The 67,224-nt window shown below is 41.9% G+C and overlaps 1 protein-coding gene across 1 annotated transcript; it reads left to right on the forward strand.

Moving 5' to 3' along the window:
• The first annotated feature begins 16,910 nt into the window (after positions 1-16,910).
• GEMIN8 (gem nuclear organelle associated protein 8) lies at positions 16,911-57,125 on the forward strand. The gene is made up of 4 exons (XM_032795930.2): positions 16,911-17,087; positions 25,138-25,174; positions 28,014-28,461; positions 54,858-57,125. The coding sequence occupies exons 2-4, from the start codon at positions 25,172-25,174 to the stop codon at positions 55,112-55,114; spliced, it is 708 nt and encodes a 235-aa protein (XP_032651821.1). The 5' UTR covers positions 16,911-17,087; positions 25,138-25,171; the 3' UTR covers positions 55,115-57,125.
• Positions 57,126-67,224: the final 10,099 nt, after the last annotated feature.

Consider the following 67,224-nt stretch of genomic DNA (forward strand, 5'->3'; position numbering starts at 1 on the left):
CTGTGAATGATTTTAAGAGTTTCCCGACCATTAACAAAGAAGTGAAACACATTGTTCAGGTGGCCAGGCAAGTGGGTGGTGATGGCTTCGTTGACATCCTTGAGGAAGAAATTGAAGAATTAATTGAGAGCCATAGAGAAACATTGACTAACAGAGTTAGAGGAACTGATAAAATCGTCTACAGAAGACAGTGATGATAAACAGGAAGAGCCAGCAAGTTGGAATCTTCATAGATTTGCTGAAATGTTCCAAACAGCAAAATACTTGAATGATTTAATTTCTGAATACAATCACTCTATGGAACGAAGCCTCAATCACACATAGTCCGTAATACTATCTGAGACCATATCAGATGTTTGAGCAGCCCAAGAGACAACAGCGACAGTTGCCAATCACCATGTTTTTCAAGGAAAAACAACTAGCAGCAGATGACCCTACGCAATCAACTTCGAGCTGAACCAGAGCCAACCACTTCATCTACAACACCCTCTCCATCACCTCCATCTCCTGGATTGACATCAAGCCCTGACAACCCCCCTATAATTAATACACTACTGTAAAATTATATACTGTATACAATAATGTACACAACCCTGTACAGTATACTGTACTTTATGGGTGATTTAAGGGATTTTCAAGAGTAATTTTGACTATACATGATTTTTGCCTTACAAACCTAATCCCCTGTGTAAGATGCTGTTTCTATGCCAAGGATATTTAGAGACAAAGTGGATATATTGGAGCATATATAAAAAAGCTTCTTCATAGAGAAGAGCTCTGTGTAGCTCAAAAGCTTGTCTCTTTCACCAACAGAAGTTGGTCCAATAAAAAATATTGCCTCACTCTCCTCTTCTCTCTAATATCCTGGGACCAACATGGCTACAACAACACTGCAAACAAGAGATTTAGATTAATTCAAATTCACTTCCACATTTATTTCCAAACCCTTTGAGGTTTGCTCAACACTAATATAGATCCATTCTACTTACATTAACACTGGCTATTGTTACTTTATCTAAATTTAGCCTGTGCCTCAACATTCAGCCCTAGCTATCTTTAAATTCAGTCTTGTGCCAGATCCTGAAGTCCATGCTGTTTATATCCAGTCCTTACTCAGGAGAGAAAAATGAAGTGAAGGCCTCAGGCTTTCAGTGCAAGATGTGGCATCATGTCTCCCAGATCCATGAAGGGAGAGGGCAGTTTGCATGTGGACTTTGCCCCTCCTGCATGGAAGCAGGAGTCTGCCACCTCTAGAATACCAACTTCCTGGGCCCTGCAAAGGGCGTTCTGTGGCTCTGAAGTTGGCATAGGAATAAAGAGCAGAACAAGGGCAAAGCTGGTGTGACACATTGTCCCTTCTCCAGCCTTCATAGGAGCTTTCCTGAGAAGAAATACCACTCTGTATTTTTTTTTTCTGCAACCCCACCTCTTCACTGACCCCAATTGTGGCTTGCTACTGTGCTGCTGTTCACAAACCAGCCACACAATGACCTAAAGCAAGTATTCTGATGAAAACTGTGGACATAAACACAATAGATGCGTTGTAAAGTTACAAATGAGTTCAATCAGTAACCCGCAAACAAAACAAAACAGTCCATTGACACTCAAAATAGGCAAAGTAATTGAAATTCATAAACACAAATATTTCACTCCCCCTGAAATAAACACATTTATGTCTATACATTTCAATTGCTTTGCCTATTGGTTTTCTGGCATATCTACAGATTGCTTTATATTTGGCCTCTATGTATATGGCCATGGTTCATTACGACAGCTCTGACAAATCCAACAGAATGACTTGCCAAATGATGTTGGTGGACACATACAATGCTTGGGGTGAAGAATAAAATGTTGATACTGGCCTATAAATTGGAGTCTTGCTTTCAGGGTTATACATTTTTATCAGGAAGATAATTCCAGCATTTACTTATCTCAAAAGGGATTAGTTTAAACTGAAAAATGAAAACAATCTGTAGCTGGATTGAACTCTGATTTAGCTGGCTATTTTATCCTGCTTCAAGATTTGTAGTGGAAGCCTGAGAACTTTTTATTTTTTCTTTCTCACAGATGCTACTGTATATCTGGATTAAGAACACGGCATAATAGCACAAGAAACATCTTCTGAGAATCAGGTGTATAATTATTTCAACCTTTCCTCTTGTAAGCTTTATACAGGGGGAAAATGCCATAATCTTCCCTTTCTAAAAGGAACCCTGAATGTGTTTAAAAGGGGATAGAATTGCATATAAATCCTGCAGTCCTATTGCTTTCCCAGTGTCTAGGAAAGATAAAACCCTGGATGAAATTTAGACTAAAGTCAAGCCAAACGAGACAAAGATCTTGCTAATGGGTGAATGAAATAATTTTTGTAGATAGACAGAGCCTCTGACTGATCCCTTTATGGAGCGGTCATGTCATCTTGTCCCTGTGATTTTCCATCTATGTCTTTTACTTTTTTTAAATCCATTGATGCTGCTGGATTCTCAACTGACATCAATGGTCCATATAATGCCTTTTACCATATTGGCTGGCCTGGAGGTTTTGTCTCTTGAAGTCTGCTCTTGACTTTACAGTTGTGTGTGCCTTTGAGTTCAAAATCTCACCAATGGAGTGTGCCCTACATATGGCTCTCCTTGAAGACCACAGATGTGTCAGCTAGTGTATATCTGCCTACTTTTTAATTGGGACAGAGCAACATGAACACATGAATCACGTGCTCTGTTCTGTCTCTGAGTTTGCTTCTGGTTGCAAGGTGTCAGTGATTATCTCAAAAAGAAACACCTTATTGTCTGGGACATGATTGTCTCTGAATGCTTTTCTCTGTAAAACCAGTTGTAGCAGTTGGATTAATCAGCATGGTCTTGTCTGTCTCGGGATATGTAAATTTATTATTTGGCATCTACAGCACTGGGTAGGAACCTTTATGAATTTTAATGAAGAAAGAAAAGCTACACAATAGTGTAGGACAATAGTATAAATGCAAGAAAGCATGGAGACATCACTGAGGCAACCAATGAAGGAAGGCTTCCCAGTGCATGGTCTACTGCTCAGGTATGTGCATCCAGTATTAGAGTCCATTATTATTTATTTCATATCGCCTTGAGAATCGTGTGGTCCTGCTATGGTAAGTACCGTACAAGCACATTGTGGGGGACAGCCCCTGTTCTGAAGAGTTTCTAATCTAATTAAAGGCAAGACACAACTAGTGGCTGTAAGAAACAATAGGAAGGGCAGGGGGGGAGGAATATGGGGGGGGGGAACTAATAAAATCACAAAGTTACAGAGGCTAACAATTTGCATAACTTGATGCTTCCCATTCAAACAGTATCTTTACACTTGCAGTTGGCATGCTAAAAATAGAGATGTAGCCTCAGGAAGAGGGACTAGCCAACCCGAATACAGCCCCACGCCAGACCTTAAGTGGTATAAGTTGTCACACAGTTTAAGTCTTTGCCTATTTCCAGGTTTGCTTTTTAAAGAGATGCAGCAATACACACCTGCATGACTAAGGGCATGATTAAGCCTTAAGAGTGGCATTTGCAAAACAGCCTACTGGATCTGGATGCCCAATTCCTGTTAATTTCAGAGTACTCTTGTGTCCAAAACCCTTAGGCAGCTTAGCCCAGCCCAAATGTAAAAGTTAAATGGCTAAAGACAGAAAATTCTCTTAGGGAAGTCAGTCCCATCCCTAATATGCCCTGCTATGCCAAAGTGCTAATGCTTATGTTATGTTACTGCATATTCTTTATTATTCCAGGTCAAACTGTCTGACAAGCCCTACAACACTAGGATGCAATTTAAATGCTATATTTTAGCATTAACTCTGATTTATTTTTGTAGATTTTAGCTCATTAATGCAGATATTTAACATCTGTGTATGATTTACATGCCTTTGAATTTCTGTTTTTAGTAATATTTCAAGAACTGAACGGAAAGTTAAAAGAAATCTCCCATTGAGGCTGGGCCCAAAGAATCATGGGACCTTAAAAAAAGGCCAAATTCAGGGCTGGAGTAACTCACATGGAATTTGGTCCAACATGCTCAAATAGGGCCAGATCTTGAAATGATTTACTCATTTTAAATAGTAGTCTACTTCACTTGTAGTCCCACTGAAATTATTAGCACTACTCATGGAGTAAGACGGTATCAGAATCTGGTCCATATTCTTTGCCTTTACAGTCTACAGTTTTCCTGCAATTGCCTCACCTATCCACTACCGCCTTCATGTATTTAGAACTCTTGACATTTTTAATGAGGGTTCTAAATAAAAAATAACTGAAGCTTTTTTGTCATTGAAATAACTCAGTTGTTTTGTATTCAAGGAAAAAAATAAGAAATGTGACTGGATCACATTATCAGCCATAATTCCTAATTATAAAAACTAGATACAATTCCTAGGAATGCCAAAAATGACAACATTCAAAGAGCTAGATTAAGACAAACTAAAAAGCTGACAAACCCAAGCGGGTAAAGAAATTCAAAGACAAGCATTAAACTGCATCATTATCGTATTTGATTATGCATACATACTGCATAAAGTACAGAAAACTCTGATCTATATCATAGACTGTTGTGCCAGATGTCCCAGTGCTGAACCTTCAGGAATGGGAATTTGAGAATTGAGTTTCTAGCTCTGAAAATTCAGACGACACAGGGGTTCTGTTTTCCAAGAAATCATACAGAACACAACATTTTATTGAGTATTAGCTGCACATGTCATTTTTAGTTGGCAGATGATTTATCTATTCAAAACTATTTTAGATTCACAACTATTACTGTTCCAAAGAACTGATGCATTTGTACTTACAATACTGCCACCTATAGATGTAGATGGTGTATTACAACCAGAGCATTGAGACTTCTTCTAAAAAACACTTTACACTTTTTAATCACCTTTAAGCTCTGTGTAATTCACTCCCATGCCCCAATCAGTAAATGAGGAAGAGACCTTCAGCACAGGGATGCTGTGAAGCTTACTAAATTAATGTTTTGTAAATCACATCCATGTACTTGAGTGGCAGACACTGTAGAAATGTAAGGTAATATGTTATTACTGCTAAAATTTGCCAAAATGAGGCAGCAGTCTTTTCATTAGGTTACATTATAACTGGAACTAAATAGGATTCACAATGTCACTTTGACTTTTCAGTGGGAGCTAGATGCCTAATTCACTTAAGCACTTGAAGATCTGACCCTTGGAGCCCAAGTCCTATTTTCAGAAGTGACTTAGGACCTTAGGATCCTCAAGAGGTATTTAGACAACTAACTTCCTTTGATTTAGATCTGGGCCCTAAGCATCATTGAAAGTCATTGGTAACTAAGTTTGTTAAAAGGAGCAGGGCAGTTTTAGTGAGGGATCTGAGTACTTGTAATGATCAGGCTGAGTTTATATCTCACTTCTTTTAAAGCATAATGCAAAACACATTTTCCTTCAACAAAGATGAAATGGGCAGTGTCACTTTTCCTTCTTCTACATATTTTCTTCCAAGAATGCTCTGTAGAAAAATCTAAGGAGGAGCTGTGATGGTGGTTCATACTCAGTCAGCAATTATATTCTTTTAGTTCTTCTGTACTACAGTGATAGGCACACTAAGAATAGACAATTGTTTTGCTATTTTTTCAGACTACTTTGCTGCTGTCTGAGAGGAAGGATATTAAAATGAAATCCAAATGCTATGTTCCAGTGCTGCGGTTTGATATGGAACTTGGACAAAATCTTGGAAAGGCTGATGAAGGATGCAAACAGTAAAGAATTCAATGATGGCAGCTTCATTAATGCCAATCAATATGGTTTTATGGAAAGTAGGTCTTGTCAAATAAACTTGATATTTTGAGTTTAGAAATTTGGTTAATGTTATACTTAGACTTCTATAAGGCTTAGTACCAAATGACATTTTGATTAAAAAATTAGCACTGTACAAAATCAATATAGCACATATTAAATGGCTAACTTATGGAATTCAAAGTAAATATAAATGGAGACTCATTATCTCCGTGTTTCCAGTTGGGTCTCATGGGGATCTGTTTTTGGCCTAACGCTACTCAATATCTTTATCAATGACCTGGAAGAAAACATAAAATCGATCTAGTAAAGTTTGCAGATAACACAAAAATTGGTGGAGTGGTAAATAATGATAAGGACATGTCAATTCCACACATTGATCAGGGTTACACGGTAAGCCTGGGACTCTCTTGAACAACATGTATTTCAATCAAGCAAAATGCAGTGGCATACACCTAGGAACCAAGAATCCAGGATTGGGTATTGTATTTTGTAAGGCAGTGATTCAGAAAACAGAATGATTCAAGATCTGAGAAACATTCTTTATAATGAAAGACTAAATAGGATCAGTCTGTTTAGTTTATTCAAAAGAAGATTAAGAGGCGACATGATCACAATCTATATGGGAAGATTTCTGATAGTAGAGGGGCTCTTTAATTAGCTGACAAAGGCATAACAAGATCCAATGGCTGGAAGCTAAAGCAAGGGGAGTTAAAAATAAATAGACTAGAAATAAAGTGTAATTTTTTTTAACAGTGAGGGTAAGTAACCAACTTTCTTAGGGATGTTGTAGATTCTCTATCACAGAAAGGCCTTAAATTTGATGTCTTTCTAAAGGATATGCTTTAGCTCTATCAGAAGTTATGAGATTGATGCAGAAATTTCTTGGTGAAAGTCTATGACCTCGGGTAGTCCATTGTGGGAGAGTGGCTCCTTTCCCTCTGGGTCTGTGAGCAGCCAATCTGCCCCACTACGTTTCCGAGGGTCTCCTCACTTGGGGAATCAGCGAGGCGATGGAAATGTGAGCTCGGGCCTGCGATCAGGACTAAACAATAAACACAGTTACAGAGCCCCAGCCCCTGGTCGGGGCAGGGCAGCAAAAAGTCTCAGGCTCAGGCCTGTACTCAGGCTGGGCTGTAAACAGTCGATTAGCCCAGACCCTTGATCAGGGTGGGACAGCAGGGAGTCAGAGGGCTCAGGCCTGTACTCAGGCTGGGCTGCAGTCAATCAGCCGGCTCTGATTCAGAGTAGACCAGTAAACAAAGTCTCAGTTCCAACTCAGGTGGGGCTGCAAATAAAGTTGATTAACTCAGGCTTTCCTTCAGCTAGTCTGAGGGAAGGGGAGACTGCCACTCACTGCTTGGGTGGCAGGGGAGACACAGGCCTTCCCACTCCACTGCATCCCAGCCCAGGGTCCTAAGGGTGGCAGGAGTCTGGCACCGCATCAGCAGGGATCCAAGCCACAACACACTGACACACCCTCTGCCAGCGTTGCAGCCAGATAGGGGTCTGCTATCCCTGGGCCACTTCCACACTCCTCATTCCAAGGTTACCTGCTGGTCCAGTGAGGTAAGGTGATCGGCAGGGGCTTCAGTTGCCAGCAGAAGTTCTGCTGGGGTTGGGCCAGCTGGCATGGCGGGCCAGACATCTGTCTCCTGCAGGGTCGGATTGTCTTGGGGTCCAGGCCAGTCATCTGCTTTCTGTGGAGCCGTGTTGTCCAGGGATCCAGGTGGTCCAGGCCAGTCATCTGCTTCCCCCGGGCTCAGGTCAGTCAAGGGTCCAGGCCAGTCATCTGTACTCTGTGGGCCTGCTGCCACCTCCCAGCACGAATGCTCAGGGGACACATCTGTCCCCTCCAGAGGCTGGGCCCTACTGAGCTGCCAGGTCCTGCCTTTATACTTCTGGCCCCACCCCTTGGCTTCCAGGGGTAGAGTTAGGGGGTGGGCTCCACTCACAAGGGGGTGGAGCCACTCTCCCCCTCTGTGTCTGGGGAGGGCCAGTCCACCTTACTACACCTGGGTTATTCGAGGCCGGACTAGTTGGTCATAATGGTCCTTTTTGGCTTTAAAATCTGTGAACTTTGATACTTGAAATACTCATTTTTAGGAGTGATATAAACAGACACACCCCTATTCACTGCCCATTGCCCTGTGTGCCCCTTATATAGACTAACATAAAAATTTCACAGTTCCATTTCTGGAAAAGTCAGGAAAAAATTGGTATTGGAGGGTTCCAAGACACCATCTCCTAACATCAACCTAATACACCAAGCTAGAGAGGGTGATTTTCACAGAACTGCATTGGCAGGGTCAACTGAAGCCCGTTAAAGAGAAATGCCAGAATGTTTGCATTTGCACTGCCTCCTAGTTCTTGGGCTCAGAGAGACGAAGGAAGGAAAGGGGGAAGAATGAAAACCCAGAATGTCATTTTCTGTAAAAAATCCATTAAAAACTCTACACATCATATTTGGTGATCACTTCTACTTTGTCTGTGACTGATGGTGATGTCTTCAACAAAACCACATGTGCCATACTTTTGTGAAGTTTGTCCTAAGATTTGCTTTTTCACAGTACAAAGACACAGTAGTGGCATTTCAGCTGTAGTCTATAATTCCGACTGCCTTTGTTTTAATATAGAGGTTTGTCTGCACCTCTCAGGCATAGGCTCATCCCATGGGGGTGCTAGCATTGACCTATGCAGTGGAGCATGTTGTCCAGATGCAACCCAGAATACATATGGGATTCAGGCAATTCCCAGTGAAGAGGGAGCTGGACAAAGACTTGCAGGGAGCAGGAAGTGCTGGGAGGCTCTCCAAACGTGGGATCTGGTCTTGGGAAGATCCAGGTTGGTGCAGGAAGGAGGTAAGGAACCTACAACCTATCTCCTCCGGGTGGAAGTTGTCTGTCTATGAACTTCTTAGCCAAAGCCAGGGGGAGAGGGGAGAAAGAACAAGAACATTAGAATTAACATGTGACCCAAGGAGTTGAAAAGGCCTAAACCCAAAAGGGTAGAAGGGATTATTTATGAAGCTTTGCTAGATTATGTGAGACCCAGACAACCTGCTTATGTAATGGAACCAGGATGACTTAATAGAGCTCCTCTGGGGACGAAGATGTTAATTGGCATGCCAGGAAGGGAAACTGACGCATGAAGCACCAGGCTCTAGCATGCAGTAATCTTCTTCCCACCACACCTTCCCTCAGTAACCCCACCAAAATCACACTGTCATAACTATAAAGGGAAGGGTAACAACCCTCCCGTATAGAATGCTATACAATCCCTCCTGGCCAGAGGCACCAAAATCCTTTTATGTGTAAAGGGTTAAGAAGCTCAGGTAACCTGGCTGACACCTGACCCAAAGGACCAATAAGGGGACAAGATACTTTCAAATCTTGGGGGCAAGGGGAAAGGCTATGTTTATGTTCTTTGTTTTAGGGGTTGTTCCCTCTTGGGACTAAGCAGGACCAGATATCAGTCCATGTTCTCCAAATCTTTCTGAACCAGTCTCTCTTATTTCAAACTTGTAAGTAATAGCCAGGCAAGGCGTACTGGTTTATCTTTGTTTTTCTCAACTTGTGAATGTTCCTTTGCTAGAGGGAGGTTTAACCCTGTTTTGCTGTAACTTTGAAACTAAGGCTAGAGGGGGTTCCTCTGGGCTTTTTGAATCTGATTACCTGTAAAGTTATTTTCCATCCTGAGTTTACAGAGATGATTTTTACCTTTTCTTTTTAATAAAACCCTTCTTTTAAGAACTGACTGATTTTTCCATTGTCCAAAGATCCAGGGGTTTGGATCTTTGATCACATTGTAACCAATTGGTTAGGATATTATTCTCAAACCTCCCCAGGAAAGGGGGTGTAATGTCTTGGGGGGGTGTAATAAAGCATAAGTCCCAATTCTGAACCTTAGCGTCCAAAATGGGTGCCTGCATGAAACCTCCAAGCTTAGTTACCAGCTTAGATCTGATAGCGCTGCCACCAGCCAGGAATTCCAGTGCCTGGCTCACTCTGGTCTCCCCAAAACCTTCCCTGGGGAACCCCAAGACTCAGAAGCCCTGAGTCTTACCACAAAGGGAAATAACCCACTTCCCTTCCCCCTCTCACTCCCACCCAGACTTTCCTCTCTGGGCTAACCTGAGAGTTACTGATGCAATCTCTTTACATCACAATACCAAGAAGCATGTCTCCTCTATTCCACAAAGAGACAAACCCCAAATACAAGGAAACAGAAATGATTCTATCTCTCTTCCCCCTCCCACAAATTCCCTGGTGCTGCAGAGATTCACCCTCGGTAGATCTAACACAAAGAGAATTTCCCTTCCCTTCGTTCCTTAGCCTACCCAGAGAAAACTCAAACAGGTCTTAAAAAGAAAGCTTTATATAAAAAGAAAGAAAAACACATAAACATGATCTCTGCATCAAGGTGACAATACACAGGTCAATTGCTTAAAAGAAAAAATATGAATAAACAGCCTTATTCAAAAAGAAATACAATTTAAACATTCCAGCAAACTACACACATGTAAATACAAAAAAAAAACAATATAAGCCTATTGCTTTTCTACCTTTGTACTTACAACTTGGAAACAGAAGATTAGAAAGCCTGGAGATAGAGAGATCACTCTCAGAGCCGAGAGAGCACTGACACAGAACAAAAGGACCCACACCCAAAAACTTCCCTCCCTTGAGATTTGAAAACTCTTGTTTTCTGATTGGTCCTCTGGTCAGGTGTTTGGTTCCCTTTGCTAACCCTTTACAGGTAAAAGAAACATTAACCCTTAGCTATCTGTTTATGACGGGGATATTTTGGTGAAAGAGGAACTCTAAGTGGTTCTTTCCCTGTTTCTTGTTAAATCACTTGGTGGTAGCAGAGTACCAGGTTTTAACCTAAGCTGGTAGGAATAAGCTTAGGGGGCTTTCATGCAGATTCCCACATATATACCCTAGAGTTCAGAGTGAGGAAGGAACCCTCCTGACACACACCACAACCATACTCCCTACAGAATGGGGAAAAAGAGATACACGGCTCTATTTCTGTTCACTTTTAATGACAACAGGCCCTGCTTTAGAGGCTTGCTGGATAGAAAGCCATTACAACTACTGTACATTTAGATTTTTAAGAAAGATGTAATTTTGGAGGGGGTGAGTTACAATTTTCCAATGCACAGATCCTATCTAATAAATTTATCTCTGATAATGAAAGAGTTCTGGATACTTTTACTGCACCACCATTATTGCCAATGCCCTCCCATAACAATCTTTTATGTCGAAGCAGTGAGGTTGTGCTGTAAAAACTTGCTGCAATGTGAGTCATCCCTTCATTATATAGTTGAGGAAATATTTATGTTGACTATAGTCTGGTGTGGCAGCTTTTGTAGTTTAAGCAAAGGAAGTAGAGTCACTATTTTATAATATAACTGGAAATTAAAAAAAAAAGACAAAACATAGATGGACATTTCACAATAGAATATAGTTCCAGCAGATAAAAGTTGTTGGGGCTCACATCTTACCTAAAAGCTCCAAACTTCCTGTGCTGCACTTTAGCATACAGTATATATTTATATATGTAACTTAAATTCATATTTAACAAGTATAATCATTAGGATGTTCAGGCCAAAATTTTCCAACTTAGATATTTAAAGTTAGGCTCCTAAATCCTTGCCTAAGGAAGGCTGACCTAATTGCTCCTGAGTACTTAGTGCTCTAATGACTTTGTTAGAATGTCCTCTGTCTCCAGTTACATTCAATGCATATTTTTAATATTTGGTTGGCTTTTACTACATAATAAGCATCTCTCTGTATTTAAACAGATACAGCTTGTTGCGACAATTCTTGAATTAGAAATACCAACTATTTACTGAGGTGTAATTCATAATCCATTGTACATAATGATATGCATTATAGTTGCTAGACTTAATATTTTAACAAAACAAAGGTGTTTATTTAACATGCAATTACTCTATTAGGAAGTGACTATAGCCACAGTAGTTCCATACTGCCAGCAGGGAGAACAGTTTGCACTAGCTACCATGAGAGTGGCACTACAGCTTTTCATTTGGATGGGCTCCACAGTACCAGAGAGCTGCTTGAATAGAAAAGCTTTCCAAAAAGTTCCCTGGTACATACTGATGGAGTGCAGAGACTACTAGGAACGTCAGTTCTGTTCTTTCTTCAGATAGTAATTTCCTTTAAAGCTTCCTCTCCCTTTGTTACAGCTTTATGTTTTCACATTTTGTTATTAAAAGGAGGGGGAGAGAGAGAGAGACAGAGGAGTCATTATTAGGAAAGGAAAAGAGGAATCCTCATTGAGCAGCAACAGAGAATGCACCATCCCCATGAATAACAGCCAGGGTGTGGGGCAGGGGAAAGAGGCTTAAGAACTGATATCACAGTCCTAGCATCATAGTCATTCTGCTGAGTCTAAATCAAGAGATTTATTTTTTGTTTTGTTTGTTAATTCCACCAGAGTGTATGTTTATAGAAAAAGAAACATATGAGTGTTAAGTATCAGAGGGGTAGCTGTGTTAGTCTGGATCTGTAAAAAGCAACAAAGAGTCCTGGGGCACCTTTGAAGGCTAAGAGATGTATTGGAGCGTAAGCTTTCGGGGGTGAATACCCACTCGGTCAGATGCATGTAATGGAAATTTCCAGAGGCAGGTATAAATATGCAGGCAAGAATCAGTCTGGAGATAATGAGGTTAGTTCAATCAGGGAGGATGAGGCCCTCTTCTAGCAGTTGAGGTGTGAACACCAAGGGAGGAGAAACTGCTTTTGTAGTTGGCTAGCCATTCACAGTCTTTGTTTAATCCTGAGCTGATGGTGTCAAATTTGCAAATGAACTGAAGCTCAGCAGTTTCTTTTTGAAGTCTGGTCCTGAAGTTTTTTTGCTGTAAGATGGCTACCTTTACATCTGCTATTGTGTGGCCCGGGGGGTTAAAGTGTTCTCCTACAGATTTTTGTACATTGCCATTCCTATGAGTGTTGTGAGGCTCACCATCTCAGTCCGCCCCCTCACAGCAAGACCTGGCATTGCAGCACTTTTACCTCAGTTTCGCTATAAGAATCTTTGAACCACTCCCACCCTAGAGATGACTTGGCCCTCCATCCAAGCCAGAATTCCCTGGAGAAAGAGAGGCAGGCTGGCTTACCTGTAGAGGATTCTAGCAGTCTTGCCCAGGAAACTCCTCTTCCTCCTTTTAAGTTCCACACCCTGCACCAGTGGAATTGAGTAGACTAGGGGTTCTCAAACTGGGAGTTAGGACTCTTCAGGGGATCACAAGGTTATTACATGAGGGGTCATGAGCTGTCAGCCCCCACCCCAAACCCCACTTTGCCTCCAGCATTTATAATGGTGTTAAATATATAAACAAGTGTTTTTAATTTATAAGGGGGAGGGTTGCACTCACAGGCTTGCTGTGTGAAAGGGGTCACCAGTACAGTAGTTTGAGAACCACTGGAGTAGACTAACTCAACAGGTGCTGACTGGCCCAAGGCCTTCTAGCCCTTAAAGGAGCAAGCCACTCTGTTACACAGAGCCTTTTTACTTAAAATTAGAGCAGCCCAAACAAAGTGAAGGTTGGCAGAGAGCATAGAGGAGTGTGGACATTCAGCACTGAGTAGAAAAGGCTGCTCTATTATTTGTTAATAGAGTAAATTAGAGTTTCTGAAATAAAAAAACACACACAAAACTTTAGCTTCTAACTAAGAAAGAAAACACAGATCAACCTAGCATCTAGTCAGAGTAAAAACCTAGTATAACTATGAAGGCAGAAGAGTACCAAGAGATTAGCCAAGATGGGAACGCTTACCTTGTGGCCAAATGGCAATGCTGCATTTGTGCAAAAATATGTGTAAACAAAACACTTTTAAGTTTTAATATTCTCCAACAGACAACTTCTCACTTTCAGAAGATGACCTCTGTTACTGCATTTGTCTACTGACAGACACTTGAATTCAGTGGAACTATTCACAAGTTTTAAAGCATTTGTGTGTTTGCAGAATCAGGGCCCAGAACTCCAGAATTTTATCCAAAATTCTCTGTGAAGGCAGACCCAAACAGTCCCAACTTTGGGAGATCAAAAAACAGAACAAAGCTAGAATGATGTTGAGCACTCTGAAAATCCCACCCAGAATATTTTTTAAAGTAATTTCTTGTTTATAGTTGCAAAATTCAAGAATAATAATATTCTGAAAATAAAATAAAATAATAAATAATAAAACAATAATAATGATAGCACCTAGGAGCCCTAGTCATGGAACAAGACTAGGCTGTATTAGCCACTGTACAAGTATTGGACAAATAATTTTTTTTCCCCTTCATCATTGCATTTCTAGTGTATGACCTGTTGCATTTTTAGTAAGTGGCTGTTATTCCTGTAATGTTTGCAGTTAAAGTACAAATATCACTACAAAAATCAAAATTCTCTTCTTTAAAGTATCCATTGCTTCACTTTGTGGGTACTGAAATCAGCTCCTTAAGTCAACATTTCAGATCCAAAGCTTCCTGGTGGTAATAAAACAACGATTATGGAAGCATGTGTCCCTCCCACACATCTGTTCCACTAGTACCTGAATAGATATTCATTTTATTTTGGAGATCAACCATACTTCTTACCACTTTCTGTTATCACAATTTATATTGAAAAGAACCCCTAGCATCTGCTCTACATTTCATGTAAAAATCTTCTTACCCAAGGAAATTGCTGATGCTGATAAAGCAGGAGAAATTAAACATATACCATTCCCTATGATGTCCAGTAAGCATTAATGTGATCACCTAGACAATAATTCAGCCAGGCACTTAGTGCGGGCTTAACTTTAAGCACATCTCTATTTCAGAAAGTATTTAAGCAGGCGCTTAAATTTAATCAAATTAAGAGCTTTATTCTGGTGACAAACAATTAGGAGATGTTTGTAAAGCGTCTGCTATAGCTGGGAGTGAAATTTCCAAATCTGGATGCTATAATCTATATGGAGATAACTTCAAAAGTAATTTACACTGTGAAGAAGACTATAAATTATATACTGCCTACAGTTTGTGCTAGATGTGAGTAGCTGACAATTACAACTCCTATATTAAAACTGAAACAATTTTTAATAATATGAGATATACCTATCTCCTAGAACTGGAAGGGACCTTGATAAGTCATTGAGTCCAACCTCCTGCCTTCACTAGCAGGACTAAGTACTGATTTTTGCCCCACATCCCTAAGTAGCCCCCTTAAGGACTGAACTCACAACCCTGGGTTTTGCCAGCCAATGCTCAAACCACTGAACTATCCCTCCCCTACCAGTCAGGGACATTAACAGGGTTCTGATATAATACAGTATTAAATTCACCTCTACCTCACTATAACAGTCTTTGGGAGCCAAAAACACTTACCACGTTATAGGCGAAACCATGTTATATCAAACTTGCTTTGATCCTCCAGAGTGCGCAGCTCCATGCTGCTGGAATGCTGCTTTACGCATTATATCCAAATTTGTGTTCTATCAGGTTATGTTATATTGGGGTAGAGGTGTATACTACTACTTCTAATAAATCTATTAAAACATTAACAGTGAAGTAAAGCAACTATCTTGGTTATTTTTGTTTTTTAATCGTAAATATGTCTTGACATCACATTCCTAAATACACAATGTTAAATTAAATGAGCTTATTCAATGTTCCTTTCTTGAGCTAACCACAAACATATATATAGATGCAAGCAGGGAACAGAGATAAGTCCTACAGAGGATGCATTACCTAGCAACAAGCTAAACTGAGTTAGGTCTGGATCCAAAACAGGCAGACTCCTAACTTCCTTTGAAATCAGTGAAAGTTAGGAGCTTTACTTTTGAGGATTTGGGCCTTAATGTCTAATTCAGGCTAAGGGAATGTTTTCTGATCAAAGCATGAAATGTTTATATGTAAGCAAAAGACATCCATGAAAATACTCTGCCTCTCTTAAAGAATAATAATCAAATAGCTTGTTAATAAACCATATAAAGCCACTCAGGATTGGTCAATAAGCAAGTATTTCCCGTGCACATTGGTTGTAGTACGGAGGCATTATCAGCAGCTCTGTAGTTAAACTTGTGTGTAGATTTTCACTTGATGCAGTTTCTTATGTTATGGAAAGAAAACAAATGTTTGTTACAAACATACTGACACCACAAACTCTGAGAACAGATATCAGAGGGGTAGCCACGTTAGTCTGGATCTGTAAAAGCAGCAAAGAGTCCTGTGGCACCTTATAGACTAACAGAAGTTTTGGAGCATCCAACAAAGGGGTATTCACCCACAAAAGCTCATGCTCCAAAACTTCTGTTAGTCTAGAAGGTGCCACAGGACTCTTTGCTGCTGAGTACAGATGTACGTTACAGCTTTCAAAGGAGCCTACGGGGGCTTAGTGCCCAAATCCTTCTGAATGCCAATGAGATTTGATTGTCTAATACTTTTAGGCTCCTTCAAAAATCTCAGCCTTCATCTTTTGCAAACTTGCTAGGAAGAGCATTAAGGAGCACCAGCCAGGCAAAACCGAGAGGCCTCAATCTGAGTACATTTCAAGCATTCAGAACAAACTGGGTACGGCTGAGTTACAAACCTGGGTGATGGGGTAGGGCCTTCCAGCTCCTCTCCCTGACTGGGAGAACCAGGCGGGGGGCCGGGGGGAGGGTCCCAGCTGTTGTGAGGAGCCCAGTGCCTCTCTGGGGCTTGTTCCGTTTAGGGTGACCACACGTGCCGATTTTATAGGGACAGCCCTGACTCTGGGGTCTCTTTTTCACATACGTTCCTATTACCTCCCACCCCCTGTCCTGATTTTTCACACTTGCTGTCTGGTTACCCTAGTTCCATCCCGCACCAGAAGCGGAGCGGGGGTGGGGGAGGCAGCGGCAAGCCACCAGCACCGATCACTCGCAATCAGCCTCGTGCAAGGGGGGGGGGCTGGCTGGGTGGCTCCGCTCCCGCGGGGGGTGGGGTGCCCCCGATCTCCTGGCTGCTACAGACAGAGGCTGGGGCAGTCACTTGGGGAGGCCGCCTGGTGTCTTTCACACCCACGCGGAAAAGCCTTCGGCGCCCGCTGCCCCCTGACGGCCTCTCTCAGGCCGAGCCCAGCCCAGGCAGAGCGGCGGAGGCGAGGCCAGGCAGGCAGGGGTGGGGGACGGAAGACGCTGCTTCCGGCACCCGCTCTGCCCGGCCAGAGAGCGCCCCAGCCCCGGAGATCGGGAGCCGGCAAGCCCCGCCCCCAGGCCCCGCTTCCCGACGCGCCCGGAAGGAAGGACGAGCGGGGCCTCGGCGCTGGTGCTTCCCGCGCGGACCCACAGTACGTGCCGCGAGCCCCGCGCCACGTGGGGTGCGGGCTGGGGAGCCGCAAGGGGCCCGGGTGAAAGCCCGCGCGGGGAAAGGGAGGCTGGCCCCAGGGCGAGGATCCAGACACCTGAGGCGGGTGGGGGGAGAGCCCCTATTCCCAGCCGTGGCAGCCCATGTACCTGAGCCTCCTGGAAGAGGGGATTCCCCGGACCCGCCCCGGGGTGGTGAGGCAGTGGGGACAAAACACAGAAATCCCCCCTCCCGGGAATTCAGCTGGTGAAAGGGGGTAGGGATACCCTGGAGTGCGGGGGAGACACCCCCCACCGAAACCATCCTGTGAACTGGGTGAAGCGATGGCGTGGGGAGACCGCCCGCTCCTGTGTGAAGTGAGGGGTGGGGGGAAGGACTCCCCTCGGCAAGCTCCTCTCCCTAAGCAAGGGGTGTTTGGGTGAGGAAGAAACAAACCCATTCCCACCCCCAGATGATAACCGTGGCCCCCATGCCGGGCTCCCAGTCGCAAGGTGGCTGCCCCAGCATTGTTCTGCAATTATTTTTATGACTGTGGCACTTAGGAGCACTAGTCATACACCAGGGCCTTGCGGTGTTAGGTGATGTGCAAACATAGAGCACCAAACAGCCATACTTAGTAAACTTAGAACTGCTAATAGTTGGTGGCAGGGGACCAGGATTCATCATTGAATTTGGTTCACTGGTTGGATCATTAGCTTCCCTGGCCAGAGTTGGGTACTGAGGGGCAGCACGACATGAATGCTGATCCATGCCTTCCAGTGCTAGGCACTGTACACAAGCACATAATAGAGACAGGCCTTGCTCCAAAGAGTTTAAACTCTAAAACATGACACATTTCCTTCTCACATGCACACAACTTCCTACCACTGACCTGCCAATGCCCCAAGGTAGGACAAAGACCCAAAATAAGGCATACCAGATAATTTATTGTTCACTATTACAGGTGTTTTTTTAAATGTAGTTCAAATTGACCTTTCAGTTTTTCCAAATCTAAAGCATTTGCCCTATCGGCCACTCAAATGCACCAGGTATCCTGCATTTCAAAGCAACATCCTATATTCTAAGATCTATATAGGACAGAGGTCCCCAAACTGTGGGGGCACCCCTCCAGGAGGCATGGAGAAACACTCAGGGAGGGCACATGAGGCCCAGGCCAGCCCCAATGGAGGAGGGGAGAGAGAGCACTACCCAGCCCCATTCCCAGCCCATGTCCCACCTGCAGCCCTGCTCCTGGCCACAGCTCCACTCCCGACTGTGGCCCCCTGCTCACAACACTGCCCCGCTCTCACCTAAGGCCCCAGCTGCAGCACTGTCCCCACGTCTGGCCCCCTGACCATGCTTCCCGGGGGCCAGGGAGGGGATCAGGGACCACTGTTATAAGAGTAGGGCCCTAGGCTCTTGGGACCTGGTGAACTGTGACTTTATACTTGCTACTGCATGATCTACTCTTCATGAAGTTTTTGTACTGATTTAACTATTTCAGTATGTGTTTGTGAGGCAAGGGGTTGATTTTCTACCAAAAAAGTTAAATGAGTACAGTCTGTAGCCTGGGCATAGCTATACTATTATAACTTATTCCCTTTTCCTTACAGCAGTAAGCTGTACCTGCATAAGCACCTTTATACCAGTATAACTGCATGCATATTAGTTGGGTCTGTATCACACTAACTATCCTGGCTGGATAACAGCCAGGTCCTAACTGAGGCTAGGTCTACACTGAGGGGGAAGGTGTTGACTTAAGATACACAACTTCAGCTATGCGAAGTTGACTCCGCCTCTGCCTCTTGCCACCGTGGAGTTCTGGAGTTCCGGAGTTGACGGCAAAGCGATCAGGGATTGATTTTACCGTGTCTACTCTAGACGTGATAAATCGATCCCCGATAGATCGATCACTACCCGCTGATCCGGCGGGTAGTGTAGGCGTACCCTGAGTCTCAAAAGTCAACCAGAGAACTTCTTTAATATTTGCCTATATTCACAAACAGGAATGTAGTCTACAGGAGTTTTTGTTAAAGGGATATATTGGTGCAATTAATTGGTTCTGTGTTGCACATCTACATTTCTACAACAATTATAACTGGTCCATGTTTATATTAAAATTAAGATAGGTAGCAATGCGCAGTGGTAATTAATCGGTAGCTGAATGGCAGAAAAGGCTGAATAGATTTTATTTAAACATCCTCCTGCCCCCAAATTTTCTAGCACTAGAAAGGTAAAATGATGATTTGAAAAATATAAGCTGTTGGTGCTACAGCATGGCATTTTGTTCTCACCAAGTTCTTGGAATATGTACAAAACACTTACAGCAATTTCAGTATTGGTTCAAGTCATTGGTCCATCTGTTCCTTTATCCGGCTGTCAGCATTACCAAATACTTAAAGATTTGGTGAAAAAAGTGGGGCGGAAATCATTCCTGACCCAAACAAGTGATTGATGTATTCCCTGAAATAAAAGTTGTGATGACTTATTCAATAATTGTCTTATTTTGCAGAGCTACAGAAGTTAATGTTGATAAGATTCTCCAGTCCTCTCTAATTTTATTGACTTCAATGACTTTCTTTGACAGTAAATTCCACAGATTGACTGTGGGATCTGTGAAGAAGCATTTTAATTTGTTCTAATTCCTCCCCCTCTTAATTACATCATGTTCTATGTTCTATTACTATGCAACTGTGTGAAAAGAAGTGACTGGCTAGCTCTTGCTATGCTCTTCCTAATTTTGAATAACTAAAAGTTCCCTCAATCCCTTTTATTGACTGATTGATAGATTGGCTAAACAGTCCTGTTTCTTCAGGTCTTGCTATACTGAGCACTAATACTTTTGTCGGCTGTTTGTAGGCCTTTTCAAGCTGTGCAATATATTTCAAGTGTGGCTACCAAAACTGTGTACAATACTCCACCAGGGGGCTGTACTCTCATCACATTTTCAAAATACAGCATTCCTGGATCCAATCCTACAGGATGGTGATCCGTCTCAACTTAACTTCAGTGGGACTGAGTGATGTACAACGCTTTGTGGGATCAGACCCGTAGTCAATTATATCTTTCTTCTCACTACTGCTTGCTCACTTCAAGTTTCTAAGTAGATGAGCATGTTTTAATGAATTGCAGTACATCAGTATGTAATATAAATGGGGAATTATTTTCTGATTTGAAAGGTTAGGAAAGGAGATAATACAATGTATCCTAAATGAACTGTTTGTCCTGTGTACAGTGCCTAGACAATGGGGTCCTTATCCATGACTGGATTCCTAGATGCTGTGGTAATACAAACCGATAATTATGTGGCTGTGATAACAAAAGTGATGGGGTGGGAACTTTGTGTGCCAAAGCGCTCCAAGCAACAGAACATTTTAATACACAAAAAGGGACCAAAGTATTCTTTGTCCATGCATTTTATTGGTGCTGCCCTGCAGCCTCAAAATCTTTTACTTTAGGCTCCAATCCTGCCAGATGGTCTCTGCCAGCAACCGCTCTCCCCACCCCCTGTCCCTGCAATGAGCCACATTCATTGATACTCCACATGGGCACCAGGGTTTGCCAGCACAGATCATTTGGCAAGATTGAGGCCTTTTTTATTACCATGAGTAGTCCCATAGATTGGACTGTTCACCATAGTGTTAAGCACATGTGTAAGTGTTTGCAAGATCGGAGTCTTACCTTTAATGCTAGTATTGCAAAATTCTCCCCATCCAATTGCCTGGGGATAGTAATTTTTGTATGAGGAAGTAAATTTTTTCATCATCATTATGGTAAGTGCGGACAAGTAGATTTTTTGCCTGACTAATATATTTCGTTGGTAATTTTACAATGGTGATTCATATCTTTTAGTAATTTTCGTCATTCAAAAGTCAAGTGGTGTTCCCAGTGACATTAGACTACTTTTGGATTGTGTAGCAACCTCTGTATTTTCATTTTTAGGAATTGAAAAAAGTAGAGCTAGAATGATTTTATTTATTTTCTGCTTCTTGTGTGATTTTCATAACCTATTGAATTTACTTTTGAAGAGCCGTTTTGCTTTTTGATTTCTTATTAATTATTTCTTTGTTGTTTGTATTGTAGTGGTAGCCAGTATAAGGACTTCCCTGTGTTAGGTGTTATATTTCTATGAGCGTTCATAAATAATTTATGAAAATTATTTTTTTCTGTTTGCTAAAGTGTATGTTTATTTCATGTTCGGTAAACTGATACAATTTAATGGATTTGCTAGGGCTTTTTCACCTTTCAAAAAGCTCTCTGTATGTCCTTCTGAATATAGTGTGTATTTTTAGTCAATTTGTTTAGTAAAAACAAAGTCTCTTTATATTAGGCTGTGAACCTGATTTTTGTTTATCCTTAAGGCAGTTCAGAGAATATTTTGGTATGAAAAAGTCATAGGCAGACACAGAATTCTAATGTATGTAATTTTTCTAAACTACAGGCAGAAAATGAGAGAGGCAGCTACAATAGAGTTTACATTTTAAACGTGAGAAAGAGCCCTTTATATTTATTCCAGTGACCTTGACAGTACCCAGATGTGCACATGAAAGAAATGAAAACCACACACACACACACTCTCACTCTCTCTCTCTCTCTCTTCTTTTCTCCTGCCTTTGTGCTGACTTGTGATAGCTTCATGATTTGTATTTCTCTGATGATGTCAGGATGGACTGCATTCAAATCACTTCACTTAGCATTGCTGTCTTAAAGAGACGAAAAGTTGCTTCTTGATCAATAAAGTCATAAATAGGAGGCCAAATGCTGCTCCAACTGACACCCTGGGCAGCCCCAGTGGGAAGAATTCTACTCAGTTATGCTGGTGTAATCTGGGATAACCCCAGAGAAGACAGTGGAGTTACTCCTGTTTTACATCAGTGTAACTGAAAGTACAATTTGACCACTACTTGGGGTATGTCTACACTACGGGATTATTCCGATTTTACATAAACCGGTTTTGTAAAACAGATTGTATAAAGTCGAGTGCACACGGCCACACTAAACACATTCATTCAGCAGTGTGCATCCATGTACCGAGGCTAGCATCGATTTCCAGAGCATTGCACTGTGGGCAGCTATCCCATAGTTCCCACAGTCTCCCCCGCCCATTGGAATTCTGGGTTGAGATCCCAGTGCAAAAACATGTCGCGGGTGATTCTGGGTAAATGTCATCACTCAGTTCTTCCTCCGGCAGAAAGCAACGGCAAACAATCATTTTGCGCCCTTTTTCCCTGGATTGCCCTGGCAGACGCCATAGCATGGCAACCATGGAGCCCGTTTTCCCCTTTGTCACTGTCACCGTATATGTACTGGATGCCGCTGACAGGCGGTACTGCAGCGCTACACAGCAGCATTCATTTGCCTTTGCAAGGTAGCAGAGACTGTTACCATCCCTATTGCACTGTCTGCCATTCCATTGTAAATTGGCAATGAGATGATGGTTATCAGTCGTCCTGTACCGTCTGCTGCTGTCATGGGTGCTCCTGGCTGGCCTCGCTGAGGTTGGCCAGAGGCGCATGGACAAAAATGGGAATAGCTCCCCTGGTCATTCCCTTCTTTTTGTTTTGTCTAAAAATAGAGTCAGTCCTGCCTAGAATATGGGGCAAGTGTAGTAGAGAACCAGAGAGCACAGCCACTCTGTGTCAGAGCCCCAGAGATCCCGCAGAAATGATGAGCTGCATACCATTTTAGGGGATGCCACTGCAACAACTCCACCCATTGCTTCCCTCCTCCCTCAACCCTCCTGGGCTACCGTGGCAGTGTCCCCCCATTTGTGTGATGAAGTAATAAAGAGTGCAGGAATAAGAAACACTGACTTTTTAGTGAGATAAAATGAGGGGGAGGCAGCCTCCAGCTGCTATGATAGTCCAGGCAGGACATATGAAGTCCATTAAAGGGTGGGGGAGAGGAGTAGCGCAGCCTCCTGCTGCTATGATAGTCCAGGGAGTACAGAATCTTTTCTTTAGACATGAAAGGGGTGGGGGGCTGATGGAGCTCAGGCTCCAGCTGCTATGATGAGGATGGTTACCAGCATTTTTGTACCATCTGCCAGAATGACAGGGAGTCATTCCCATTTTTACCCAGGCGCCCCCGGCCGACCTCACGAGGCCAGCCAGGAGCACTCACGGGATGATGACGAGGATATTTTTCCAGTCATTTTGTACCATCTGCCATCGGGAAAGGAAGGGAGAGGGATGCTGCTGTTCAGCGCCTGCAGCACCGCGTCTACCAGCAGCATGCAGTAGACATACGGTGACATTGAAAAAAGGCAAGAAACGATTTTTTTCCCTTTTTTTTCATGGGGGGGGGGGGGGTAAATTGACGACATATACCCTGAACCACTGGGACAATGTTTTTGACCCTTCAGGCATTGGGAGCTCAGCCAAGAATGCAAATGCTTTTTCGGAGACTGCAGGGACTGTGGGATAGCTGGAGTCCTCAGTCCCCCTCCCTCCCTCCATGAGCGTCCATTTGATTCTTTGGCTTTCCGTTACGCTTGTCACACAGCACTGTGCTGAGTCCCTGCTGTGGCCTCTGTCTATCATAGCCTGGAGATTTTTTTCAAATGCTTTGTCATTTCGTCTTCTGTAACGGAGCTCTGATAGAACAGATTTGTTCCCCATACAGCGATCAGATCCAGTATCTCCCGTACGGTCCATGCTGGAACTCTTTTTGGATTTGGGACTGCATTGCTACCCATGCTGATCAGACTTCCACGCTGGGCACTCAGGAAATGAAATTCAAAAGTTTGCGGGGCTTTTCCTGTCTACCTGGCCACTGGATCCGAGTTCAGATTGCTTTCCAGAGCAGTCACAATGGTGCACTGTGGGATACCGCCCGGAGGCCAATACCGTCGATTTACGGCCACACTAACCCTACACCGATATGGTAATACCGATTTCAGCGCTACTCCTCTCGTCGGGGAGAAGTACAGAAATCAGTTTAAAGAGCCCTTTACATCGATATAAAGGGGCTCGTTGTGTGGATGGGTGCAGGGTTAAATCGGTTTAACGCTGCTAAATTCGGTTTAAACACGTAGTGTAGACCAGGCCTAAGTTCAGAAGTGTCAGTTAATGGATTCTTTGGCCAACAGTCATTTTTTAAAAATGGTGTGTGTGGGGGTTAATCTTTGTATCATTCTCCTCTGCTGCCCCTGGTGTCCCTTCAAATGAAAGTTTCTGGGTGATGACACTATGTGGAATGGGTGATTTGCTCTTTTAAAATCTTGGTATAATAAAAATAGCTGTCCAATAGTAAGGGTATTTTTCAAAATTCCCTTAAGTGATTCATGTTGGTAAATAACTTTGAAGATTAAAAGTGCAATGTACGTGCTAGGTGATAGTAATTTTAAACTGCAGCTTGTAATTGCAGATCTTTTGATGATCTGGTTCTTTCCAGTTTCCACTTCTGTAGTTAACCTCCCCTCCTCTTTTCATTCAAGTACGTGATCACCATCTGAATTTGTCTATGCTTCCTTTAGGTGAAGCAGTGTTGCAATCAGAGAAGCATAAAGTGGGAAAAGAGGAAATGGTTATACAAACAGTTGCAACATAGGATTAAAAATAAACAAAAACCTTACTACCTGAGTGAAATCAAAATGGTTTTAAAAATGCTTAAAATAAAAATTTTTATAGGATTTCTTCCACAAACACTACTGAGAGATAAAGTCAGGTGTTTTTCATTTAAGGTCTTCCTTAATGTCATTAATTTTGAAGATACCTAGAAGTAGAGGAAGCCACTATTGTGTGGAAGATTAAAAAAAAAAAAAACAGGGTAGTGAGACCAAGTTTATTTATATCTTCCTGCATTCCAAGCTGCAGGTAGTGGGGTGCCCTTTGATCTTCTTGAGCCTCAGTATTAATAATCTCAATATTTAAAAGTTCCTTACTGAAACTAATTAGAATAAATGAATAAGAGGTTTCAAATATTCACTGATTATTCAAAATCCCTCATCTGTTGACTTGACTCTTGTCTGTAGCTACTAGGGTTCACTAGAGATGCTTTCTGTGTTTTTAACTATCTTTTCATAAATTAAAAAACATTATTTTCTTTTCTAGTTTACGTTGATCATTGGAGAAAACTCCACAGGTCATGGTAAGCATTCTTTACTTCCACGGTGTATCTGAGAGTATGGGCAATGCACACTTTGTATGTTAACTGCATATACAACCAAATTGTATTGAACTGTCCGCATATATTTAAAAGAATTTTATTTTAAATTAGTTAAATTACATTCAAAGTAAAATTCATTTATTAAAAGTATTGTTTGATTGGCCTCCTAAGAGAAGAATCTAGAGACATATGACAGGAAAATAACAGAAAAATCTGCTGATTACTCTTCTTAGATTTATAGCTTTTATACGGTTGAGAAAAACTCCTCTATACTTCCATTTACACAGCAGCTGAAAAAACAGACATACAGCTATATTCCATAGTTACACTTTAATGTGTTCCTTTTCCTTCTTCATCCCAATCTAAAACATCCCCTTAATTTTTTTTTCCAACAGATGGATTTTTAAAATTCAGTGAAAGATGAGGTTTTCTACGGTCACTTTTTTCCCGCTCCCAAACACAGAAATATTTGGATAAGCACCAAAATCACAATTCTGTCTACATGAAGTGGCCCTTTGTATTCCTCTCCCCCTAAATTAACAACTAGGGCTAGTCAGATAGACAGATCAGCCAGCTGCATTCCAAAGTTTTCAGTGAGATCATTACCAAGCCCCATTTTAGTTAAAAAGAACTGAAGATATTTTTTGTATTTTAAAAAGATATGTTGTCTTCTTGGAGAATACATAGAATGTATGAAACTTTCTTTTTTTGCTGAGCTGTATTAAGTGCTCTACTGATGTTCCCAAACTTGATTTTTAATTATTTCAGTGGGAAAAATTAAACAAAGTGTTCCAGAACTAACTCTGTGAAATGGGAGTTGCAACTTCTCAGTCTTGACCACAGAATTTTCTGGTCTTGACTATACATTGAAGCACTAGAGTCAGGGTGATATTCTCATTTAATGAAAGCAAAGTAAAAACATTGAATATCCTGGTTTTTAGGAGTTCATAACAGTTATAAATAAATAAATACATCCTAGCAACAGGGCCAGAATCTCCTCTTACACCAGCGTAAATTGGAAATAAATCCCCTGAAGTCAGTGGAGTTTCACCAGCACAATAGAAGTGCGTGAGGAGCATGTAGCCCATAAAGTCTTAGCCAAAAAGACACACATTTTGTTATGCATTTCCATAAAAATCAATTTAGTGGCTTTTTTTAAATGGCACCATAGATTTGCATAAACAGGTGAGACACAATCCCTGACCCAATGTTTAAGTGAAATAAGAACAATAAAGTTTATTAGCTTGAGACTTTTTGTTCTTGCAACTACTTAAATGTAACCTTAAAATTATGTTTTCAATGTTTTTAAGCCCCTTTTTGGGGGAGAGGACGGGGCGGGCAAGGGTGGTAAGACTATAGCTATGAAGTGTCACTAAACCAAATTCATTTATTTTTTTTTAAAAATCAATCTTGGTGATATAAGGTATTAAAAATACAGATAAGAAAAACACCTTTAAAGTATGATTTTTTTATCTTGACAGTATCCTTGAAAAAGAAAAGATGACCTTCCACATTTAAGTCTAAAATAGTCCAAATGTGTAGCAAAAAAAAATAGATCAAGTAAAACTCTCCGTCCCCTGAGACACACACAATATCTAGACCAAGGGAGTGCATTATGGGAGGAACATCAGACTTTACACTAAATTTCTTGGCTTTTGTCCGTTTAAGACAGACACGTGTTGTTGCATCATGGATATCTAAATGAATGAAGTGAGACCAACTTGTTTTTAAATCCAGCATCACTTTCCATGCATCCAGAGCCCTTGCTCAGAAGCTCTACCCCAAGGGCAGGCAGTGGGCAAACACCACCCCAAGAGTGATTTAGCTTTCCATTATCCCTGACCTTTCTCCAACACTACCCATGTGTTGCCCAGTTAGTAGGGGAGGGGAACCTATTGCAGTCTTTTTCTGTACAGAACTTACTGTACTATATAGGGTCTGCTGCACTCTTATAGAGTTATATGGCTAGAATAGAGCCAGAGGTAAACTGTTCTGTCAGGCAAACAAACATTTTTAAAAAGAGTTGTTGCTATTTTACATCTTGTTACATTTTATAACTGGAAAGAGAGATTTTAATTTACTTCAGTCAATTGTACTTTATTAGCCATTTTCAGATTATAGCTGCTGATGAGTAAAGAATGGAGATGTACGAGCAGCACAGCACTTCGCTAAGCGGGGGGCGGGGGAAGGGGGGTTAATTGAGACCTTGACTAAGATTTGATTGAGATGTGACTAAGTTGCCATCTGACCTCTACCATTTTGAAATCATTATTGCAAGAAGATGTGGTAAATGCATTACTAAATGAAGTAGGTGCCTTTATTTAATATAGAGGAATTTCAGATGCATTACCCTCTGCCTGTTAACATGAAGCTTGCGTACTTGTGGTATGTGGCTTATCCCACACACACTTTGAAGTAATCAGTTCTCATTCAGCTCACCTTTCACCTATGTAGTATATCAATTCACTTTAATTCATTTGTATTTGTAAGTGCTGAGTATTTATATCCACACAGGCTTGGTTTGAATTAGTACATTTCAACATTTTGCCCCAAAGGAGTGGCTTCCAGTGTAATAACAGAGCTTTGGAGGAAAGCTTTGATGCAGTCATTCTCATTACTTTCTTCCTCGGTGACTAGTAGTGTGAGCAACATGATCTAATTTTGTATGTATAGTATGTTCACGCTTTAAGCACTTGTCATTTTTCCTCCAAAATACATGGGTTTTGTTACCATAGGAAGTAAAGCATTTGGAATGGAAAAGCTTTTCAATTCTAGGAGTTATCTCAACACTGTCCCTCCACTCTGCTCCCACTTTTTTCAGGAGGACTCACTGCATGAAGACTCTCAGCCATGGTATAATCAACAAGTATATGCAAGGTACTGGAAGCATTACAACCAAGCCATGCACTGGATGTACAAGCACAAAAACGCCTACAGGAAAGCCATGGAGTCCTTTTATCATCTGTCATGGTATCCATCCGAAACCTTTCCTACAAGCCGTTATTCGGATTGGGATGGAGGCAACCCATCAGATGCTGACAACTATTCTACCTACACTCCAAACAGCAGAGCGCGACACCCTTGCTGGCCCCAGCAATACCCAGGTGCCCACTGCAGTTCCGGAGTAAGCAAGGATATGGGCAGGGATTCTGAAATAGAGAAGGATTCTGAGTCTGAAGAGGAGATAGAATGTGACCTGAGCAACATGGAGATCACAGAGGAGCTCCGCCAGTATTTTGCACAGACAGAGGCTCACAGGCAGGAGTTACGTAAGTTCAGGCATTGTTTATATGATATACTTTCAATTTCAGGCTGTAATGACTATGTTCTTAATTCAACATTATGGTGTTGCAATATAATACACAGGAGTAATCGGCACTAGAAGTAAATGAACCAGTGAAAATACTTGTGGTTTTTCTGCGTAGAGAGAATGAATATGAATGGTTTGGAGAGTAGAAGTAGCATGTATTTGTTAAGGAGAAAATGATTTGTTTAGAGCAATTCTGGGGGAAATTAAGGAATCTGTAGCATTAAGGTAGGTAGTGAAAATCTCCATCTTTTTCCTAGCAGAACAGGTAATTCTCATATTTTAATTATAAACTTTTTTCTATAAAGATGATCCTTTGAGTTGTTTCCAACTGTCCATTAGTCTATCCCTACTGTGCTCTGGTTTATCCTACAAAATACCCAAGTGCTGAGAAATTTTTGCATTGACAACCAATACTTCCTTTAAAAACAAAAAGATTTTTTTAACATTTCAAAATACTGAATCAACTGATGCTCATATTTTAAACTAAAGCTTAAGTCAGTTGAGTTTTAAAAAAAGAATATGTCAATATTTTCAAAAATTTGGGCTTCTTAAGGTTAAATTTAGTAAAATCCTAGATTCCTGAGAGGTCCAGCCCAAAGGAAATTCCTAGCTATGTTGTTTAATGCTGGAGGAAGCTGCAATGTACTCTTCTAAGATGGAGTAGCCATTTGCTTTATTTTTCTTTGGCTCACCCAACAGTAAAATTCCAAGACCTCTCTTCCCCCTTGGTACCCTTCAGTGTTGTGCAGGAAATATTTTTTTCTTTCACATTCAAAGCTTCAAGTCCAGCTCTGGGAAAATAGAAGGGGAGATATTAGCCAAAAAAATCAGTAGGGGACTTTTCGCAAGTCTCAGTCCTTGGAGATATCCAAGTCATCTTTATCTCTGTGAAATCCTTTAAAGAAAACAAAGTGTCTTGTTATGCTGATTTATAGTTTATTGCATAGACAAATAAACTTTACAGGCAAGTTTATAATCTGTTTTGAGGAAACAATGTGAAAAAATCATTTTCCCCATGTTATTTGCATGGGAAATATTCAGCATAAATGCTTAATAGAGTGAGCTTTCATTGTAATTATACTATCCTTTCTGGGCATTAAGGAGGGAGAGAGGAGGGAAAGAATTTAAAAAAAAATCTAATCAAGCAAGTAGGAATTTTTTGTAAATTACATTCTGCTGTTTAAATCCTTAAAGTCGAGAATATCTGGAATGCTGAAACACACAGGCTTAAGTGTATACATTCAATCAATAGCAAAATCAGAAAGGCTAAGAACACAGTGAGTTATGCCTAGCAAGGAATATAAATCGCAGTAAGAAGCGGTTCTTTAAAGATACTAGAAGCAAGAGAAAGACAAAGGAAAGTGTAGGTCCTCTACTTAGCTAGGGAAAGTGAGCTAATAACTGATGACATCAGGAAGACTGAGGTGTTTAATGCCTATTTTACTTCAGTCTTCATTAAAAAGGTTATTAGTGACAAAATACTCAACACAATTCACATTAACAGCAAGAGAGAAGGAACGCAAGCTATATTAGGTAAAGAGGAGGTTAAAGAATGTTTATGTAAGTTCGATGTTTTCAAGTTGGCAGAGCCTGATAAAAATTTATCCTAGGATACTTAAGGAACTAGCTGAAGCAGTCTCAGAACCATTAAGGACGGGTAAGCTCCTAGAGGACTGGAGAAGGGTAAAGATATTACCTATTTTTAAAAAGTGAAACAAAGAGTACCTGGGGAGTTATATACCAGTTAGTCTAACTTCAGTACCTGGAAAGATTGAAGAACATATTATTAAACAATCAGTAGCCAGCATGGATTTGTGAGGAACAAAGCGTGCCAAGCCAACCTAATTTCTTTCTTTGACAGGGTTACTGGTCTAGTGGATAGGGGTAGTGAGGGAGCAGTAGATGTATAAGATAAGTGAAGGGCTTAATCTTGATTTTAGTAAGGCTTTTGACACAATCATGACATTCTCATAAGAAAATTAGGGAAATGTAAATCTAAATGAAATGGCTGAGGTGGGTGCACAACTGGCTGAAAGACTGTACTCAAAGAGGAGATAGCAGTGGCGCACTGTCAAACTGGGAGGGTGTATCTAGTGGGGTTCTGTAGGGGTCAGACCTGGGTTCAGTACTATTACATATTTTCATTAATGACTTAGATAATGGAGTGAGTATGCTTATAAAATTTGTGAATGATCCCAGACTGGGAGGGACTGAAAGCACTTTGAAGGACAAAATTAGAATTCAAAAGAACTTTGACAAATAAGAGAATTGGTCTGAAATCAGCAAGATGAAATTCAGTAAAGACAAATGCAAGGTGTACTACATTTAGGAAAGTAAAATCAAATGGACAACTACAAAATGGGGAATAACTGGCTAGTAGTACTGCTGAAAAGAATTTGGGGATTATATTGTTTCACAAATCGAATATGAGTCAATAGTGTAATGCAGTTGTGAAAAAGGCTAATATTATTCTGGGATGTATTAACAGGAGTGTCGTATATGGCACAGGAGGTAAATGTGCTGCTCTGCTTGTCACTGGTGAGGCCTCAGCAGAGTACTGTGTCCAGTTCTGGGCACCATACTTTAGGAAACCTGGACAAATCGGATAGAGTCCAGAAGAGAGCCAGAAAAATGAGAAATACAACCTATGAGGAAAAGTTTCAAAAAACTGGGCATGATTAGTTTTGAGAAAAGAAGACTTGGGGGGTGGAGGTGGGTACCTGATAATAGTCTTCAAATATATTAAGGGTTGTTATAAAGAGGACAGTGATCAGTTGTTCTCCAGGTAACAAACCTTGTGGATAAGGAGGGAAGCAGTAGATGTGGTATATTTTGACTTTAGTAAGACTTTTGCTACTGTCTCACATGACCTCATAAACAAACTAGTGAAATACAGAGATGGAGCTACTATAAAGTGAGTGCATAACTAGTTGGAAAACCGTTCCCAGAGAGTAGTTATCAGTGGTTCACAGTCAAGCTGGAAGGGCATAACAAGTAGGGTCTCACTGGGATAAGTTCTGGATCCAGTTCTGTTCAATATCGTCGTCAATGATATAGATAATGGTATAGAGAGTACACTTACGAAGTTTGCGGATGATACGAAGGTTGGAGGGTTTGCTAGTGCTTTGGATGATAGGATTAAAATGATCTGGACAAACTGGAGAAATGGTCTGAAATAAATAGGAATAAATTCAATAAGGACAAATGCAAACTACTCCACTTAGGAAAGAGCAATCAGTTGCGCACATACAAAATTGGAAGAAGTACTGCAGAAAGTGATATTGGAGTCATAGCTGGGATTACATGAGTAATATGAGTCAGCGGTATTACACTGTTGCAAAATAAAGCAAACATCATCCCCAGATTTATTAGCACACTATTACTTCTTTCCGCTCTACTCTGCTGATTAGGCCTCAGCTGGAGTATTGTGTCCAGTTCTGGGCGCAACATTTCAGGAAATATGTGGACAAATTGGAAAAAATCCAGAGAAGAGCAACAAAAATGATTAAAGGTCTAGAAAACATAACCTATGAGGGAAGATTGAAAAAAATGTGTCTGTTTATTCTGGAGAAGAAAAGACTGAGAGGGGACATAACAGATTTCAAGTACATAAAAGGTTGTTACAAGTGGAGGGAGAAAAATTGTTCTCCTTAATGTCTGAGGATAGAACAAGAAGCAATGGGCTTAAATAGCAGCGAGGGCAGTTTAGGTTGGACATTAGGAAAAACTTCACTTCCAGTCCTATGTTTTTGTGATTCTGTGTAATACACTGCTCAAGGAAAATAACATATAAGCAACATGAAGCTCAGCTTAGCACACAATGTGCAACCTGTACTCGTGTGAAGAATTCTGTGGCAGAGACAGACCTCTGTCCACTGCTGAAAATCTTAATCTGAAGATAGAGAAAACACTTCGAGAACTACAGCTAAGACAATTTAGAAATGAAGGATGTTTTCCTTTTTTTTTTTTTTTTTCATGCATGGTGTGTATTTGAGGATTGTCATGATTAAAACAAAGGCCTGGTGCTCAGGAGATCTGGGTTCAGCTATTGGCTCTGCCACAGACTTTGCTGTGTGACCTTGAGCAAGTTATTTAATATCTCTGTGCCTCAGTTATAAGAGGGAGGAAGGCCTCTTAGTGAAGGCCCATAACTCTGAGTTGGGACACTAGGGCTTCTATTCCTGGCTGTAGCACAGATTTATTGGGACACCTTGGTGAGACACTGAGGTCTTGATTGTGCTCTCACACTAGTTTTGGCAGGTGTAATTCCATTCAGTTCAGTGGAGTTATTCTTGATTTACCGTGGGGAAAGTGAAAGCAGAATCAGGCTCTTCTGTGTGCCTCAGCTTCCTCATCTGTAAATTGCAGATAATGATGATTACCTGCTTCATAGAAATATTGAGGCTAAATTAATAAAGTACTGTATGTTTATAAATTCCCCCCACAGCCTCAGAGGAAAGATGCTATTTAAGTGCAAACTTTTATTGTTAATTCACAAAATACACCATCTGCACATTCAGGAATAACTCTGCTTCTGACCAATAAATAAATAAATAAATAAATAGGTTTTTATACATTCTGTTGGAGTTGCTCAAAAAAAGAAAGTAGCTAAGCAGAGGGAGGGGAAAATACTATGTTCTCTACTGTGTGCTGTAAACAAGTAGTTGAGACCCTGTGGACAGTGAAAGATACGGTGCTGCTATGTTTAATTAGATAGAGCTATTGATTTTCCTGAGTACTGTTTTTAAGCCAAATGAAATTTATAGAGGCTTCATGAAGCTGAACTCTGTCATGACACTACCTTGTTCTGTCTTTCATCCTTGAATCTGTATTGATCCTCAAGGAAAGGTAGATGAGGCAAATAAAAGTGATCACATTATCTGCCTTGTATATATCCTCTCTCAGGTATTTTTCTCTTTGTAATACATCACAGCCAGACTTGGTTCTGGCTTGGTAGCCTAGTGACCATGGAGGGGGTTCAAGTTCAATATCTTGTCATTAATTATTTGTATCTGCCATAAGAGTCCATAGTGCTACACACAACAATGCGTGCTGAACAATTAACTAATCTACACCCCAAGAAATTAACAATCCAATAATACAAGTGAAAATAAGCTGATGTAATATAAATCAGAATAAACAGACATGGTCTTTTATGGGTGTTGAGGGAAGCATGCTTTACAGAGAAGTTAGGGATTTAGACTTTTCTTTTGAATGATTATAGTGCAAGAACTTGACGTATGTTAATTGGGATTTTATTCCAGGCATACGGTATTGGGTGGGACACAGAAAGTCATGGAGTCAGGAGTAGGCAAACAAGACAAATGAGGCAGTGAGGAGAGGCCACTGGGTAGAGATTAAGGAACAAGGGATAATGCTGGTGAGAAGGGTAAATAGACAGATTTATGTCCATCCTACCCAGCTGCTGCTATCTCATTGATTGTTACTATAGTTACATACAAAAACACATTACAAGAATGTTATTTATTACAGTTTCAAGTACTCAAAAGTTACTAACTACTTTACAACGGTAACTCCACCTCTTTGTGTGTATGCATTATTGCGATCTTTATTCTGTGATCACATACTGTTTTTCGCCAGGATCCTGCCTCATTCAGTGCAAAGGGTGAGTTAAACTTAAACTCATTTTATTTTAAAAGCATCCTTCTTTAATGGCTGATCTACAGACTTTTGAAGTTAACAGAAAGGTTCTCACCAACTTCAGTAGAGAGGATCTTGCAGACCATAGGGTGTGGGAGGAATGTAGGAAGAGCTGAGATGTAGGCAAGGATGGAGATGTGCAGTGAGGACAGGGTGAAGGTGAGGACAGGGTGTTTGAATGTTATGTGAAAAGAGGGATAAAAATTCAAGGGGTGGGGGATGAAATGTCAGAATGATGGGAGAGGATGATGACTGGAGGTGCAGTATTTTGGAAAGACAGGGAAAGTGAATAATAACGAGGTGGGAGAAGAAAAAGTGGCAATTAAAGTAGACAGGATACGTTTGATCCAATACTTCTGTTAGGCCTGGTCTACACAACACGTTTAAACCGATTTTAGCAGCGTTAAACTGATTTAATGCTGTACCTGTCCACACAACGAGGCCCTTTATATCGATATAAAGGGCTCTTTAAATCGGTTTCTGTATTCCTCCCCAACAAGAGGAGTAGCGCTAAAATTGATATTACCATATCGGATTAGGGTTAGTGTGGCTGCAAATCGACGATATTGGCCTCCGGGCGGTATCCCACATTGCACCACTGTGACCGCTCTGGACAGCAATCTGAGCTCAGATGCAGTGGCCAGGTAGACAGGAAAAGCCCCGCAAACTTTTGAATTTCATTTCCTGTTTGCCCAGCATGGAGCTCTGATCAGCACGGGTGGCCATGCAGTCCCAATCCAAAAGAGCTCCAGCATGGCCGTATGGGAGATACTGGATCTGACCGCTGTATGGGAGACAAATCTGTTCTATCAGCTCCGTTACAGAGACGAAATGCCAAAGCATTGGAAAAAAATCTCCAGGCTGTGATACAGTCACAGCAAGTGCTGCGTACATGCGTAACGGAAAGCCAAGGAATCAAAAGGACGTCATGGAGGAGGGAGGGGTACCGAGGACTCCAGCTATCCCACAGTCCCTGCAGTCTCTGAAAATCATTGCATTCTTGGCTGATCTCCCAATGCTGTAGGGTCAAACACATTGTCCGGGGTGTTCAGGGTCTATCTCGTCAATTTACCCCCCTCCCCTCCGTGATAGAAAGGGGAAAAATCGTTTCTTGACTTTTTTCAATGTCACTGTATGTCTACTGCATGCTGCTTGTAGACACGGTGCTGAGCAGAAACAGTAGCATCCTCTCTTCACCCCTCCCGGTGGCAAACAGTACAGTGCAGAAGACTGATAACCGTCTCATCATGAACCCGTGAGTCTCCTGGCTGGCCTCAGGAGCCTAGCCGGGGGCCTGGGTAAAATTAGGAATGATTCCCGTTCATTCCCAGTAAATGGTACAGAACAGCTGGTAACCATCCTATGCATAGCAACTGGGCTGAGCTCCATCAGTCCCCTCTTTCAGTGTAAAGAAAAGATTCTGTATGCCTGGGCTATCATATCAGCAGGGTGCTGGGCTCTTCTCCTCCACACCACTAATGTCTGCCTGACTATCATAGCAGCTGGAGGCTGCCTCCCCCTCATTTATCTCATAACAAGTCAGTGTTTCCTATTCTGCATTTTATTACTTCATGAACAATAGGGGGGACACTGCCAACGGTAGCCCAGGAAGGTCGGAGAGAGGGGAAGCAATGGGTGGGTTGGTGCAGGGACACCCTCCTGATTAGCATGCCAAGCTCATCATTCTGCGGGATTGACTGGAGGGCGGCTGTGCTTTCTGGTTCTTGATAACTTGTTCTCTAGTACAACTTGCCCCATATTCTAGCAGGACTGACTCTATTTTAGTAACGCATGAAGAGGGGATTTGACTTGGGGAGCATTTCCATTTTGTCTTTGCGCCCACGGCCGACCATCCAGCAGGGGCATCCAATGACAGAGAAGACAGTACAGAACGGGACTTAGTTAACCCATTCTATTGTAATTTACAATGGCGCAGCAGATGGTACAGAACAACTGATAACCATCTCTGCTGTCATGCAAAGGCAAATGAATGCTGCTGTGTAGCCTGCAGTATGCCTCTGTCAGCGACATCCAGTACACATACGTGACAGTAAAAAAAAAGCTGAACAGGCTCCATGGTTGCCGGTCTATGGCATGCCAGGGCAATCCAGGGAAAAAGAGCGGAAAATGATTGTCCCATTGCTTTCCTGAGGAAAGGAATGAGTGACGACATTTACCCAGAACCACCCGCGACAAATTTTTGCCCCACCAGGCACTGGGATCTCAACCCAGAATTCCAAGGGAGGAGACTCCGGGAACTATGGATAGCTATGGCATAGCTACCACAGTGCAACGCTCCGAAATCGACGCTAGCCCGGACCATGGAGCACCACCACCGAATTAATGTGCTTAGTGTGGCCGCGTGCACTCGACTTTATACAATCTGTTTTACAAAACCGGTTTATGTAAACTTAGAATAATCCCATAGTGTAGACATACCCTAAGTCTATAAGGTGCCACAGAACTCTTTGTCGCTTTGATCAGTGAAGGCTCCTAAATCTTCTTGTATCCCAGTACACTCATATGTGTCAAGACTAGTTAGCCACAATACTATTCTTTATAGCCATATATCCATGAAAGGAAAAAAAGAAAATAACAGAGCTTGTTTTTAAGATGTTATGCTTTTTTTCTCCTCCCAGGAATCACTACCATTTTCAAGAACCTATAGGCTACTAAAGTCCTTTTGTGTTCTGGCAGTGTGCATTGCAGTGGCTCTTTACTTTGACACTAAAGCCTTTGAAACTGGCAAACTGAATCTCGCTGCCTGATTGAACACTTCAGGAGGGACAGTTTTTTCTTTGCAAAGGCCTCTCTTTTAAAACACCTCCTTTTCTTTCCTTGAGTTCTGCTCAAGTGCTCTCCAGCTCTTCATATTCTCTTTGTGATCACGTAATCAATATGTATATTACAGCTGAGGTGTATGTTCCTAGACTACGCCGAACTAATTCTGAGAGCAAAATTTAACTGACATAATCTCACAAATCAGTTACATTATCACACTAATCACATACTGTAGTTACAGTATGAACACTGCTGTGCTGTTAACTTACTTCACACTGTCCTTCCCTATACCCATCACTTGCCCACTCATCTCTATCCAGCAATGAGTTATTAGAAAACTTCCTTTCAATACATTCAGAATTTTTGTAGTGATTTAATTATTTTACTTTTTAAATTATTATTATGATTAAATGATTATTATTTTATTGGACTATGCTGGCTATTGTGTTTGATTCCCTGCGGAACTGGTGATTTCATTAATTCAGTGGTCACCAACCAGTCGATTGTGATTGACTGGTCGATCCTAGAGGATCTTCCAGTTGATTGCGATCTCCAATGGTGTAGCGTGACTGCCTCTAAGGCAGGCTCCCTGCCTGTCCTGGCCCCACATCGCTCCCGGAAGCGGTCAACACAGCCCCGGGCCGGGGGGGGTCTCTTCCTGCAAGCACTACCCCCACAGCTCCCATTGGCTGGGAATGAGGAGCTGTGGCCAATGGGAGTTGCAGGGGCGGTGCTTGCAGAGAGAGACAGCGCCTAGAGCCACATGCCCCCCGCCCCCTCCCAAAGACCGCAGAGGTGCTCTGGCCCCTTCTGGGAGCAGCGTGGGGCCAGGGTAGGCAGGGTGCCTGCCTTAGTGGCAGCCATGCTGTGCCACCCACCAGGAGCCATCAGAGGTAAGTGCTGCCTGGTGGGAGGCCCCACCCCAACCCCCAGTCCTGAGCTCCCTCCTGGAGCCAGCACCCTGAATCCCCTCCTGCACCCCAAAACACCTCCTGCATCCCAACCCCCAGCCCTGAGCTCCCTCCTGGAACCAGCACCCCATATTCCCTCCTGCACCCCAGCCCAGGCCCCCCACTCCTGGAGCCAGCACTCTGTACCCCTTCCTGCAGCCCAACACTCTGCCCCAGCCCAGAGCCCCTTCCTGCACCTAAACTCCCTCCCAGAACTTGCACCCCTCACCCCTTCCTGCACTCCAACACTCTGCCCCAGGCTCAGCCTAGAACCCCCTCCCACACTGCGAGCCCCTTGGCCCCAGCCCAGAGCCTACACCCTCTCCCAAACCTCAACCCCTTACCCCAGCCCAGTGAAAGTGAGTGAAGGTGGGGGAGAGGGAATGACCGGGGGGGACGGAGTGAGCGGGGTGGGGCTTTGGGCAAGGGGCAGGGCCTTGGGGAAGGGGTGGGGTAGATCCTGGGTTGCTCTGAAATTCAAAAAGTGATCTTGGGCATGAAAAGATTGGAGACCACTGCATTAATCTAACCTGCAGGTGACGTTTTGTGGTTGCATGTCTTCCCTCAGACATGCAGCCGCATGTCCGGGTTATTGCACATGTCAGAAGTGTGGTGTACTAATACCAAATTGTCAAGAATGCTGGATGTAAAGGACACAATACATTACACTGGCCTTTTTAGGTGTTCAAAGAACATGTTTTAAGAATTAGAATAACATAAAAGCATACAATAACATAAAAGTAGTTTGTCAGGACTTGCAATTCAGCAAATTCTCTAGTTGCACATATTTTCCATTTCACACTTTTTAACCTAGTCTTTAAAACATTACTCACCTTATAGATTTTTCTTACGTACCATTTTTCTCTTTGCTTTTTTTTTTTTTTTTAAATGGAAAATAGTGTAGTGCTATAATGCAAGGCTAATAGTGGAATTAACAATGCACAGACTACTGTACCACAATAATAAAATGGCAATGGGGTGGTTTCCTGTATTTAAAAACAAAGAAAAGCAGAGGAAATTACAGTCATGCCAGTTAATCATTGAGGCATCGCAGTCTGTGCATTGTTATTGCTATGCCTAGCTTTTTCCATTAGAGCTCCAGTTTTGAATGGCTACATGTACACACCCTCCCTCCAATTCACCAAAACTCGTCCAAATACAGTGTTTCAGACATGGTTTCTAGCCAGAGGAGGCCTTTAAAGGAAAAGTTTCGGAGTGATCAAATTAGATGTTTGTTACACATGAGAGTTTGAAACTTCAGAGGTTTGCAAATTCATACTCTCTTCCCCCTCCCCTTCATCTTGAAAAAATCAATTGGTTTCTTTGTTTTGTCTCAGTAAAGATTGCTGCCTTTGGCTATTTTGTAAAGATTGGTGGATTAAATTGGGAATTTTTCAGTATGCTATTTTAATTTATGTAAATATCACCAAGTTTATAAAAAAATTTTTTATTTAAACAGGCTAGTGTGTGTTTCTTTGGAACCATATAATCTTCCAAATAGAATCGTAAGACTGGAAGGGACCTCAGGAGGATTTGTAGTCCAGTCCCCTGCACTCATGGCAGGACAAAGTATCAAACAGATCACTAAGATGGGTTTGTTTGCCACCATTATTTGTCCCCAAAGTACAGTAATTTTTCCTCCCCATTCTTCAGCTGCACTCTTTCCCACCAGAGGTCCTAGCAGTTTCTTGATTTTGGTTGCCAGTATCTTTTCCTCTTCTCTCCCACTGCTCACAGTGTCAAAACAGGGTGGCTGGTGGCAGAATCATCACCCCACATACACTCCCTTCATACATGTCCTCTTGATTTCAGTGGCTCTGCCAGCACTGCTGTCACTTGAATCGTCGGCATCCTCTTCCCAGTACTTGAATCACTGCAGATTCTTCCATTGGAGATAGCACCTCTGAGATTGGACTGTCTCCTGAAGGCCAAGGAAATGACTCTAGTATACACACCCCTTCATGAGCTGCATGGAGAGGTGGGGGAGCAGCTGTCCTTCATTGCTGTATCCCAGGTCTTGAGGCACTACATTTCCCAGCAGCAGCAGCCCTGTAGTAATGGAGGCTCTCCATAGGCTCTAGGAATTTAATTATGATGATGTTTCCTATAGCAGCAGAATCTTCACCTGCCTCACCTTTGCAGATAAAATTCTTTGGTACAGCGTTCAGGACCCTGCATGGGGAGGCAGACAACAGAAGAATTCCCTTCCCGATGCAGGGAGGCAGTGGCAGAATTTTCACCTCCCCAACATGTACTTTTGTCTTGAAATATAGCTATAATTATGCACTTCCAGAATCTAGACTTAGGTTCATTTGAGGGGTGGTAGAGGCAGATGGGTGGACATGCCCTCGTATCAGTAATTTCACAAAAGACAGTTAGTCTTTAGTTCTTAGAGTATCTGGGAACACGGATGATCCTTGAAGACTAGATAGTAAATTAAAAAAAAAAATAGCGTGCAGTTATCCTTTGGAAAAGCCCCTCGGTCTTGTATTCTTCAGAGGCAGTTTAAGCATATTAAAATATATTGCTTTTCTACATGAGGATGTGAATTTCATGATGATGCAACACAGCTTGCAAACCCTGAAGACTGCACTGTTTAGCTGTTGCTGCTATAAGAATAATAGCTAATTTAAAGGAGACGCTAGAAGGCTTAGGACAGGGGTCAGCAACCTACGGCACGCGTGCCAAAGGTAGCACGCGAGCCGATTTTTCATGGCACGCGGGGCGGGCTGAGCTGCTCAGCCCGCCGGCACTCTGGAGTTCCCGCTGCTGGCAGCAGGCTGAGACCCCAGCTGGCAGGAGCCAGTGGTGGAAACCCCAGAGAGGCGGCGGGCTGAGCAGCTCAGCCTGCCGCCGCTCTGGGGTTCCCGCTGCTGGCCCCCTGCCAGCCGGGGTCCCACTCAGCACCCGCTGCTGGCCTGGGGGAAGGAACCCCAGGCTGGCAGCAAGCTGAGAGCCCAGCTGGCAGGAGCTGGTGGGGGAAACCCCAGAGCGGTGGCCGTCAGCCTGCTGCTGCTCTGGGGTTCTGTCCCCTTGCCAGCCGGGGTCCCCGCAGCCCCACTTACCTTGCTTCCAGTTGGAGTTCCACCGCAGGCCCCTTGCCAGACAGGGTCCAGGCTTCCAGTCCTGCTCAGCCCTACCAGCCGCCAGCTCCACTCACATCAGCTGCCGATCTGGGGTTCCAGCCTCTGACCTTCTGCCAGCTGGTTATCAACTCAGAAGCCTGTGTGCAGCGTAAAGTATCTAAATAGGTGCCACCAGACATTGGAAAACTCAGCAAGGAAAAGCACTAGAACATCACACTGAACTAATAAGATCTGCATTTTAATTTAATTTTAAATAAAGCTTCTGAAACATTTTGAAAACCTTGTTTACTTTACATATAATAGTAGTTTGATTATATATTATAGACTTATAGAGAGACCTTCTGAAAAACGTTCAAATGTTTTACCGGCACTTGAAGCCTTAAATTAGAGTATATACATGAAGACTCGGCACACTGCTGCTGAAAGGTTGCCGACCCCTGGCTTAGGATATTAATAATGGAACTGGGCTTTCATCCCTGGGTTTCAAATACAGCCTGAGCTTCACATCACTTGTTGGCTCTTCAGTGGCTAGCATGTAGGAAGAGTGGTTTGGTGGTTAAAACCCAGAGTCAGGAGATGTGATCTCTATTTCTTTCTCTGCCTTAGGGTTGCTGTGCAGCCTTGGCTGAGACACTTAATCTAATGCTGAGGTGCTGTGCATCTGCAGATCCTATTGAGTCCAGTCGAAACTGAGGATGCTCAGCGTATCTGAAAATCTGTCCGTGCTTTACTATGGAGATAGATGTCTATCTTTAGGAACCTGCATTTGAAAATGTTGGCCTTAATCTTTCTGTGTCTCAGTTTTCCATCTACAGTTCATTGCCTCTTTCAGCTCGCTACCAGGGTCAGTCTCACTTCACTCTACAACATAGGCCTGTCTCCCTGGCCTCCCCTGAATTGTAGATGGATGCACAACCAGACTGCTATGAGGAACTGTGATACTCAGCTATCATACCACTCTGGTGAGGGCTTAGCAAGTTGCTCTAACATACAAACCCACTCATACAATTTTGATGCATTAGCTACTGTGACTCCTTACTCTTTTTTGACTCATTTATTTTAATAATTCAGTTTTAGATAGAAATGCGTGTCGGCTCCTGCCTCTGCTTCCTTCTAGGAGTTAGGGGGTTGTGGGCATTGATCTGTATTTGGGCTCATCATACCAGTGCCAGAAAACTGAGGGATACGGTCCCCTGTCTAGAGACTGCCTATGGGACAAGAAATCCCTCATAGTCTTGCCAAACCCCAAGAGCCTGGGGATGTGAAAAACACTTCCCGAGAATGGGGAGAGTGACAAACCCTGAGTACTTCCAGCTGGAGGAGGGAGGGAGTGCTCTGTGTGGGGCTATGGATACTAGGGGATTGTATCTGAATAGCCCAGTGGGGAGCCTAGGATTCTGTTTTCCTCTAGAGCTACTCCTGGCGCTGAAGTTTCTGAAGTTAGTCCTGTTTATTTGCTTATTCTGCTGGCGTCTGCAGCTGCTCTTACTGGCTCCCGTACTCTCCTTTATATGCTTTTCCCCTCCAGGGGAGCCTGGGAGAGCAGCTGCAGCTGCTGGGGAAAGAACTGGTGAGAGCCTGCTGATGAGAGCAGCTCTAGAGGAAAGCAGTGTCTCCTGGTCCTCTGGTGGCTCTTCAGAAGTAGCCTCCACATTGCCTTGAATGCCTGTTGTGCTCCTCTCCCCAGACTATGTGTTTGCTGCCTGCCCCGTAACCTGCTGTGGTTGGATACCCTTACTGGGCTTCTTTTGCAGGAGAAACATCTGCTATTTCTGGTCTCCAAAATCAGTGCTCTTCAGCTGGAATTCTAATGGTCAGTTCCTTGCTCTTGCCCCGATGAGTCCTGCAGGAATGTACCTTGGCACAGCCCCAGCCACTGTCTCCTACTGGGAAGTCGAAGCAGGCACCTGGAAACAATGAACACATTCTAATAAGCTATTAAAATAAGAAATATTTACTATAACCCCTTGTGCATCGGAGATGAGGGAGGAAACTATTACAGTAGCTATGCGGTTGTGCTATAAAATATTGAGATAAATAAAGCAGGGGAAAGGACCAGCATAAACAGGGTCCGTAGTTTCTGCAGTTCCCTGGCCACAGAATTGGCTACCTGCCCCAGAATATGGCTGCACAATATCTAAAGTTTAATTTTTAAAAGATATCAGAGGAGTAGCTGTGTTAGTCTGGATCTGTAAAAGCAGCAAAGAGTCCTGTGGCACCTTATAGACTAACAGACGTTTTGGAGCATGAGCTTTCGTGGGTGAATACCCACTCGTTGGATGCATGTAGTGGAAATTTCCAGGGGCAGGTATATATATCCAAGCAAGAAGCAGGCTAGAGATAATGAGGTTAGTTCAATCAGGGAGATTGCAGATGCGGTTGTACCTCAGTGCTTGGCTGTAGACAATGGATCGTGTGGTGTGCCCAGGATGGAAGCTGGAGGCATGAAGGTAGGCATAGCGGTTGGTAGATTTTCGAGATAGGGTGGTGTTAATGTGACCATCACTTATTTGCACTGAGCTTCAGTTCATCTGCAAATTTGACACCATCAGCTCAGGATTAAACAAAGACTGTGCCAACTACAAAACCAGTTTCTCCTCCCTTGGTTATCACACCTCAGCTGCTGGAAGAGGGCCTCATCCTCTCTGATTGAACTAATCTCGTTATCTCTAGCCTGCTTCTTGCTAGCATATATATACCTGCCACTGGAAATTTCCACTACATGCATCCGATGAAGTGGGTATTCACCCACAAAAGCTCATGCTCCAAAACGTCTGTTAGTCTATAAGGTGTCACAGGACTCTTCGCTATTTTTAAAAGATTAATTTTCTGATCCTTATAGTTACAAAGAAACGCTTCCAGATGCCTAGCTCTGAGAGGTGTGAAGTGCTCCCATTCACTTTAATGTGTATTAATGCCCAAACTTAATAATGGCCATTTAAATGTCAACATCTTTCATTATTTCTCTGAACATGTTAGCAAAGCATCCCAATCCAGGTAACAACGCTCTTATGCATTGTTGTTAGAGGCAGTCCGGGGAAATGGAGCTGAGAGGTCAAGGGCTTCTGCTCCCACCCCCTTCCGAAATTGTCACCTACTAATCTGTTCAAAAGAGAGAGTGAAAGAGAAGGGCAGACAGTAAGGATGGTCTGATGGTTAGGGTGCTGCTCGCCTCAGATTTGAAAGACTGGGTTCAATTCTCTACTTTGCTACGCACATTCAGGGTGACTTTGCAAAAGTCACTTAGGCAATGGCTACACTATGGCCACCCCCCTGAGTGGCATAACTTATGCCAACTAAAGCACAGGTGTGGACAGTGCTCTCCCGCCGACCTAGTGAGTTCTCCTGGCGACATAACCACTGCTGCTCACGGGGGCTGGCGTAAGTAAGCTACCAGAAGAGCTCTCTGCCATTGGCTTAGAACAGCTACACTAGAGAGCTTACAGTTGTGCGTGTGCATCAGTGCAGCTGCGAAGCTGCAAGCTCTCTCATGTAGCCATAGCCTTAGTCTTTCTGTGCCTGCAAAATGGAGATAATAGCACTCCCCTGCTTCATCGGGTTGTTCTAAAGATATGTATATTAGTGATTGGCAAATACTACAGAGATGGGGGCTATATAAAGTACCGAAAATAGATTGGTGCATCCCCTCCCCAGTTCCACAATTCTCATTTGCCTCCTGAGTGCCAAAAATCACTTGTGCCGCTGCCAAAGTCTCCCCTGATTTTTTAAAGTATTTGTTGTCCATATAAAATTCTGCAACATGTTGAAAATATGGCAGAAGCATAAAATGAAAAATAAATTTTGAACTGAGATTTGTATTGAAATTAATATTAGAGTAAATAACACTGAGCATTCTACTAATTCTGTGGTTGCTCATATTTAATTCAGTAAAAACCTCCTTGGAGCTATTACAGAAATGTCACAGCACCAGAAAATTCTTTTCACTACTTTGACAGATTTTCACTACTTTGACAGTGAAATAGGGAGAGTCAGCTACAGAATTTAGGTCCTCAAAGTGTGTTTGGGACCCTGATTTTAACACTGTTGTCCCCAAGTATCAATACACCAACCATCTGATATTCTTTCCCACTGCATAGTTCTTGCAGATTGCCTTCCTTTTCAGCAGCTGGAGACAGAGATGTGGAGGAGATTAGAGCACCAGTGGTAGAAGATTTGCTGGACGCCTCATCAGTTGTGATTGCTTTCACATTCCTATGCCAGAGCTGTGGTGCAATATAGTTAAGAAATCATTTTCTTCTCTTGGCACAGCATCGGTGAAGTCTACACCTGTAGAACTGTTCAATGGGGGTTTTCATTGTGAAAGATTTTTTTTTATTTTTTTTTTAACTGCAAAGAAGGAAAATTTGTTATAACCAGAGCACATTGGGGGAGACAGTGTCAGGGCAGTAGGTGTTAAGTGCCTTCTCATCCTTTGTGGACTTTCTTGCTAAGGTGGATTTCTAAGAGAGCCGAGTCTGCCCGCTTGGGGTTGACTGTTGCGCTTCTTGGTTGGTAAAAGCCCCAATTCACCAAGGCACTTCAGAACATGCCTAAATGTGATCATGTGAGTAGCCCCTTTGAAGTCAGTTCAGGGTGGTACGAGCTCACACCTGCCAGGAATTGTTAATAATTTAACACTGGGCAGGATGCCAGCTGCCCTTTTAAAACAGGCAGTAGTTGGGCTCTCCGTCCAGAAACAGGCTCTGAATGATTGCCTGGTATCAGAGCAGATGATGATGGAGGCAGCTCCAGTCACATCTGGAATCCATAAATTTTCTCGATTCTTATCAGTTGGTTTTTTTTCTCAGCATTGATACCTTTGATTCATGATGTATTTATAGTAAGTATGCCAGAAAGGTATCCATGTTGATTTTATAAATCTGTCAGCCGCGCTCTGTACCAGAGGCCATGAGGTTTTATCCCTTGTTTGAGGAGCATTGCTGGAATTTGATATGGGGACATGGGGGTGGAAGCTGAATTAGTTGAGCTTTCCTCTCTTTTTAAGAAAGATTCCATAAGGTGTCTTCAGTAATTTTTCCTCCTCCCCAAGGGCTCTCAACTGCATGATGCTCAACCTTGTCACCCTGCCTGTCATGAAAGAATATGCTGCTTCTGTTCCCTCTCATTGCTCAGTTGAGGTACACATGGATTGAGTGAGCTGATAATTTTGCTTTCAGTACATAATTACAAGGGAGGGAAGTGACCTTTGTTTAGTAGACATTGTAAATCTTAGTTTCATTTACTAAGATGCCCTGGTAGGTGAAAGACAGTTTCAGAACTAGGAGACCGTGTTTTAGTTTATGCTCTGGTCTGGACTTTTGCTTCCTGGCATGCAGGTGGTTTCTCCTGCAGTTTTATAGTAGCTTAAAGAGTGCCAAACTTGTTGACCAATTACAAGTGAAGTTGCTTGGTGGTCAGCTAGCATACTATAACAGCAGAGGGAAATAGGAAGAACATTCAGAAGACAGTCTGAGGAAAAATCCCAAATCCCTTGCTACCAAAGTTCTGATCAACTGAGCCACTCTGGAAAGTGTGATGGACTCCTCTTTCAAAAGGCTCCTTATGAAATGATGGACAAGCTAGGTTAGGAAACTTGCCCTGGTTGCCTAGAAGCGTGGACTTTTTTTTTTTTTTTAATATAAACTTTCTGAGGCCAGCTTAATCCTGATCAGTGTAATTTATTTTATTCTGTGTGTCTCCAGTAACAGTTACTTGGATCACTGCTAGTTAACTGAAAGATCAGTGCATAGTTCCTCTATGTTTCTTAACTTTTTTTTTAAACATGACAGCTACAAAATGTTATCCGAAAACACTTGAAAAAGAGAGTTTTTGCTGAAGCAAAGAGTAACCATTTTTCCATTGTTTATTATTTTATTTGCATTCATATAATATACAATAATACTAGCTTCACTGCAGCATCCCTATCTGTAGCTGAAGTTGGGAAATATAGCTCAACAATTTAATATGCTATTGTGAGAATTAAATTTTTAGAAAGTAATGCAGGCAAAATACTCTTTGGATTATACTCACAATTCACATTTCAGTACTATTCAGTTGTCTGTGGTGTTCTGTACAGATATGAAACATTTATTTCATAGCACACGTACTTAATCTCTATTCACAACTCTACTCAGAACATAGATGGTAATCTTTGACAATGGCAAAACAGATTTAAAAATAAAACACCTTTGGATTTGGACATTCTGAATTTCTTTAGAAGGCTGATACAAGTTGTTTTTGTAATGGAGCATATAATAAAGTACATTCTCTCTCCTGTTGTGTGTAAAGTTATGTGGGCATATATGTACGTATAGTTTATATATAGATTTAAGTAATCTCTCTGTTTACCGTAGCACTGGTGTCTTTGTCTGTTGTCAGCATTGTTGCCATCAGCGACAGATTGGAATTGTTCTTGGGGGAGGGGAAAGAGTGCACAATCAGCTGGTCTGAATCTAATCTTATTGCTGTAGACTTGATCCTTACTAGAAGCAGCTGCCAGAGCCTGATCCTGCGCTAATTTCAAAGTAATGGCCAGTAGCCCATTGACTTTGTAATTCTGTCACATGACTTAAGCGTACAGACTCTGGCTATCCCTTCCAATAGCGTGTGTGTCTTACTGGGTGACTAGTGCAGCTTAATGTGACCTGGATCTGGTCACTTTAACATTGTAAAATGGGCTGTGCCTCAGTGACTCTGGATGCTTTAGTCCAGTATGTATGCAGTGTGGACTGGTCCATGTGTGGCAGAGAGAGATGATCATGGATTCTGTTAGAGCTGTCTGTAATTTCTAGAACAGACTTTCACTCAAAGTACTGCCAGCCAAGCTGATTTCTAATGTAGTAATGCTTGTTTGAGTTCATGTTATAGTTGAGATTCTTTAAGAACGGTTAGCTCTAGAAGGTAATAGGGGGAAACATAATCCAGCTGACTGGCAGTTTAGTTGCGGATCCTGGACAGCAGAAATGTAAAGTGTTGCTAGTGTGAACGTTTGCTTGATAACAATCTAAACAATAAATCTTGAGTCATTTCTGATCTTGGATCCTTGAGCAAGTATGTGAGATCAGAACCGAGTCCTTACTTGCTAATGGCATTTGTAAAAAGAGAAATTCATTTCTTTAATCTCCTGTTACTCTGCACTTCTACAAGTCATTTAATCCAAAAATTTCAAAATTATTTGTAACCATTAATCCTTCTAAAATTCCCTGTGAAGCAGGAAAACATTCTACTAATTTTATAGATCAATGGACTGAGGCACAGAGTGGATAAGTAACTTGCCAACATTATAACTACTCTACAGCAAATCTGGAAATGGAACCCTGACTTCAGTTCCTTGTTTCTAACTGTTATATATTTAAATTTTTAAGTTTACATTCTCTCAGTGTCTTGGTAGCCATTTCATCTTATTTCTACAATTGTCAGTTTCCCTCTCCTAAAGCTCTAGAAAAGTGGAGAAAATGTCTGTTATAACAAAAGGAAATGAACTGAATTGAATACATTTCATTTGGGAAATCTGTTTTGTGTCTGCTGGAACAGATTGCCTTTTATAACCATGACTGTTCTGAGGAGTGCACTCTTTGGACTCTTTCCTACTTGTTTCTCCAGTGAGATTTCAGATGACAGCAAGACTGACAATGAAATACATCTGCTCCTATTTCTTATGTTGAAATCCAGTGAAACTGTTTTTTTCATAAGAGTTGTGTTGTTCATAGATTTAAGATGAGCTCATGGTAAAATGTTGGATATTTATTCTAATGTTTAGTAGGGATGAAGGTGAGTTAGAACTATTCTGCATGAAGATGCCTGGTTTATAATCTTTTTGTTAGTTCCATTTTGTGGTTGGCTGCCATGGCAGTGACTGAGCGCTTGCCTACATGGGGAATTATTCCAGAATAAAGTAATTTTTATTCCAGAATAGTGTCCGCACATGGGAGTTATACCAGGAGAGCTGTAGCAGAATAGTTACTCTGCTATAGCTATGCCAGTCGATTTCCCTGTGTAGACAAGTCCTAATCCTTCTGTTTGAAGAGAGATGTGATCTCCCTCGGAGATCATGTTTCAGTGGGAGGGGAGGGGTTTCATTAAGTTTTCAGTTGTTGCCCTAATATTGTCATTCTACAAGCAAAAGCCAGTTTGAATTTAATGGCAATTTTAAGTATGGATTCAGCCTACTGAAGTAATTCACAGCTAGAACTGGCTTTCTCACGCTGCATCATATTTTCTCATTTAGTACATATGTGCAGCAGGACTTTTAGTTGTTTTGTGCTCACCTGTGTCAAAGAAGCCATATCCCGTAAATAAGACTGTATCTTTGCATAATCCCAATTTGTTTGTATTTGGGTTTACCCAAAAATTGGTTCCATCTCCTAGGCTCCCACTGACTGATTCGCCATTCCTGCAAAGCTCTGCATTGCTGCAGGAGCAGAGCTTGAGGCTTCAGCCTTGTGTGCAACTCTTAAGCTTCTTGGGATTTCTAAAGAGCTAAAGCTAAATACCTTGAAGATCCCAATTACAGAACCCTCAGTTTTTAAAGTTTATTTTGTGTTTTTTATACAAATGTATTTATTTATTTTACCTGAAGGTTTAGCTGGTGTTAGTGATTAATATTTTTTATGATAAAATAACCTGTTTCTGCCAGCTCAGGAAAGATCACATGGAACTTTGCTGTAGTTTTGCTCCTTAGCAAAACCTGTGGAACAATTAGCCTCTCAAACTGAGGAGCAGCATATGGGTAGAAGATTAGCACACCAGAGGACTGCTTCTAGCACAGCCTTCAGAAACAGAGCTAGGAACTAAAAACCTTAGTGGAAAAAGAGAATGCCTAAATTCTTCAGATAGATTTGTGACATGCTGCTCATGTCTAGGTTATATTTAGAATTGGATCCGGAAGCTCAGAAATGAGACTATTACTTATCTTTGTAATAAACAGACAAATACACTGAACAGGAATACTAGTCAGACATCACATAAGAAAAACACTGAGGAAAGTGAAATGTTTTTGTAAAGAATAATTGCTATCTAAGATGGAAACTGGAAGACAGTAAAGGAAGAGTCATTTGCCACTTCTGAAGAGCAGGACCGTGGTCTGTTGCCAGAATATCATTTGAATGGGCCATAACCCAGAAACATGGCAGAACGCAAAATATTTCCGCCCAAAGAGTTATGGAGAAGTCTTTATAAGAAGAATTGTCATTTTCCATAGGCTCAGATGGTACAAGTCTCTCCTTACAGAGCTTTCTCCAAATAAAAATGTATCTTTTTTTAAAAAGAGGAAAAAGTATAAACTTCTGTGATGATTACTCTTTAAGCTTCTTAGAAGATATTACAAAATAATGAGGGGCAAAATTACAGAAAGTATTTGTTCTTTTAAAATGAGGATAAATAGAGTCATCTGGGCTACTAAGGGCCTCTGGGGGAAATTGCTTAAGTCTTGAGGAGGGCTAGCACATGAAGGGTTGTTGTGTCCACATGGAGCCCCAATTGCAGGCCTGGCGGGGAGGCGGGGGAGGGCTTAATCCTTATTGAACTAACAGCAGCTTATTCTGATCCTGCCAGTGACAGTCAGTAGAATTGCAGTTGTCTTTATTTGTGCATATTTTGTCTCATCTAATGCATTACCAAATTAAAGATGATTATTTGTAGCAGGCAGTGTAGGCAAAAAGGGATTGCTTTGGCGCCTGATTACCAGGGTGACATCATTATAGGGTTTTTTTTAATTATTATTTTTGCACTCTGTGTTCCTAATCAAAATCAAGCTTTAGTGGAACATTAATGAACGCCTGAAAACCTTGGTAGTATCCCAGTACAGATGAAAGTGAGTTAAATAAATGTATTTGGGACCCTGGAAGTTGGAAAGGAATCTCTTCTTCACTGTGTCTGGAAAATGGTCTGACAGGTTTGTTTGTTTGTTTTCCAGATAAGGATCATCTCACAGCAGAAATGTATTCAGTAGTGATATATTGATTTTAGAGATGGGTTTTAAGACAAAAGTAACTTTAGGGGTAGGGGAGGGGGAATTCCAGGAAACTGCAATTATAAAAATGTCAGCAGTATTTATTCTTTGTAGCGTAACCAGGTGACACCACAGGTGGTTGCCTGGCTTATGACATTTGCAAAATATTGTTCCACAATTGTATCAGAAAGTAAAATCTTGCCAGTAATTGCATGCTTTAAAAGGAAGCTTTGATATATTTATTTTAGTCTATGGGGAGTGGAAAGAGGGTCCCCTCAGAATTGTGTAAATAGTTTTTTCAAAGGTATTCCTTGCTCCAGTTCCTTTGGCCATGAGGCTGTGATTTGGGAGTGCGGGGGGATTCTAGTACTCTAGGTTGAGGATTCACTTTCCTACTGAGTCCTGCCAGTTCAGAGTTTCTCAAACAGGGGTCGCTACCCGTGTAGGGAAAGCCCCTGGTGGGCCGGGCCGGTGTGTTTACCTGCTTCTTCCACAGGTTCGGTCGATCATGGCTCCCACTGGCAGCGGATCGTTGCTCCAGGCCAATTGGAGCTGCTGGAAGCAGTGGCCAGTAAGTCCCTCGGCCTGCGCTGCTTCCAGCAGCTCCCATTGGGCCAGAGCAGCGATCCGTGGCTAGTGGGAGTCGTGATTGGCCGGACCTGCAGATGGGGCAGGTAAACACACCGGCCTGGCCCTTCAAGGGCTTTTCTGCACAAGCAGCAACCCCTGTTTAAGAAACCCTGTGCTAGTTTATGTATAGATTAACTTCGGTGTTTGCTTCAGATGAATGCTGGATTCTTTGCTTTGCCCTATATACATTATAACAGTATGCAGTTTATAACATTTTCTTAAATTCAGTACATTACTAGTTATTTATTTTCTTTTGATCCAAGGATAATTGCACATTTTCTGCACAGGTTCTTTTTATTTTTGTGCCTGTGAAAAGAGCCAGACTGATACCTGCTGAGAACAAAGTCTGCCATTTTTCCACAGAGCAAGTGCAGTCTGAGCAATGCAAGTCAGACTTCCCCACTCTGCTGGAGAGACTACTTACTGCTATAGATGTTTCAGTTTATGTACCCATTCCTTCCTTGGCCTTTTCCCCAAGATTTCCAACAACTGTAGTAGTTAGTGGCCATTATGATGGTAGCTTTTGTGACCACAAATAACTGGTTTCAGACCACAAACACACTTCACATAGGCCCCAAAACACCTCTGCTAGTAATACCTGTTAGCACTAATGTCTTGGGCTGAAGTGTCGTAGAAGTGAAAAGCTGTGTGTCCCTTTGCATGTCCTCTGAGTCCGACCTCCTTCTGCAGAGTATTAAACAGCATTGGCTCTGGGCTTTAAATATCTGAAACTATATGATGTAGTGATTTTGGGAATCTCTTCACCAGAGCTATGGGATGATAAATAGGTTGGTAAACCTCCATTCAAAAATCAAGGGACATACACCTCTACCTCGATATAACGCTGTCCTTGGGAGCCAAAAAATCTTACCGCATTATAGGTGAAACCGTGTTATATTGAACTTGCTTTGATGCACCAGAGTGCGCAGCCCTGCCCCTCTGGAGCACAGCTTTACTGCATTCTATCCGAATTCGTGTTATATCGAGGTAGCAGTGTACATTTATAAATACAAAATAAAACATATACTGTAGCAGTGCATTGATTTATTTTAAGATTAGGATCAAAGATTATTCCTTATAGCAGGGGTTAACAACCTTCAGCACGCAGCCCATCAGGGTAATCAGCTGGTGGCAGCAAGACATTTTGCTTATGTTGACTGTCCAGAGGCATGGCCCCTCACAGCTCCCAGTGACCGCAGTTCACCATTCCCGGCCAATGGAAGTTGTGGAAAGCAGCGTGGGCTGCAGGCAACAGCCTGTGGACAGTCAATGTAAACAAAAACAACAAGGAGTCCGGTGGCACCTTAAAAACTAACAGATTAATTTGGGCATAAGCTTTCTGAAGAAGTGAGTTTTTTTACCCACAAAAGCTTATGCCCAAATAAATCTGTTAGTCTTTAAGGTGCCACCGGACTCCTTGTTGTTTTTGTGGATACAGACTAACACGGCTACCTTCTGATACTTGACACAACATAAACAAAATGTCTCATGGCCTGCCAGCGAATTACCCTGATGGGCCGCATGCCGAAGGTTGCTGACCCCTGCCTTATAGGTTTCCATATGGACCCTCATCTGTGTGTTTCCTCAGGGGTATTGGCAGAAGAATGTTCTTCCCTTTGGAGACATGCCTTTTAAAACAAAATAATAGTAAAGGGAGCATCTAGATAGAACGGAAGTGCTCATAGTCCCACAAACTCCCCCTTACATCTGCCACAGAAATATGGACAAATACAGTAACCTTTAAAATGGCAAGGCAAAGCTTTCTGTCTCTCCAGCAAAGAAACAGACGCCAGAGTTGAAGTTTCATATTATACTGTTTAAAATATCTATTTTCTGGGTATGAGGAATGGTGTGTTTAGTGAGGCTGACAGACTGTCAGTTGGCTGCTCTACACACTACTTTCCAGCATAAAAATAAACTGCAGATGTTCCAAGACAGATATATCAAGATACTTAGCTTTGGTTTCAGGTTTGCAGATGTTCTGTGTTTCACTAGAGATAAATCTCAGGGTTAGTGTTGATAAAAATGCATTCTCCATAACTCCACAGACTGAGTCTTGTGTGTGTTTAATACATTTTGACCTGTAAGCACTTTTGTTGTTTTAAATACCAAAACAAAAACACGTTTCTTGTCTTTTCTTCCCATAATGAGTAAACCAAAATAAGTTATTAACTAGGGCCCCTCTTGAGAGATGAGTACTCAACATCTTTCACATCTTAGGTGTTGGAACTAGTGGTGCTGGGGGTGCTGCAGCACCCTCTGGCATGAAGTGGTTTCCATTATATACAGAGTTTACAGTTTGGCTCAATGGCTTTCGGCACCCCTACTATACAAATTGTTCCAGCACCCTGTGTGGTGGTGTTTGCAATGGTTGTTGGAAATATTCAGCACCTAGCAGAGTATATCTTCTAGGAGTCGTCCCACAATGTTGGACCTATTGTTTTAACAACATAATTAATCTTCTTGCCGAAGTGATGGTTTTTCAATTAGCCTATAGTTGACTGTATGGAGCTGAGCTGGGGATGGGGAATCATCCAGATATTACTTCCAGATGAGTTTTAATTTATTTCCAAGGACAAATAGAACCGTTTTACCTGTCTGAATTACTGTAACTTCACTTCAATACTTTGATATGCTACTGGGTTTTTAAAACAGAAAATAATGAGAATATTGTCTGTGTGTGCTTTGTAAAACTCAAGTAAGGAATGAACTTGGTGCAAGAGTGTAAACATGGCACTGACAGCTGTATTTCCCGCAATATGCTTGATGCCTGGCACTTGCATGACATACTGGCTTGTTCCTTCTTTTCATGTAGAAAATATAACTGGATACAATTGGCTATGGTTCAACTAAAGTTACACTGTTTTGTGTATCATCTCATCACAACTGCAAAGTAATTACTTCTAGCGTTGGGTTTTCCACCTTGATGGGACGGTGAATGTGAAAGGGACAGATGAGACAAAGCTGATTCAGTTTTGTTTTTTATAAATGCAAGATTCTCAACAATTTCAAGATTCAAGTCAGACTACTTTGTTCTCTTTTTAATTTTTAGTTATGCGATTCGGTGGTGTTCTTACATCACGCAGCATGATATATAATGTGAAATTTGCTTTGTGAATATAACAAAAAGCCACACTTTGAGTGAGTGTGTGCTTCAGGTCTAACCGTGGGCCCCGCGTGTATTTGACTATGTATTCACTTACAAAATAACAAACTGATGAGATTTCAGCAGAGCTAAAGCACGACTGGGTGGTATCGTAATAAAATATTAAGTCTCCTGGGGTTCTTTTTTGCCTAGGAAAGCAGCAGCAGCTTGAAGCCGAGCACCAGGACATGTATGTCGAAGCTGATCATGACCTGCACCTAACAACACGACGTTCGGTACAACCTCCTGCAGAAAGACCTGGGGAGAGACGTATGGCTGAAATGAAGAAACTCTATGGTGTGGGTGCTGCCAAAATCCAAGCCATGGAGACTGCCATGCAACTTGCCTTTGATAGGAACTGTGATAAAAAGCAGCCCAAGTACTGGCCTGTTATCCCCCTGAAACTGTGAGCTGTATCATCTTCTGTACTAGTAGTCGAGCGCTGCAGCTGTGGGTGCCCAATCAGGCTACACAGCTCAGTGAATGAATCAGGGGTCATCACGTGTTCTCCTTTCCCCTCCTGCCAAGCACACTCCCCCTCTTCTTTTTAATCTGTCTACCAGAGTTTTCAGAACCTATAGCATCTCCACAGGGAAGTGCTAAAGTATTGATTTGTACTGTAGGGATATTGAAATTTTACTTCTTTTTAAAATATATATTTTCATTAATTTAATGTTGGTCTGCCTTGACCATGCTTTCAGGAAATGAAATAGCATTTGTTTGCACTTAGTGAGCTCGGAAGACTGTTCAGCAACACAAAAATCTCTACAAATGATCCACTTATTTATTATTTTTAATGTAGTAGCCTTGAGATCCATTTTAACACAGTACAACTTGAAGTGTTATGAATTCTGAACCCTCATCCTTAATTTGGATGCAGTCAATTGGCCAAGGTACAAAATACTAAATTACTATAGCACAGCCATTTGAAAGCTCTTTGAAAGTTTTATAATAAGGCAGGAATTTTTTATTCCACTTTGAAACTTGGCAGGCAGAATTTCAATCCAGAAGCAAACTTATATGAAAACATTAAAAAAGAAATTTTGGCCATTTTTATTATACAATTGTTTGGCATGGCAGCAAAAATGTCTAATTGATTTGATACGTAAAAAAAGGGAAAATTAAACAAGCGGAGATAGTTAGGTTCCTGTTCTGTCACCCTTCACTCACACTGAGTAGTGTCTTACTCAACTAATAATTCCAGTGATTTGTGAACTCAATGAGTAAGCAATACTCACTATGAATAAAGGAGACAGAATTGAGCCCTTAATGTTGAAAAGTGAGTACTCTGGATATGTAATCGTGAAAATCCTTCTGAAAAGCAGCTGTGTGTCACTATTGTATACTTAGTTTGCACCAAAACAAATCTTCACTCAATCAGAGTAATACTGACTTCAGACATTTTTCTATAGAAAGAGTTGTGTATGGAATATGATGATTAAATGGCCTGTCTGTAATATGCAGTATTTCCATGCTACATTATAAGTGGTTCCAAAGAAACATATTACTGACTTAACTGTCATAAACATGGGTGACCTGTTTTTGGGGTAGAGAAGGCTGAGGCTGAAGTTCCAGCCGTTTAATTTGCTCTAGCTATGTTCTGTACTTGCCTATATGGTCTAGCCCAGTGGTCCCCAATGTGGTGCCTGCGGGTGCCATGGCGCCCACGGGGGCATCTTCATGCACCCGCGTCCTGGCCCCCAGGAGGGCACCCGCCAAAATGCTGCCAAATGTCAGCAGCATTTCGGCGGGGACGCCTCTCGATGACGACGCTTGTTGCCGACAAGTGATGTCATGGAGAGGCGTCGCCCCCGAATTTCGGTGGGGGCGCCTATCCATGACGTCACTTGTCGACAGCAAGCAGCGTCATCGAGAGGTGTCGCCGCCGAAATGCTGCTGAAATTCGGCAGCATTTCGGCGAGTGCTCCACCGCCACAGTGGTCCTTCAGCAGGCGCCCGCCAGCCAAAAAGGTTGGGGACCACTGGTCTAGCCGTTGTAGCATGTGTGGGATATAATATACCACATTAATCTCTCTGCCCTTTGCTATATCCTGGTAGACCAGAGCAAATTTCAAATTTAACTTTGAATTTCCTTGTTCTTATCACTTAGTGTTATGGCTTCAAAAGTACTTCATTTTTCATTCTAACTGAATATAACATGCATAACATGAAGTGGTAAGATTGAACTCCTTAAAATTAAAAGCTTCCAGACTCCAAGACTCATTACCGATGTAATTGAACTAACAAGCTTGTACACAGGGAAAAAAATAAGCTGGCGTTGTGAAATGTAATCCTGCATTTGGTGTACTTTAATTTTGTCATAGTATGTATGTTAGCGATCGACTATGAAATGTTGGGAATTAGTGTTTTTGTTAGGATCTCTCTTGGTTGACAGAATAAATTTTTATCTTCTCATAAAAACTCTGTGATAAAAATCATTTGTTTTTACATTCTGCCCCAGCTGTATAACACTTATTCAATGCCCGAGGGTGGTAAAACCTTCTCTTGCTTTCTCTGTTTGCTAGGGAAGGCTGCACCTTGCCCTGGTGCAGCTTTAACTTAGATACGTTGTGAAAAGTGCATATGGGTTCAGATGAGGGCTTCACAGGAATCCTTGGCCCGCTCACAGCCTATCTGGTAAGGTGCAAAGTGGGTGAAGAGGGCTGCTGTGCTTTTTGAGGGAAGGGCATCTTTCCTTCCAGATCCATGTACAGATCTCTCTCTTCTAGGGTGACCAGACGTCCCAGACTGTCCCGATTTTGAGGAGTTTGTCCCGCATCCCAACCAGAGTACGGTCAGGATGCCATTTGTCCCAATATTTTGTTTCCTGGTCTTTGACGGCAATTTGGCAGAGATTCCTTCAGTCGCGGATGGTCTTCAGCAGTATTTCGTTGGCAGGTGCTTCTGTCTTTGGCGGCAAGGTTTATTACCCGCCACTGAAATACTGCCGAAGACCGTCCACAACTGAAAGGCTCTCCACCGAATTGCCTCCAAACTCCCGGACGAGTGATTGTAAAAAACAAAAAACAAAAAAAAAACTGCCCCCCCCTCCCCCCGCCGCCGCAGTCTCAATATTTTCCACTTAACATCTGGTCATCCTATTCTCTTCCCATATGAATGGGAGATTCTGCTGCCCCGGCAACATCAGCAGCTATTTTGCTAGTTCAGGGATCCATGTGGGATTGGGGTGGAAGGTACATCCCCTCACACTTCTCTGCTCCCGAAGAGCTTGCCAGGGAATACACTCTTGGGATGTATATCTTTTTGTGGAGCCCCGTCTGTGAAGGGGATCTTCTGTGCAGGAGAAGTAGGCCCAGGGAAAATAGATCTGAAATGCCTGGGAGTGAGAGGGTAGGCTGCCAGCGGACAATTACAGTGGAAATACAGTGGATCTGTGGAGTTTAAAGGCAGGTTTCATGACCCGTTCCAAGGGGGGCCAAACCTACCTTCTTCTCTGTCTCCCCCTCATCTCCAGATGGAATAATGTGGGGAACTCTGGGAGGAGTTTTCCTCTCCCTTAATTTCTCTCTCAAGTTTTTATGGGAGGGGTTGATCTGACTCCTTATGAGTTTCGCAGGAGGGAGCCCCGCACATGATGCACCACAGGAGTGATGCATTTCAGATTTGGAGGAGAGGAGCTCTCATCTGCAAACTTACGAGATGTGCAGGAAAGAGGTTGCCTCCTACAGATCTCCCAGCTTTCATGGGACAGACTGTTGCATCATGTTTAGCCAACTAACTCCACACACAGGCAATTCAGTGGAGTTTTAAAGTCTTTTATTACAATAATTCTTGTTGTTCCATCTTTTTTGTTTGTAAAAGAATCTGGGACATTCCGAAAACCAGATTGTGGAAGCTTCACAGTTAAGGACTCAGATGTGAAAAAATACCAGTGTTGAGATTACATGGGCAACACTAATTCTGACCCCTTGCACTTATATATTACGCTGCAGTCCTTAATTACATGCCTTAATAATATTTCTCAAATAATACCATGTTCTATCACTTCAGCCTCTTGAGTTGAGGAGCACAAATGGAACCTTGTAGACCTGATTCTCCTCTGCCTTACACCTTGTCCAGTCATTTGCACCTGTGCAAAGTGGGAGCAAATTCCACCAAGTCAGAATTATTCTTTCACTGGTGGTAGCATTTGACACCCTATTTGCATTCACTTTTCACAAGTGTAAATTTGACTCTACGAGGAAGAATCACACCTAGGGTTGCCACCTTTCTAAAGGCTGGTAACTAGACCTGTGACACCCCACTCCTTGCCCCACCTGTTCCTCCGAAGCCCCGCCCCTGCTCTACCTGTTCCCAAGCCCCCTCCCCTCCATCACTTGCAGGGTCTGCACCAGCATAGCTGAGGCAGCTTTGCCTGCCACTTGCAGGCTGTGCAGAGCCACGAGTCGCACAGGAAGTCTGGCCCTGGAGGTGGCAGCGGCTGTTGCTGCACTGCCTCCTTCCTTCCACTTAGAATTGCAACCTTTTCCACAGATTGAAAACAACGGACATCAGGCTTGTCAAATGGCACTGAATACACAAGCTAAAACCAGACTGCCTGGGTGGAAACCTAACAGGTGGCAACCTCATGCCCTGGGTTGTAAGAAAAATGGACCTCAGGGAAAAATTTGGTCTTAATCTCCGTAATTCATCTTTCCCATCAGTAAAGCGGGAACAATGCAAAACAACATAAAGATGTCCTAAAGACTGATTTGTTAATGTTTGAAAAATGCTTTGAAGATTGGGGGGGAAATGGTAAAAGACTTTTTGTTTATAAATGCATTAAAAATTATCATGACTGGACACAATATAAGTTTAACACACAAAATGATGATCTCCACATCTGATACCCCAAAATAACCTGTTTGTGCTCACACAATGGAAACACTGTCAAAGATTTGTTTGTCCTTGTGGAAGTATTTCTCCATAAAGGAGCTGATTATGTTTCATCTTCTCACGGTTGCTGCTGCCTGTATGTGTGTGGGCTTATTAGTGGCTATTCTAATTGCCGTGATACATTTTTACCTTTATAGCTTGCTCATTTGTGCTGATGCACTCCCTCTTTTGTGTTTTTTCTCTCCATGTGCTGAAGGTCCAGAAACCTCTTGCATGTGTAGACCGTATTCAGATGACTCACTCAGAAGGCATTTTTAGTGAGCAAGTTACAACAAAATTCTGTCATAACCTCTGTGAAAGACATGCACAGATATGGCCTATAAGGCATCAGTTTCTGGTGTTTGTATCTTGTTTTGTTCCCTTTGCTAAAAGATTCAGTTCAGTCTTAAAAACTAAAGCTACATTGCTCAAATGTGGGTGCCTATAGGTAGACACCTAAATTAGTGGCCTGATTTTCAGAAGTGCTAAGCCCTCCCTCATTTCATCAGAGTCATAACTCACTGCTCAGCATCTCTGAAAATGGAACTGCTTTAAGTTAGATTCTTAAGCATGGACTTAGAGACATAATTTTAGGCACCTAGATTGAAATTTTTGGCCTGAATAAGTTGGCAAGTGGTTACTGCCCGCTGTGTGAAATACGATCTCTGAGATCAGAAACTTATTTTTCTTTCTGTTCCTCTGAAAGTCCAAGGCTGTTTGGGAAAATGTTACCCAACATAGTGATGTAACAGCCACAATTCTCTAGAGTCCATCTTAGTTAACTACACATTCTATCGATATGAAAGGATCATATTGCATTGCAGCTGAGTATTCTTACAACACTCCTGAATCCATTTCTTTAAAGAAAGTAACTGAACACTAGGTGAAATGTTAAGCACCCCACATGTTTGATGGAAATTACTATTCAGCCCAATAATGGCTAATTTTCCCCTATAAATCATTTCCTATCTGGTGTCGCATCTGATTTCCTGAATTACATTGAGACTTATTGCCTAAAAATCTTCTGCAGTTCCAAAATAATTTTTAAAAAACCCTACCCCCATGCTCCTGGTTTATATCTTCCCCAAAGAAATAACCTCTTCTCGGGAAAAATAGTTTAGCAACCATATCTCCCCTTTTCCAAGCAAAAGTGAGAATGTTGGTTCTGGGATTTTAATTTTTATTTTAATCTTGTATCTTTTATTTCTGTTACACTAAAGATCAGGAATGAAATCTTGAATCAGGAATGAACCCGTAAGGTAGTTTGCCATTGACTTCAGTGAGGCCAAGATTTCACGTGAGGTTTCCATTAGCCTGCACTTTGGGGAGCAACATGGGCCCCTATTCATGGTCTTATCTTGAGGGCACATTCTTCTTCCAAAGTTCCTTCTTACTTGATACTCATTGTTTACCGGATTTTTGTTGCTTCATGTGAGAAAAGTAAACCACTCACATTCCTTTCCACAGACATTTTACACAATCCTCAGTTTTTTAACAACACTCTCAGGAGTGTTCTTTTTTTTCAGTTGAGAAGCATATCACTCTGACCATAGTGGGCCAGATTTGTTCTTGATATAACCAGGTGTGCTTCTGCTGAAGTCAGAGGATTTTTTGTAACAATTTTAATTATTTAAAAAAAAAAATTGTTGAGCTCTGAGTAATAATGTTGATGGGCACATAAATACTGGAGTGATAAGAATATTGTAAATGTTTATACTATGTTTTATTTGTACTGTAGTAATCCTTAGAAGCCCAGCTGCGATCAGAGCACCATTGTACAAACATACAATGAAAAGCAGTCCATGCCCAGTGTTTTATTAATCTCTGCTTTCTCAAAATTCCCTTCACAGAAATGTCATATATAGTCTATATTAATATTGTATAATTGAACAAATTCTGCATGATTATATATTTTTAAATATTAATACATTGGGTTAGTTGTTTGCATATACTTAGCAGCAGTATTGTGAATGCAGTAGAACTTCAGAGTTACAAACACCTCAGGAATGGAGCTTGTTCGTAACAAAACATTATGGGTTTTCTTTCTTTATACAGCTTTGAAACTTTACTATGCAGAAGAAAAATGCTGCTTTTAACTATTTTAATTGAAATTAAACAAGCACTGAAATAGTTTCCTTACGTTGTCAAATCTTTTTTTAAACTGTCTCTTTATTTTTTTAGTAGTTTATGTTTAACACAGTACTGTACTCTATGTATTTATTTATTTATTTTGGTGGTTGTTTCTGCTGCTGCCTGATTTCCAGTTCTAAATGAGGTGTGTGGTAGACTAGTTAGTTCGTAACTCTGATGTTTGTAACTCTGAGGTTCTACTGTACTCTCCCTCCTTTTACTTACAAGGGTTGATAGAATTACTAAAGTCCTAGTGCAATTTTTATTCTATAGCAGACATACCTTGGTATTTCTTGTCTTAGTTATGATGTATTGATTATGATGTACTGTCCCTTCCATGTGTGGCAGAGGATGGAAATACTCTTGTGGTGGAAATATAAATAATCATTATCTTCTCCTTTCCCCAGCTAGCTGGGTTCAGGTTGCCAGATCAGTTTTTTCCAGGTTTGCCACTCCATTTTCAGTCCATCCTCTCATACACAGTTTATCCACTGGTTTCTTGACTGTCCTCTTGTTCTTTGTCTGCTAACTCTAGTCTCAGATGTCTCCCTAATGGGATTCCCTTCATCCATCATTCGTATATGCCCGTATTCATCTCAGCCTTCTCTCCTGCAGCCTCTCTCTGATGCCACACAGCTTGGTCTCATTCCTGATAACATCATTCCGCCTGAGATCTGGTAAAGTCATCCTTCTCACTGCCGTCAAACATCTCATTTCAATGGCTTCAAGTCTTCTCAAGTACCTCTCTTTGGTTACCCTCGTCTCTGATCCATACAGAAGACCTGGTCTTACCATGGTTTTGTATAGTTGTCTCTGAAGTAGTTCAGCATCCATTTGTCACAAATCACTCATCGTGCACCAGGCTTCCCTCACACTCAGCAGTCTTGCTTGCAATTCTGCCAATTTTTCCATTTGCTGCTAAGCAGCCTCCAAGCTTCTTAAATGCAGAAACCTGATGTAGGTACTGGCTCTTGAGGCTGATATTCATGTGTCTTGGTTCTATACATGTCACCCACATGACTTCCATATTTTCTTTATTAATTTTAAAATCATATTTTCTTAGTTCATTGTTTCAGTTATCAGTTGCCTGGACCAAATCTAGTTCTTTCCTAAACGGGGTTCCGTTGTTCGGCGAATGCGACTATGACAGTGAAAATATAAATGGTAATGTATTTTTCTAAAGGTGAACAAAAGAAGTCTGATTTGCATCAGGTACTTACTGCAAATGAAAAGCTTTTGAAATAAAAGTCAGTACCTATGAATAGTAGAAGATCATTGCTGCAACCAAGAAAATGGTAGCACTATACCCAGTAGGAAATATATGTATGTTTATTCTTGACTATGTTTGTTCTATAACTCTTCTTGTACAGTATATATCATCGATAAAGTTGCATTCTGTTGAATGTACATTCATTGCAATGTGGTTAACGAGGACTGAGGAATTATTGATTGTAGCCTCCCATCCTGGTACTCTCATGTTGTGAAGATATTTTCATATCAAAGTGATGATGCTGAGCCAAGGTGTTACCATGTTATGTTGCAAAAAGCTGAAATGGCATCACAACATTGGGTCATAAACATCCTGACAATGTGACAATGGAACTGGTTCCACTGGACCTACTCACAAATCAGGCAACACTACATGACTGCAGAATCAGGGGCCTATGTGAACTAGGAGAATAGTAGGGGATTTAAACAATTATCACATTAGGGAAAACATTACAATTAATCCTTTAAAAATCTGTTTATTTTCTGTGTATGTATTAATGAATTTAGTTTTTGTTAACAGCCACTCTGGAGGCAGAAGGTCATGGAACCATATACAATGGAGACTAGAAAGTCCTATTAATTCATCTTATTCAGTCTCTGGGACCAATACAATATTGTTCCCTATCATGTGGTTCCCAATTCCATTGTCAATCCACAGAATAGGAACACTATGTATGGGCAATAGTATTGCCAGCTTTTCTACAATGTCCCATTATCATTCATCTACAACAACCAGTTATATATATATATATATATCTGTCTCCTGGGAACTTCCCTGTGTTTCTCACATTAGCCCTTATCCCTTTTGCTTACTGTCAGACTTTAGAATTTTGAAGCATGCTCTCTCGCACAGCTCCTCTTCAGACTTGATCTTACACTGAAAAGAATGGTGCTGAATTTGTGACATTAAGTTCCATGGCAACAGAATGTGGTATCATAAACACTGGATTATGAATTCATTGCAGGAACAAGACAGAGGAACAGCTGCATTGTAATGGAGAACTCTTAGTCCAATACTGATCTCCCACAACGGCGAAGCAAATGCAGATAATTACTGACAAAATAAATGGCATAAATACTCTCTTCATTTGTGCTCTATTGGGATGCATGCACTTCTGTTACTGCAGCATAAACAGGCAGCTCTTGACTACAGAAGTGTCATTGCAGATCACTTGGAAGGATTAATGGTTTGCCTTTTGCTAATATGTTTCACTACAAAGGACCTGCTCTAAAAAATGTTCTCTAGTTTCCTTGTCAAAACCAGTTAAATTCTGTTTAGCAAGAGAGTGCTAGAACTGCGTTACTATACTCTGTGCCCTGCTGCTGCTTTTTTAGGCTGCCTATGTAGTTTGCATTATTCAAATCTAGCAAAATTAGATCTGTTTCCCCAGAATAACCATTGTTAAAACTTTTTCACAATCCTGCACTGATAGCAGTTTGTAAAGCTAGAATATTGCATTGTGTTTTGCAAATTGGCATTCTGGGTCTAATCTGGCTTGCCTTACTTACACAGGTACTTCCCTTCAGTTTAATGAAGCCACTCATGAAAGTAGAAGAGCAAGCTGGATTTGATCCTAGACGGTATCCCATCCCACAGGAGTATGTGGTAATTTAGTATTGTTGAAATACAGAGCTTTAAAATAATCATAAAGCACTAACTGAGCACTCGGTTTTTCCTTGGATAATGAACTGTTTTCCTACCAAGCTTTTAAAGCTTAAGAGGACACAAAACAGATGCCATGGTACTATTACACAATATGACACAGGGCATTCTCCTGGGGAATCAGTGCAACAGTTAGAGATGCAATAAAATTATTGGAAAAACTTTTCTAGGATATTCGAGTGAGATGCTAAAACAAACAAACACTTTTCAAAATCACAATGGCAAAAAACTCAATTTTGCCCTGATTTCTCAACATTTCAGATCCAATATTACTTTCACTTTTACATAGTTAATTTAACTGAAAAACTGTCCATGTTATCAGTGAAGAGCAATGGATGAAAAGGTAGCAGAATTTTTTGTCATTTTTGGAAAATGTCTGTTTTCTTTGTCAACGTGTATAAAATGTTGGATGGCTTAGTGATAGCTCCTTGCAGAGCCTGAAAAATTACTGAATGTTTATTAGCCTGAAAGAAAAAACAATGCAGCTTCCTCTGCATTACTGCCACCACAAAGCTACATGCCCAGCAACGTAAAGGAATTAAACAGTTATGCAATATATTTTAATCTGCTGTCTAATATTTTTTGAAATGATCTCCAATGCTTTTGTTGTATTTCTTCTTTCCCTTCCTGACTTCACCCTACTTTAGAAAAAAAATCTCTTTTTTCTGTTATTCTCAGTATCCGTTTCTTCCTTTCTCTCCCCCTCCATCCTCATAGACTTATAGACTCATAGGTCAGAAGGGACCAATATGATCATCTAGTCTGACCTCCTGCACAAAGCAGGTCATAGAACCCTACCCATCCACTTCTATAACAACCCCTAACCTATGTCCGAGTTATTGAAGTCTTCAAATTGTGGTTTGAAGACCTCAAGCTGCAGAGATTCCACCAGCAAGCGACCCATGCCCCACGCTGCAGAGGAAGGCGAAAAACTGGTTGTCCCTACAACAGTTCTTTCTATGAGGTCCTCACTGCTCACCAAAACCAAATCTAAAATGGCATCCCTCTTAGTTGGTTCTTCAACTGACTTGGTGAAGAAATCCATCTGCTATCACATCCAGAAAAATCTGAGCCCTATTATTTTGTGCAAGCAGTGTCATCCCCATCCTATATCTGGGAAGTTGAAGTCTCCCATGATTCACAACATTTCCCCATTAGTATTTACCATCCATTAAAACATTAAAGAGTCTCTAATCCATATCCCAGTTCAGATCCTGGCGGTCTGTAGCAACAGCCCCAAGCACTTATCAGGGGAGGCTCTAAGCTTTCTTTCCCAGTGTGATTTTGCCCAGACATGCCTCTGTCTTTATCCTCCATGACTTCTTATTTCTTTCACGTTGACCTCTCATTGATGTACAATGCTACTCACCAACCCACTTTTGCCTTTTTTCTGTCTTTCCTAAAGCACACTAGCCTCAAATCTGTACTCCAGTCATGACTATATTTCCACATTTTCTGTATCCTATATATCTGGTTTCACTTCCTGCACCAGTAAGCTCCAGTTCCTCATCTTGTACCTGAGGTTCCGGCGCATTAATCGTACAGGACGAGTTTTAATTGGGGTTTGGCGTCACTTATGACATTTTTACCCTGTTATTTTTTGACAGAACATTCACCACAGCATCACCTGTTTAGTCCTGGTATCTACACTGTCTTCCTCCTTATGTGCAATTCTTTGTCCACGACTGTATCCCATCTTATTTGTTTCTTCCCTCCGCAAGTTACAATCCGCATGGAGATTCCTGGACATCTCTCCAACCACTCCCCCAAATTCCTCGTTAAAGCTCCTCTAATCAGTTCGGCGAGCCTGCATCCTAGAGTCTATTTCCCATCTTACTCAGGTGAAGTCCATCCCGAGAGAAAAGTCTTCTGTCCGTAATTATTTTCTCTGTGCTTCCCAATGACCGTACATCAAAGCCCTCCTATAGCACACTGCCTGAGTCATCTGTTGATCGCCATATCTTGTCACACCTTTGTCGTCCTTCTCTAGGAACCGGCAGATCCCACTGAAAGATCACCTGAGCCTCGATTTCCTTAAGCGTCTTCCCCAATCTGGCATAGTCTCCCTTGATACAGTCAGTGAGTATCTGCCGTATCATTCGTTCCCACATGAAGGACAATCAACGGATTCTTTCCCGCTCCGCCTAGGATCCTTTCAGCCTCAGGTCCACATCCTGTATCTTAGCACCCGGCGAAAGCACACCCCTTCTGTTCTTCCCGATCAGCTCTACTTACAGGCCTGTCTATTCTTCTCAGTAAGCAGTCTCCTCACGTAGACCTGCCTTTTCCTGTGACAGTGTGATTCACGGTCTATCCCTGCACCCACTGGCGGCAAGTCCTCTCGATTCCTATTCACCCTTGCAATCCTCCTGGGGCTCATATTGGTGTTGCCTCCATTGACTCCTCCCCTCCTTCTGGAGGACTAGCGTGCTCTTCTCTTTTTCCTTGCCTTTTCTCCTTCAGCGACCACCTGCTGTGCCCCTTCTTCATTTTCCAACTCTGCAACCTGTTCGAGTTCTATTTCTCCTTCACTGGCCCGTCTTTTCCTCTGCCTGGTTTCTCTTAGTCACATGCTTCCACCAT

The sequence above is a fragment of the Chelonoidis abingdonii genome, chromosome 1, assembly GCF_003597395.2.
Source record: "Chelonoidis abingdonii isolate Lonesome George chromosome 1, CheloAbing_2.0, whole genome shotgun sequence".
Lineage (NCBI taxonomy): Eukaryota > Metazoa > Chordata > Testudines > Testudinidae > Chelonoidis > Chelonoidis abingdonii.

Coding starts and splice junctions, on each gene's coding strand:
- GEMIN8 (XM_032795930.2), top strand. Junction 28,462..54,857: donor GGCTCACAGGCAGGAGTTAC/GTAAGTTCAGGC, acceptor TTTTTTGCCTAG/GAAAGCAGCAGCAGCTTGAA.